General features: G+C 43.1%; 3 protein-coding genes across 5 annotated transcripts in view; 1 reads left to right on the forward strand and 2 right to left on the reverse strand.

The window, feature by feature from the left end:
* The window catches only part of mier2 (mesoderm induction early response 1, family member 2), an 11,024-nt gene extending 7,315 nt beyond the window's left edge, over positions 1-3,709 (reverse strand). For both annotated transcript variants that reach the window (XM_061077989.1, XM_061077988.1), the window contains exons 1-6: positions 3,566-3,709; positions 2,262-2,375; positions 1,948-2,059; positions 1,149-1,219; positions 514-583; positions 81-232 (exon numbers count right to left, since the gene is read on the reverse strand). In XM_061077989.1, the coding sequence (XP_060933972.1) occupies positions 81-232; positions 514-583; positions 1,149-1,219; positions 1,948-2,059; positions 2,262-2,375; positions 3,566-3,592 (546 nt within the window). In that variant the 5' untranslated portion in view covers positions 3,593-3,709. The remainder of the gene's footprint in view (positions 1-80; positions 233-513; positions 584-1,148; positions 1,220-1,947; positions 2,060-2,261; positions 2,376-3,565) is intronic.
* A 19,728-nt stretch (positions 3,710-23,437) lies between these two features.
* Positions 23,438-26,515, forward strand: s1pr3a (sphingosine-1-phosphate receptor 3a). The gene is made up of 2 exons (XM_061078339.1): positions 23,438-23,615; positions 24,435-26,515. The coding sequence occupies exon 2, from the start codon at positions 24,568-24,570 to the stop codon at positions 25,756-25,758; it is 1,191 nt and encodes a 396-aa protein (XP_060934322.1). The 5' UTR covers positions 23,438-23,615; positions 24,435-24,567; the 3' UTR covers positions 25,759-26,515.
* An 8,925-nt stretch (positions 26,516-35,440) lies between these two features.
* Positions 35,441-59,630, reverse strand: shdb (Src homology 2 domain containing transforming protein D, b). 2 transcript variants are annotated; one of them, XM_061077980.1, is made up of 7 exons: positions 59,428-59,630; positions 58,041-58,432; positions 55,232-55,382; positions 51,160-51,384; positions 40,836-41,010; positions 39,144-39,263; positions 35,441-36,567 (listed from the first exon to the last, which is right to left on the reverse strand). In XM_061077980.1, exons 2-7 carry the CDS (start codon positions 58,371-58,373, stop codon positions 36,381-36,383), a joined length of 1,191 nt encoding a protein of 396 aa, XP_060933963.1. In that variant the 5' UTR covers positions 58,374-58,432; positions 59,428-59,630; the 3' UTR covers positions 35,441-36,380. The 2 variants fall into 2 exon arrangements, with proteins under 2 accessions (XP_060933963.1, XP_060933964.1); XM_061077981.1 differs by lacking the exon at positions 35,441-36,567 and having other exon boundaries at positions 39,170-39,263; positions 40,838-41,010.
* Positions 59,631-60,948: the final 1,318 nt, after the last annotated feature.

The following is a 60,948-nucleotide window of genomic DNA, read 5'->3' on the forward strand; positions in this document are numbered from 1 at the left end:
TGTGGTGACCTGCTCAAAAGCTACGAGTTGTGTAAATGGACAGTGGGACCTTGACGACCCTTGAAATTACATAACTTTACCTGTTCGTTGTCACGGACAGTGTTAGCTTGCATGGATGTGAGTGCTGCCCCCTCCTGGCGACGTGGTCTCTGTGTATTCAGCAAGAACTCCTCCACTTCCTGCACCGGCAGGACACCTGGCGTCCACAGCAACTGGTCCTCACTGGTGTAGACTGGAGAGAAAGAGAGGCAGCGGAAAGAGCAGAGAAAGTGGATGAGAAGATGGTAGAGAGAGAGAGAGGAGGAGGGGGAAGGACATTTAAAGAGAGAAGAGAGAAATGATGAAGCTGTCTTAGTAGATATCAACACGAGTAGCCAAAGTCAGAAAGATCTACACATGAAGGCTTCAATCAGCTGAAACGTAGTCCTTAGGCAACTTGATATAAGGTTCACATGTGTTAATCTCAAAGGAAACAACTGTTAAAATTATTTGATGATAATATATGTTGCTTACCTTTTTCCTGGTAGGTATTTGGATTGAGTGGAGGGATTTTTGCCTGGTACGTGGAGCCAACCATGATCTCCTGAGAAGGAAATCAAACACAGTTCTGAAATGTGTCACAGATGAGATCTGAACTGTGTGGTAGAGTTATGGTGACAGATCATTTCTCAGGCTACTGTAAATTTATAAATTTGTAAGTGCTGCATTTTGTTTCCAATAAAATCGGGTAAATTAGTGGTTTACATGTGGATTTGTGTCTCAGTCAGGGACGATGTCCAAGAGGTTAGTTTAGGTTTGGTTCAGTTGGTCAAGCATAAAGATCCCAGGCATAATTCAATTAGGTGATCCTGCACTACATTATTATGCTCACTGCCAAGATGTATGAGGTTTATACAGGTAAAACAAATAAAGACAGGAAGAATGTGTACAAGTTTTGAAGTTGTGCACCTCAAGTGGTCACTGGATCAAAGTTAAGACTTCAGAATTCAGAAAAATATTGTATTAGCTGTTTTGTTTTGTGGTTCTCTTTCCTATAAAGAAATGTAAACCGCTACACACTATGCAGTACGCTTCATATATCTTTGACCTAAAATCACCTAATCAGGTCATGAGAGTCACAGTGAGATATGTGTTACAGCCGTCAGTACCTTGTGCTCTTCATTGGAGGGAATAGAGGCATCGTCAGACTCCTCATCCGATGAGCTTTCTTTGTTTCCACCTTAAAGAAGCCAAAACAAGAGAGAGGAGGGTGATCTACTCAAATACTGGATGTCAAGATTCATTCGGAAGTGATGCTGTCTAAAAGTCATATCTTTATGCCAACGAATCACAATAACTTCAAAAGAATCTAATTTAATTTAAGATTTGTTTTACTCTTCAGTATATTATTAACAAAATACCTCCTGAATATCTCTCCTGAACAAATAAAGGACACAAAAGCAGAAAGCCTGCCACGTGTTTAGTTTGTTCTGTGGACTCAGCACAAATACCGTCATTCATTTCAAATAGAATCACTACCTGGGGTAGTTCCAACATATTGAATATCCTTCTCTTAAGAAATGTCTCAGTGACTTTGACATCATTCCGTCTCATGGACAGGAAACTAATAAGGCAGTAGAAGATGCCATGCTGAGACTCTCTCATATGAAATTATACCAGAACAATTCAGAGGGTCCGAAAACATTGTACCACAATAAAGCCCAGCAGGTACTGTTATTGAAATGTATCAGCTAGTTATGAGTAACAGGCTCCGATCCCACCAGAGACATGAGTTAAAATAAGAGAAAATATTGCAGCCATCAGAAAAAAAATCCCCTGACTGTGCAAAGTGTTCCATCTGAATCAAAGTTATGAATCAAACTCTCTTTTCGAAACTTTTCTTCATGTGGGAGAAATACGATCAATTTAAAAGTTATACAGCCATGTGTTAATCTGTGTGTGTGATACCTTGGAGACGGCGGAGCACATCTGAGGTGTTTGAGGTGACTGAGGGGGTGAGATCATCCGGGGATGATTCTTCCTCCTCCTCCCCAGTAAAGAGATCCTCTGTTAGCTGATCCTGAACAGAAAAACAAAATATCAATAATAGAGCAGAGCAAAGAAAAAAGTAGAATAAAACACAATGCTTCATAAGTCAGTTGTTAACATCTTCTCGATTGTTCGTTAATTTAGGAATCCAAATATAAACTTTTGACCAAACAAACCCTTCGATAAGAATGAGGAACCTTGTTTGTGCTGGTGTTGTTTGGGTTATGTCTCACCTTGTCCAGTGTCATGCCTGGCAGGCTGGCAGCCATTTGACAGGTCTCCTTCTCTGGATCTGGCACCGTGTATCCATACAGAGCCAGCAGCTCCTCCAGAGGAAGCTCACTGGCCTACGAGCAGAGGGCCACAGAGGAAGGCAGCGACAGGTGGAGAGAGAGAGGATCGAGCGAGAGAAGGAAGAAAACCACATTTAATGACGTATTGGTCAGTAAAACCATCCAAATGGTATTCTTGGGACTTTTTCCATCTTCTGCCCGAATGATTTAACTCTCAGTCAGTTTGCAGAGTCACCACATGTGAGGGGGTTTTACTCATCAAAGTCGTGCAGATAACTTAGTAAACCCTCTTCTAGAAAAAGGCTCCAGATGTGAAAATTAACTGCTGTGTTTGATATCATTTCTGCCCTTTGCTGCATGTCTCCCTTTCACACATTATACTGTCCTGTCTCATAATGAAGGCATGAAGAGCCTGAGAAAAAAATGACAGAAAACTATGAAAAAGTCACGATGAGGAGTGTGGAATTTTAAGTACAACTCCTGCAAGTGGGTCCAAATATGGGCTCTGACACAGAGCTTTCCCACCGTCCCAGACTGCATGTGCTGTGATGTAGTGTTGGGATGAGTGAATTGAGATGTGGCTTTATACTGTGTTTTTTTCAGACTTTTCCACAAAACATAAAGTGAAATCAGTAACTTCAGTAACATTAGTTGTTAAGTACATTATTTTAAACATGCAAATCAAAGTAGAAATGTTGTGTATCATGTTATGTTGTGAAGACGAATCTTTTATCCCAATTATAGTGACCATAATGATCACGTTTATCAGTATTACTGCAGGATTGTTAACTCTAAAAACACACTTATGACTCTGTCTGCTTAGACAACTCAAACAAATGTGAAGCTCTGACAGAACCTGCTGCTCCTTCTGACACCTTTTTACAACACAAACTGCACTTAACTTAAGTTGATATGGGAGAGTATCAACCAAATCACCACGGTAACCATGTAATCAAAGCTCAAAACTGTATAACTAACCGTCTGGATTTCACCACAGAATACAGTGTGACCGTTAACCGTTCCAAATCTTAATATGACAATATAAATTAATGGCAACATAAATATTATCTTAAACAAATAATACCCAGAGGTTTTTTATTACTGGGAGGATGGATATTCCAGTGATTCAGCTTTAAAGTTCCCATAATCATGCAAAATTAATGAAATCGACAAATATTATTAAAAGAGACTAGTTTTTAAATAGCAGCTTTGACATAATCAGGTGTGTCTGAACTTGACCGTACAGTGTGGGACTGCGCTGCCATCTTCATGGGGCGAGCAGCGTTCCCCTCCCTCTCCTCTAAGGCCTGTTAGGACTCCTGCTGAGGGTCTTCATCACTGTTCCTCATCCACGCTCCACTAGACCACGACGTCAGCGCTCATCTCCAGAGGCTTCTCACACACACACACACACACACACACACACACACACACACACACACACACACACACACACACACACACACACACACACACACACACACACACACACACACACACACACACACACACACACACACACACACACACACACACACACAGAGTTTCTATGACTTCAGAGGACATTACATTGATTTGCATTGATTTCCTGGAAATGTACTCTAACCTTAACCATAGTTACTGAATGTCTAACCTCGTATTCTAACCTAACACATGTCTTCCCTTAAAATCTAGTAATTCACATTGTGGGGACCTACTTTTTGTCCCCGAAAGGAAGACAAGTCCACCATAATGTGATTGTGTAAAGCAGATACAAGTCATAATATAATATACAGCACGATCAACATGGGCCTGATCCAGCAGATCACGTGACTCTTCACTTCTAAACCACATTTATTTAACTCCTGAGAACTTCCTCTAGTAACCAAGTGTCGCTGAGTGGAGCACATTAGGTTAAACTCAGTGTCACTGGTTTTACTGGGACATTTCAAAGGATCAAAGGATGTTTGGATGGCAAACTACTTATCCTCTTTTATATCTCTCTCTCGTGCTTCCTCCTACTTCTATTTTAATCATTTTATAATGTTTTATTCTATGTTGTTTTGACTCTTTCCTCTTTTTATAATTCAGGTAAATGTGCTCTAGAGCTGCGTGAGAAGGTTGGTTGCTTTTCAATTGTTTTTTTAAAATAGTTTAACTGTTTCCGATTGTTTTTGTCTTCAGTTTTGTAATTTTTTAACTTGTAAAGCACCTTGTAACTGTGTTTTGAAAGGTGCTATTTGAATAAAGTTTTGTATTATCATCAGGCAAGACAGTTGTGTTCATATAGCACATTTCATAACCAGGAGACAGCTTCAAGGTGCTGTCCCGAGACATTAGAAACAACATAGACAAAATTAAGACAAATCAATTAAAAAATCTGAAAGTTGAAGTTCAAAACAATTGTCAAGCAAAGTAAAACCGATTGTAAAGTCGAATAAAAGAGGGAAAGCGATTAAGGGAAGTTGAATAAGACACCCTGATGTATGACCTTGTGAGATAGTGTAAAGCATGTTCAGTATCATCCCCGGGCTTTGAGAGAAAGTGATAAAGACACAATGGAGCGTGTGTCTGTGATGCAGGCCACGTTATACAGAAGTGAAAAACTTTACAGAGGCCACATGAGGAGCTTAACTCTCCGGCCCTTGCATGAGATAAAGTGCCGAGGCTCCTGCTGTTAGATAACCGGCACAGCGACACGGTTTCCGGACCGAGAAGTCGAGCGGAGCCCGGTGGGACGTGTGGACCGAGCGGAGCCTCTCCCCGCCCGGCCGGCCGGACTCACCCCGCCCGGCGACCAGCGGCGCTTTCCTGTGACTTGGTGCTGAACGAGCGGCACCAGCAGGAAACAGCAGCGAGGAGCCGGAGGAGGAGCAGCCGGCGGCCGGAGTCAAGCCGGAGTGGAGCCGCCCGCCGCCGGGTCGTGACTTCCCTCCCCGGAACTTTTCCTCCCACTTCACCTGAAACACTTTTCAGAACCACCGTGTTGTAAAACCCCGCCGAGCTGCCCCCCATTGTTTTCTACTACCGAGGCTGGCGGGGCGGGGGGGGGGGGGGGGGGGGGGGGTGGCTCTTTAAAGCCGAGAACGCGGAGACGGAGCAGGGGGGGGGGGGAGACGGAGCGAGACGGAGCGAGAAGAGCCGGGGAGCTTCTCCCGGCTCTTCCTGCCGCTGTACCCCCTCCCGGAGCTTCCCTCTCCCCGGCCGGCGACACGGCGGGCCGCCGGGGGGTCGGGCCCGGGTGGACGAGGGTCGCTCGCTCGCTGCAGTTTCTCTATCGCTCGCTTCATCGCATTCCTCGTTTTCGCTCACTTACCTCCGCCATTCCGCTTCTGCGCAGGCTGGCTGTATTGCCCGGATGTTGTAGCTCCGCTGCTCGGCTCCGTGTGTCGCCTCCACCACTCAGCAGCAGCCACAGCTACAGTTGGTTACTGACTTCTGTTCACTTTGAAAACCCAATGTAGCTACATTGTTCACGTTCCCATTTAACCACCGCCATCTTAAAATATACACGTAAAGAAGAACTGCTGGGTTTGTTAAAACTACAAACACTGTTGGTGTCTAATAAAAAATTCTGCTCTTATCAAATTAAAGTTTCAAAACACACTTAAACTGAACACAACCAACTGAAATTACAACCGCTCCACTTTCTATTTTTTTTTTGTACATGCTATGATTAATGACCTGACCCCCATGGTTAAAAATATACTGACATGATCTCATCCAATAACAGTTGCATCATTTGTTTTTCCCTCTATATCTGTTTAAATGCTTCTTGTGTTGCTTTCATGTGTCATGATGCCTTTTATGTGTTATGATTGTCTTGTTGTTGACATGTGCCACACGGATAAACCTGCCTTGCATGTGCTGCGGTGTAAAGTGTATATTTATGGGTATGTGAATGAGGGAGGGGACAGGACATGGCTGAGGCAGATAAAGATATAAGGACTCGGCCAATGACTGCATGTCTTCTCTATAGAGAGACAGGAGCAGAGGCAGAGTTAATATATATATATGTGTTTGAATATATATTGACCACATGAGACACCATTCAACCACATTGAAGAAAAATAGATCTATAAGTAGATGGTGACGGTGACTAAATCTGCCCCGGGTGTTGATATCAACAGGATTAAAATAGGATCATAACACTTTGAGAGCAACTGATTTCTTAGTAAACACCTAAAAACTTTCAAGAATGTAAATGATACAACTGGTTTTAATTTCATGTTGCTCAAAACAAAACTGCAAATATAATATAGCTCTGAGATCGTTATCTCTGGAGTGTCCTATCAGGATTTGCCATATATACTGTTTACCACTGGTGGAATGCAATGAAGAACCTTTTTTTCGAGTAACAGTACTTTACCTCAGTAGATTTATTTTGGTGTACTTTTGCTTTTACTCCACTACATATATCAGTAAGAAGGGGTGGAAATCGCAGGGTAACTACTATTCGCAGCACATGGCCCGCGATAACTTTAACATTACAATACAGCGATTCCACGATAATCAATAATTACAAGGCAATCATATAACGATACATCATGATGTGTGTTAAAGGTGTCACCCACAGCAGCTTTTCTTACCTGTCCTACTTTTGAAGTTATCAATAATTAGAGAGGGATTAATCCACTGATCCAAGCGTTTTCAATAGCATCATCTTCAGCATTCTATATTAATACGACAGAACCTGTATTATTCTTGTATTAAACTGAATATACAATAGAAAGAGTTAATACTTTAGTAGTCCACTGTATTAGGGGAAATGATACACCCAGCAAGAACTTGTAATACTTCAAATTCCCTGTTTGTGCAAACTTACTTGGCCAATAAACCTGATTCTGATTCTGATTTATAAGCAAGTACTTAATTGTACCCAAGTAGAAAAGTTAAAAAAGAGGTACTTTCACTTTTAGGCTACTTGAATGCATTTTTATCTATTTATTCATACTTAGGAGGTAAAAGAGTATTTCCTCCATTACTGCTGTATACCATATATTTTCTTTAAAAAAAAAAAAGCGTAAACAAGTCATGAAAAACTATTATCAAAAGAAAAATTATAAAGGCATTTCTGTATTTTACAAAATTACTTACCATTGTTTTCAAGACACGCTGGCATTTCTCATCTCCTTTTTCTTGTGTCTAGTACTGTGTTTGTCATGTAGAGTTAATAATGCACAAAGAAAAGTACATTATAATATATTACATAGCTAATTAGACCACAGCTTGATTTTCAACTACCCATCTGTCAGTATTGTCCTAGTGAAGCAGCCATGTGTCAAAAGGCAATGCAGAGAAAATAACTGTGTTTGTGTTCAACAAAAGGCCCAAAACACACAGAGAAAACCCAACCCAACACATTTGTGTGCAGGGAGAGTGTGACTGCATGTTCTGGTGTTTCTGTTTACAGAGTCAGGTTTGAGGTTTGACCTCTGTTAAGCATCCAACAATTGCACAATCACATGCAACACAATCATCTGAATGAGCTTTAACCTACTGTTAGATGTGTTTGTGTGCAGGACTCAGATCAGCAGCTATTGGTCACCTTTGTAAAGAACGACGCCGGAATTTATTTGTCAATTTTATGGCCCGAGTACTGAGAGGCACTGACAGACAGTGAGCCCTATTGAAATTGTTAGGATTATTATTATTATTTTTCAGGCAAATGAGTTGGCTTTTTGAGGGCTTTAACATGCTCAAATTCTTACCAAAATTTGGAGAAAAGTAGAAAGTGGTGAAAATTCACGTATTCTGGAAGAATTTTCAATGGGCATGGAAAATGGCTCAACGGTGCCCCCCGAGACCCCTTGAACGCGTTCACATTGACCGATCTTCACAAAAATCGATACACAGGTGAATCATGACCAGGCAAACAAAAAAGTCTACAGGTGCAATTTGTCCATCTTCTTCCTGTGGTTAGTTTCTCATTGGAATGAGCAGGTAATCCAATCCTTAATGTTAATATAACTGCTCAAGTTTGGCAGGCTGTCGTTTTGGCAGGACTTCAACCAAATATTCATTGGACAATATCTTACACTATGTCAATTTTAAAAAAAAATATATAAAGAGTTTCACTTCCTGCACAATAGCGATCTGCGCACCTCCTGCGTAGAATCGATCTGCGCAGGATACATTTTATTTAATTTAAATTATTTAATTTAATTAATTTTTAAAATATTATTATTAATTTTGTATTTATTTATTTGAATTCAAATAGTGTAAGATATTGGGCAATGAATAGTTGGTTGAATTCGTGTGCATATTAGAGGAATAGTATCTTGCCAAGGCCACTTCAGCATGCAGATAGGGAGGAGTGGGAATTGAACCCCTAACTTTATTTTTGGATAACTCTACCCCCTAGACCACACTGCCTGATCATATCCGTGAGAAACTAAGCACACCAAGAAGATGGACAAATTATTGTGTGTGTGTGTGTCTGTGTCATTCTATGTTGCTTTTGATACAAATTTCAGAGAAAACCATTGTATTTTGTACTTTACTACATATTATATATGATTTGAAACTTTTCTCAGTCACAGTAGGATTTTAAACTCTTGGTTTGACAAAACAATCACTTCAGGCTAAAAGTAACACACAGATATTCTTTTATTTGATACTTTCCAACAGATAAATACATACATACTTCAAACATAACCAGCAGAAAATGTCATATCAAACCAAATTGAAGACGGGACAAGAACACCAAACAAGGATAAAGGGAATATATAACCGTGACAGAGCAGTATACATTGCGTATTTAACGTGATGTACGTACCAAATAGTACATCATTAAGTACACAATACATCAAATTATACATGTCAAATTGAACAAATCATATTCTTGTAAAGGGTTCAACTTCTTTACATTAAGTTACTGTGACATTAATGCCCCATAATTGTATGTAGCCATCTTGCAGGAGGATATTTTAACAATTTTGCACAAAGTTTTTTCTCAAGGTTCAATGGCTCCACAAACCTCTTTGAAGGTAAGTACATTTTTACACTTCGTTGCAAAATAAGTATTTAGGCATCACAGGGATGGACAGGACATAGGCCCATACTGCACAGTACCGAAGACGTAAGCCTTCTGGAAATCAACAGTTGTCATCGTGTTTATCGGACAAGATAAAAACAGTTGATTGGTCTGCATACTGCTGCCATTGTAAAGCACGTTGTAATGTGGATTTTGGAAAACGCTTAATAAATAAAGTTACCATTATTCCATCTATGATTTTGTCTTTCACGTGGCTGCTGTGTCAGACACCTTGTTATTTCATTCTTCCTGGTTATACTAGAGATAGAGGGAGGAGTGAAAGGTGTATTTGGACACTTTATAAAGTGTTCAACAACAGACTGCTCCACCCTCTCCAAGACAACCCTTTCTCTGTTTAATTGCCCCCTATTAAAAAAGGTTTTTATGAAGGATACAAAAGTAAGGACACTTCATAGTGTCCTTTATTTCTTTAGGGGTTCGACTCTGTGTGTGTGTTTTGTGTGCAAAAGGAAAGCTGTTCACAAAAACAGCAATTGACGGTTCTTTGTGAAGCTTTGTATATTGTGTGTTTTGAGCTTAAATACCACACATTGCAGTAAAATGTGATTTACCTATGACATACCAATACAAATCTTACCAGTACGTAACATCACATAAAGGGACAGCAGAAGTGGAGATGTTCGGTATGAAGTAATTAAAAATATGTGTAATTCTATTTTTCAAATGATCTTTCAAAGAGACAGGGACACAGAAATATCATTACTTATAAAACTTAAAGTGTGAGGGGGAAGGGGAAATGTTCCTGACATTCCTGGACACGAGGATATGCTTACAAAATATTAAAAAAATGGTAAATTAAAGGTATAAAAAGTATTTGAGAGAATATTCTCAACTCATGACCCTCTTATTGGCCTTTTTCTTAAGCTTTCGTCTGTCTCACTCTGTCCTTATAATTGGACGGAGTTTGTTCAGTTGTCATGGAGATGTCTGTTAACATCATAAGACGGCAGTTGCAATGGATACAGTCATTGCTGGCTGAGGCATTGATGATTTTAATTAAATTAAAGGGTTACACCACATTATAAGGTCGTATTGGATCTCAAAGCAGTAGAAGCTCAGATATCTTCACTCACTTTTATAAAAAACACTGCATCCTACATTTCCCATAATGCAACTCAGCATCATGTATATTATGGGAACTACTCTGCCTAGTCTGCCTTTGTCTTTCAAACTCCATGAGGTTTTCACATTAGCTTTCTGTATTACGTCTCTGACATCAATGCAGAACAAATTAGACAACACTTTATGTTAAACAACTCACCTAATGACAGATCTGAGCGCTCACTGACAGCTGCTGAAAATATTTAACATATATAACATTTAAATATATTAATAAAAATCGAAATATGTAACATATATAAACATTATAGCCCAACAATGTTAATGTCCTGTAACAGAGTGCATTAAAGACTCTGGCCTGTAGGGGGCAGTATAGACATGCTCTGATGTGGCAATGGTGGAGAAAAGAAATAGGGAACTGGGTCCTGGACCACTGACCCATAGCCTGTGCTGTGGCTACAAGCGCTGCATGTTAACCCTGTGATGAGACGCCAGGGTGTATTTTCTTGTTGTTTATAAAAACTTAAAGTAGAGGAATGCAAACACACTTCTTTTGTTTGTTGTGGAAAAATATACATATCTTGAATCAGATAAATGATTTGACTCTTATCACATGTAGGCTTCTAAAATGACCCATGTTTTGTTTAATATTAATATTTGATACTTTTTGTCTGTTTAATACCAATATAAAGTAAAATGGCACTCAATTTAGAGCCCATACCTCATCCAAGGCCTAACAGTCCCCTTATGAAGCCACATTCAAATTCACTGGATCAGGAATTGTATTAGGATCTGCACCAAATGACACACACTCATAGTGTCTTGTCCTGCCTCTCATGAATGTGGCCACACTTTCAGATTGCATTGACACCTGACAGGTCTGGTCATGACGCGAGCCACATCACCTCCAGATGTAGGCTGGCCTCTTTGTCATATCACATCATTACATATTTTTTCCACTGATATATAGATATATTCGGTTTATAATCTAATAACATCAGCGGTTACAATTAACTATTTCTGAAGACTCGGTATGTCTCTATACTTCCTGCTTGGTGTGCACCAGTTGACTTTTTTCCTGGATACATCCCGGCTCCTGCCAGTATGTCTAAATGAGTCACCATGACAACCACTGAGGTGTCACAAGAGTCTGCCACATACTAACATGTCATCCACACAAAAGCATGACTATACATGCCACCATGTGATGCATGTAGAGTCCATGTATTTGCAATACTGTGATGACAAACATTGTCAAACAAGGAGCAATACAACAAAATACAGCATAGGACAGAAAGTCTGCCTGAATTTGAATAAAATTCAAATTGATTGGATGGACTCTCTGTGTATTCACCGAGGGGCAATTTGTCTGACAGTGGTAGTCAACACCACATTATAGACAGTAAATAAGACAAACTGTTAAACACAGGTCAAAAATACATATAGACTTTAAGTCTGTTTGTCTTGGTTCAAAAATTTGCTCAACTTTCCTCGTACAAATACTGGAACTGAAGTTAGGCCACCAAATACACTGAGAACCCGTGCTACAACTTGAGGTAAACCTTCAGTCACTTTGTCAGTACATGTGCACACTGGACGTCATATGGAAGCACATGTTTTTGCAGGCCACACATTGTCATGCAGATCAAATCATTTCGAACACAAAATACTTTTGTCTCCTGGTCTGTGGGAAAAAAAATAACAATTTAAGCGTCTCCACATCCTCATTTTCAGTCCAAGTGACAACTGATGCCCGGGAACTGCAGACATTCCTTTAAAAAAAATCATTCAGCATATGCATTGTTTCAGAGTTTCCTTTGTTAGCTGACGAAGCAGGATTTAATGCTTGGTTAAATATCTTTCTATTTTCTTCATCTAACGGTGGTTTAGGTTGATTGTTGATTTGTGGCTTGAATATAGTGTTGTTGTTTTTTTTAAATCAATATGGATATTATAGAATATACTATTTAGCTTGAACAATTTGATATTATTCTGTTTGACACGGCTTGTTTTATTCTTCCTTCAGTGGTACCTCAATGCACCTACATTATACTATACACTAGAATATACAGTACAAAGGGATTTCATGAACTCGCTGTATCTATGTGCTACAATTTGCCTGTTTTCTACATCAGGCTGCGCCTCCATGTTGTGACACTGTATATAATATTCCACAAGGGGGCGATGCTGCTATGTGAAAACTTCAACATGCCAACAAACATTTTTTTAAACAACGTTATATTAAATTGAACACAATTAATTAAGTGTGTACATTACAAAAGTATCGATTTTTGACAGTACGGTATTTTTTTCGTGAAAGCATTATTCCTCTCTCATTTCACATGTGGTGTGTATGTCCTCTGTGTGGCTGGCATAGATGGGCCAGAGATTACTGGCAATGCAGTGGAGGCATAATTGGGGAAATTTTCAGTCTGGCTGGTCTCTCCGCTCTCGGGTTTCAGCGTGCATACTAATGTGACTCACAGTCTACACTCAGGATTGAGTTTTAATAGTTTTAAAGAACACAGAGTGAGGAAACTGATGCCAGAAACACCACTGGGTCAAGCACAGAGAACTCTCAGAGCATTGCACACACGCAGAGACATTTTGGTTCGGTAGCCGACCCTGTCTTGTTCATTTAGTGACAACTTCCACTGGCATTTCTCTTTTTCCTCTCTCTCTCTTTCTCTTTCTCCCACTCCCTCCCTAAACAGGATGTTTGTATCTCAGCGGGCCTGCCAGCACAAAGCTGATGATCAGATAGTGCAGGGCTGTGGAGTGCCCAGTTCTCCCAGCGCTGTTACGGCTTAACTGGGATTTAGAGCTTCCATTCGGATTCCCCCTAAACCAACACGCAGCAAGAGATGTCAAAACACAGGAGGTCACGCAGTCGTCAGCTCCGGCCGGTTTCACCCCCGAGCCGCTGGCTGTTGTGTTGACAACGAAAAGCCCCCTTCCATGTTTTAGTTGAAACTGCTTCTCAGCCTCTCAGTGATGAATTCAACTTTGGAGTGACTGGCAAAGGAAATGAGCAGCGAGCTCTCTGAGTGTACTCCTCTTCATCTGGAGAAGACAATATATATTATACAGAACATTTCTATATAACTGATGTGTTTGTGTGACAAGGATCACCCCACAACATTCAAGACCAGAAGCCTGCGAGTGCTGTGCTTTATGGTGCCTAATAATTCAGGCAACAAAGATGGTTGCATTCAAAGGTGAGATCATTCGACTCGGGAGACTTGGGTTTCCGTGTATTGTGCTGCTGTGCGTGTGAACTCTCTGCAGTTATTAGGCAGCACAGGATCTGAATCATGAGCACAAGTTGTTTCATGGCAAAACAGTGTTCTTTAAGTGTTAGTTCAACTACACACTCACACACGCACGCACATCTCTCTTCAGTTGTGTAGTGAGGACACTCATTGACATAATGCATTCCCTAACCATTTACCCTAACTTTACCATCACAACTAAATGCCTTGGTATTGAACCAAAATTAGCCCTCATAACTAAAGATTGACATGCGCTCGCACACACACACACACGCACACACACACACACAGACACACACACACACACACACACACACACACACACACACACACACACACACACACACACACACACACACACACACACACACACACACACACACACACACACACACACACACACACACACACACACACACACACACACACACACACACAAACACCCACACAGTAGTGGCATGATGACTTGAGAGGACATTAAACTTATTACCAGGATACTAACCTTAACCATACTACTTCGTCTTACCTTAACGATTACCCTTACCTTACCTGAACCTAACCTTAACCCAAACTTAAAACATATTGTAACCTTAGATTTTAACGAATTATCTTAGGAGGAATTGCTTTTTGTCCCCATAAGAAAGCCAAGTCCCCACAGCATGACTGTGTAATATAGATTCAGGTCCCCACAACATGAGATATACCTGGACCACACACACACAGAGGGTACACATGGGAATAAGGTGCACTGGACAAAATTTGCATTCCTTTCCCTCCGTTTTTGCAGCACATTAACAGTTTGATAAATGATGATGACAACAGCAGACGGCAGTGTCATTTATACCCAATGATGGGAATCTTGAAAGCAACGGCAGGAAAACTGCTCCCAACAGTGTGTTCTGTTCTCTTGCTTTATTAATAGTCAGCTTGATTTTTGACCATAGAAGAAGTTTTCGTGGAAACAGTGGAGGGCATTTCCTGTGAGAAGCAACGAGCTCAAATACAAACACAGTGGAAAGATGTGCACGTCTCTGCCCTCTCTTCACTCTCCAGCCTCTCCAGCGTATCTCTCTCCTCTCTCCTGTGTGACTCTCCGGCCAAAACCACTCCTTTCCGATCCGGCTGTAACGGCATGAATGTTTTGCTTTTTCGAGTTGCAGATGTGAAATTACGCCTGTAAGCTAATAGTATAATCATAATTCTATTTCGACCCGGAGGAAGGATCAAACACGGGCCCTAAAAGTGTTCCCCTCCAATCTGATGGACACAACCGATTCTCTGTTGGAGGGGTTTCCTCGCATGTTTTTTTTTCATATATGCACAAGAACCTGAGTGTGAATTAGGCCTGTAAGTGGTGTCATTAAGTCACTGACGCCCAGACACATGGGTCCTTTCACGTGGACGACCCACTGGGGTGCGCACACACGTGCCATAGATAGAGCACACAACCGGCCCACTGTTTGAATCCACGGTTAACCTGCGATCATGACCAGCCTCCTTTTACCTTCACACAATCACAATATAGCAGATACAGGCTGTGGGAAGTATTACATCACTTCTCAACCGTCACTGGTTTTCAACATAAATCAAATGATCTTATCACTTCAATGCTGCACATGTCCGACAATATGCTAATTTCTTGGATTGCATCATACCTATGACAATTTCTTAGGGTTGTGTTATGGTTTAATAATAGATATGAATATGTAGGAAATTTAATCTCCCACAAGAGCTTTCTTCTCAATTGTGATTTTGAACAATGCGTGCTTTGTTCATTTTCTGGACCGTTTCTCTTTCTGCCATCTAAGGCCATGTTTGAACAGAAGTTTTCCGAGGCCGTGAGAGTGAGCAGAGGGAGCGAGTGCCTTCGTGGTGACGGTGTCGTATGAAGCTGGCGCTCCACCGGGAGGTCACGGCTTTATCTCTTGGTCCGCATCCATGGAAAACAGTTTTTCAGGGTGAGAGCTGCAAAGAAAACATCAGGGCCTGAAAAGTAAAAGTTGCAATTTGTTTTTTTATTCCCTCAATCCTAATAGACTTACAGAGTACATGGTGATAAAAGTGTAGAAGCAGGCAGCACTGATCACTTGGATAATGTGTAGAAGCTGGACTGTGTTACGGAAATCAGTGAGTCAGAATGGTTTCCCTGCAGTGGTTGTGGCTTGCTAAGGTGATGGATGAGTTGGAGACATGTGTTCACTCTCCTGACTTAGTGGTTTGATTGTTTTGGTTTGGACTCACGGGAAAACGTTCCAGAGGTCCAAGGCGAGGGCAAGGTGGTGGTAGTTGTGTGTGTATGTGTGTGCGTGTGTATATGTGTGTATATGCTCTAATTATATCAGAGATGTGTTTTGGACATACTGAGTTTATATGCTGGGAAAACCCAAAGGCTAACCCGCTGGAAAGGATGAGCTCAGAAGGCAGACAATTCCTCAGTGTTTATACAGACGGCACATAAACTGGATCTGTCACATCATTGTTCGCGCCACTGTTTGCGGCCTTCTCCGTTTATGTCCCCCCCCCTCTATCCACCTCTCTCTGCTCACAAGATCACTTCACACTCCATCAATAGACAACCAATAACCACTACATGCAGCATTTCTTGCCCGCAGATCAGCAACACCAGCGCTGCCACAGCACACCGACTGGGACAGATGTGGGATGACTGGGTTTGCTGCTGGGTGGGTGTTGGGGGGTGGGGGGAGACGGCTGTGATCCCAGTAATGTGTTGGACTGTGTTGTGTGAGGGTTATAAACACATATGGACCACAGGGCTGCAGGACAGGGAGTGTGTGAGTCCACAGACCAACTTCCACCACATGTGCCCCACAGGTGCCCAGAAGTGCTGCAAAATATCAACTGTACAGTGGCTAAAAAACTGGATTAATCATTGCTGTGTACTTATGTGAAGACCTGTTGATGTCTTTACAGTGTGTGTACAGTATAATGTCAGTAGTGGAATGTACTAAGTATGAGTACCTCAGTAATGCAGAGTAGTACAGAATGGAACCTTCACATTATCATTAGTAAGGATCATCACCATTTGCGGAAACAATGTATTCAAGTTCATGTCTGATACTCTTTTAGTAGTTGTACTATATTTTTTAACTACTTTAAACTTCTGTATACATCTGCTCCACTGCATTTGTTTTACAAATACTACCTAAGTTAAATGTACATTGCTGATTAAGCCTTTATTAACCTTTACTGTTAATTTAGAATATAGTGCAATAATTTGCATTTAAGAAATCAACAGTTTAGAGGGGGTAAAATAATTAAAATGGTGCTGTCATATTAATGCATCGATGAAAATATTCTTATAATATATTTATATTATTTAGATAGATATATAGATATATAGATAGATAGATAGATAGATAGATAGATAGATAGATAGATAGATAGATAGATAGATAGATAGATAGATAGATAGATAGATAGATAGATAGATAGATAGATAGATAGATAGATAGATAGATAGATAGATAGATAGATAGATAGATAGATAGATAGATAGATAGATAGATAGATAGATAGATAGATAGATAGATAGATAGATATCTATCTATAGATAGATAGATAGATAGATAGATAGATAGATAGATAGATAGATAGATAGATAGATAGATAGATAGATAAATAGATAGATAGATAAATAGATAGATGGATAGATAGATAGATACTCTCTTAGAAATCAAAAATCCTTGCAACCTTAAAGAAAGTGAAAAGAACCTAATAGTTTACCAAATCCAGCAGGTCTACCTTTTTCTGGTTCACGTTGCCCAGTCCTCGATTCACATTTTGTGGTGTTTACTTGGTGGAGTCCACCTGTTGGGGCCCCTCAGTCTTCTGTCACACTGGCTCCATCTAATGAGATGTGAAGTGTGTGTTTTTAGCCTTTATTTTGTGCGCCTGTCTGTGGAGCCAGGGAGCTTTAGGATGGCCGTGCCGATGGCCGTGCCTGTGTTATTGTTGTTGCTGGTTGAGTGCTCACCATGGTACCCTTTACTACCTCTGCAGATTTCTATCGAACCTTTCTTTATCCGAAGCGTCGGCGCGTCACTCAGGCCATAGAGCCCGCTGTCACTGAAAGTCTCTGAGCCAGGCTGTGACGGATCGTCATTCACACAGTTATTCATTCACAAAGATGCACCATTCATTTCAGACGGCCATCATGGCGGGCTCACATGCTTGGGAAAACACCTCTGGATGTCGACTGCACACACAAGCATGTCCACGTACTCTAACCCTGAAAGGTTTCACTGTGTCCGTCTGGTATCTTTTTACAATGATGACACTCAAAATGTTATTCATGAAGTCAGTTCTTTAAAGGAGCGCTTAGTGATGGAATAAAACATGCTACAGATAGGTTGGACATGATGTGTAAATTCTGCTGCAGAAAACATATGTTTTTGTTTAAAGCCTTTAAAAAATTGTGGAAGAGGAAAGCATTTGAAAGTATCATTAATATCAACATAAGCAATTTACGGTTTTGGGTCACAGGCACAACCGCTGTGAATCTCTCAGTTGAAATTTCCTTCTGTAAGTTCACATGGGCTAGCTCAGTGATTTTAATGGGGGGCTGGAAAAGTTTCCGGAAAATGTTCAGAGCAACTGATTTGGACATTTGCGTTCTCACGTACAGTCCCTCAGGAAATTTCAGGCGAATATCCAGTCTTTAGTGCATGTCTGAAAGCAGCTAATGAGTAAAAACAATACACAAGAATGACGTTGAAAGGTTATAGTGATTCTAAGTCTGTACCAATGGTCTTTAGAAATGGAGTCTGGTCTGTTTCTGTCACTGGGTTACTTCTTTCTCAGGCTCCTGCTGCCTTTCTTCTGAGACCTGAGGATGTGGGGCTGTGGGGCAGGGGAGAGGGGGGTCTTTGGACTTTGAGGCGGGTGTTGGGGGTGGTTGGTGTAAGATTGCCGGTCGGAGGAGCATGTGTGGAGACCGACTCACTGGACTGCGTGGCCATTAGGCCGCGTCTCGAGGGAAATGTACCTTTGACCCTTTCTTATTGAGCAGCAGACAGCCAAGCACGAAGAGCCAACATATACAAACACATTCCAAAAATAAGATGTATAACTTCTGCATGATTTGTGGCGACAGCGTTTTGATGTGTGTGTTGAATGAATATAGAGTTATGGTTCTGGTGTGAAGGAGAAATGATAAGAGGGTACACAAATATGGCCCCATGCAAGGGAAGAGGCACATCATGCCCATGGTCAACTGAAACACACACACACACACACACACACACATTCACACACACACACACACACACACACACACACACACACACACACACACACACACACACACACACACACACACACACACACACACACACACACACACACACACACACACGCACAGAATTCTTTCCAAGCTTTCCCAGACATCAGTGAAGCAGTTCTGAGAAAATTGGGCATGATTGTTTACATGACTGAGGTCCAAGTTATTTTTAACATATTTTGGCAAAGCAAAGGCTTGAAGTCTTCTTAGTGTTAAATCCCCCTATCTTTAAGAAAATAAATAACACCATAAAGATCTTGACTCTGTAAATTCCATACGGATCATGTGGGAACAGACAGGCTGACATTTTGAAGGATGAGGGGGCCACGATTAAGAGTTCATACATGGTGCAATGTTGGCCGGCACCTAATGTCAGTTTGAGGGCCGGAGCTTTTTCATTGTTTTTTAATAGCGGAGCTTGATAGTCTCACTGAAAGATAAAGGTGTCAAAAAAACATATTTCTTCCGCACAGTTAACAGTCAACTTATCACGAAAATACATTGCACTCACATCTGTCCTCCATTCATCCTTTTATTTAAGCATCTTTTGTGGCTATTTAGAGCTGGATGCAGATAAAGAGGTTATCTAAAAGAAGCAGCAGCACTGGTCCTCAGACTAGCAGTCACCTTGTGCCCTTAAAGACCTCAGACCTGCACTGATAACCCTCCAGCAACACCACTGCTCCAGATACACTATCAGCTCTCACTATCAGCTTCCTAAGAAGATGTAACCCATGTTCTCCGCAAGAGAATGTCTGATGGTCCAGGAAATACATTTTACAAATGATCCAAGATCAACAGGATTTTATAAGTTGATCCCTTTGTTGCAATATCATTTTGATTGCCATATCATATACGTATTGAGGATAGCTCCAAACTTTATGTAAGCTCTCTTATATGTAAACAAAAGCGATACAGTGAGCTGCATAAGCGATGGAACAACACTCAAAAGGCGAGATTCATGATTACATTACATGTCATTTGGCTGACGCTTTTGTCCAAAGCGACTTACAATTAGTACACGCTACATTTATGAGGGGCCATTTCGGGGTTGAGTATCTTGCCTTGCACCTTAAATGCAGGTGCCTACTGTCAACCATGTAACCTGAAAGTTATAATCATATCTGTTTTTGCAGGTACATTGCAGTGGCAACAGAATTGCTGGATAGATGAGGTTAAGAAGCTCTTGAGGCAGCAAGATCACTTTGGTTGAGGTTGGGGAAACATAACAGTTTTGGTTAGATGTAAATAAATAATAATAATGTTGTGTCACAGTGAACTTTCCTGTAATAAACAAGACCACCATATTTTTGCAACTTTAACCAAGTGCTGTGAAAAATCTTTAACAAAGCTGAAGTCACAAGAGAAACATCAGCTATGTGGCATAAATAATATCTAAATGATATCCCAAGAGATAATTATCTCGTGAGAACATGATATAGTAACTTGTTCCAACAAGATTATAACTTGATCATCTTTTAAGACTCCAGGAGCTCCTTATAGCTTTGTTTCCTAAACCAAATTAAATTGTTTTGTTATCTGTACCTAACCAACAAGTTTAGTGTCACCAATTCAAGTCCCATCATGTTCAAAGTTGGTGTTTGCAGAACGATTAAGCATTTAGTCATTTTCTGACTGTAATCACAAGAATAGTTATTGCTGGAAATTGTGACTCAGGGATGATATCTTGGAGGGACTTCAAATTGATTTCTTCAGCTACCATTACCTATAATTCACGAACCCTCCAATCAATGGAATTTGTTTGGAATGTTTTTTTTCTCCGCGTGTTTGGAGTGGTGGGAAGTGGGGAGATGGCCCGAGAGGCCCTCGTTTTCCACCGCCCGTGCTGTTCCTCCTTCGTTCCCACTACACTTTGCATTCCCAAACAACCAACTCACCACCCGAGCCTGCGTCAGTGTTCCCTGACTCACAACGCTGCCAATAACACACCCACACAGGCCACATGCACCCAAAGATGCACAAACACGCACACAATAGCATCACCGCCATACCAAACTTTTATGAGACTTGGCAACAGTTCCATTTTTTCCTGATCTGGTGACCTGCAGATCCATTTCCTCTTTCCACCACCAGCACCAAACATCCAGGAAGTGTGTGTCCAGCTTGCAACAACCTGGAGCCAAGGCCTCTGGGGTGTTTTCTTATGCTTATAAATGTTGTCTGAGAGTTTGTACATCTCTTGCTGCTCGGGGTAAAGTCAACAGCTCTGGAGGTCATTCATTAATCTGCAATGCCTGGACTGACATGTGCAAAGGGGCCAGACTGCCTGTGACCTCACAAATCTGTGATACCACAGGGACTGTGTGTGAAAGAGAGAAACAGAGAGAGAGAGAGAGAGAGAGAGAGAGAGAGAGAGAGAGAGAGAGAGAGAGAGAGAGAGAGAGAGAAAACTGTTGTGCTGGTACACAGTTTCATGTTCCTTGTTGTCTCTTTCCATCTATCCCTCTTTTTATCAAAATTTTCTACGCTGTCAGTCTCTGTTAGCGAGCACTGTTATCCATCACTGTCTCAATTTGTGGTCTGTCTCATGCTATTTTAGCCAATTTGATTCAGCAAGACCAAAGAATGCAAAAACAAAAAACAGAGGAGATGGACAGCTTGAAAAACAGAGCAGAAATCAGCAAAGAGAAACCGAGGGAAAGGAAAACAAAGAAGCCTTTCTCTCAACTACAGTTTGTTCGATGCCATTTAAAACAAAACTTTCCGGACTTATTAGTTATGAACATTTGCCTTACATCAGCATTGTTTTCTTATTGTGCAATACAAGGCAGGAGCAATACTCATATCTGTTCTTGTCATAATTCTTCCCAAAAGGGACTGTTTGGACTCTATCTGTTATTGCCAATTTAACTTGGAATAACTTACCTGGTGTGTTGCTTCACTTCCTGTCCTTGTTTCCTGCTCTTGTGATTCAGTCCCTCCAGGTTGCGTTTGACCTGTGCCCAATTATCCCGGCCACCCTTGTAGCACCGGTCCGATAGGAGTTCAGACATGCGCTGAACTCCGGACATTTCCAGAATTTTTCCAGAGGAGGCTGTATGTGAGAATGCAAAAGTCAGTTGCTCCAGACATTTTCGTACTAACCACCTAGTAAAATGTCAGTTAGGACTGGGCCATCTCCCAGTATGCTAACTACCAATTAGCATCCCAGTCGGCTAGCTTCCGGTCAACACCCAAGTTAGATTGCCCCCCTTCTGATCCTACACCTGGAAACCCTGAGAAGGTCCCCTAACATGGGGCCTTGCCTCACCTTTCCTGGGTGATATCTAGGGGATGAAGCCTCCAGAGGCATGAGTGAGTCACAGAGACGATGATCTTCCAAACTGTTCAGCAATCCAGAGCACCACAAAGAATGCACAGCCAGATCTCATAGCCAGACCTTGAGTTTGCCGTCCCTGCCAAAAGTCTTTCTGTTCCAGCAACAGTTAAACAAACCTGGTTGACCTGGTTGCCAACAAGTCTGCTCCTCAATCTGGGGTCTCAGCCAACGTCTCATCTACTCCAGAGAGGAGAATGTGGGAGAAGAAGGATATTGCGATTGGTCTTTGTACTTAAAACCACATATCTGTATATCCATGTCTGCCATTACACTGATCCGGCTACTGTCAGGCACATTGTAAAGGGGCAAAAAAATTGTTTCAACTTATAATGTGCTTAGACCTAGTGTTTCTGGTGCCAAATAGCAGAGGCACCAGTTAAACCTTTGAGGGCTTACACACTTATTTATTTGGTCCAGACCTTCTGACCAACGTGAAGTTGAGATGGCTTTAAACAATAGAACAAGAACAAGAACAAGAAGCAGCAGTGAAGGGAATCGGTTCACACATTTTTTCCCCCTTCGTATGGAAAGGCAACTTTTTTTCATTGCACTTTAATCAAAAAAGCTAGCACAATCAAACCACCACATGTACACTTCAAATGAACGTCCGTCTACAAACCAATCGCAGAGGAAGACGCAGCCCATGTGACAACATAACGTACGTATATCTAACAAAAGTCTTCAGTCCGATCCCTAAATGTCAACGTGAACAAAAACTAACCCGATCAACTGTAGACAATATATCAAAGATATGAACCTTGGTTTGGACCATGGTCCAGATTTCCTGGTTAGTAAAAGCCCTTGACTCATAACACACTTCCCTAATTGGAATAGACAATGCTTTTCTTACACAGTCAACTACTCCCTGCTCAGAGAATAAAAACTCTACCTGAAGCTGCTGAAAATCAACCTTCAATCCAACTTCATGTCATATTATTATGAACAAATCATGTGGACAAATGCAGCGCATGGCTCTGCCCTCTCCTGATTGGTAAAAATCAAAATGGAGAGTTGGGTAAAGATCCCGCCTCTCCATGAGGAAGGAGGGGTGAGAGAAGGGAGAGTCGGGAGCAGACACAGAGCAGCGGCGACAGAGAAGCACAACCTGAATGAATGTTTGAGGAAGTTTTTGCAGTGATTGGAAAGCGGACAAGACACGGAGCTTTGACTACAAGGCGACGTCATTTTGGCATTTTCTTTTACCGGCACATCTTCATGCAGGAGAGAATAATAACTTTAAAAACTCAACACCACCTGGATCCTTAGATGAAGGCAATGACTTCCCAAGGTACGATAAGTTACTGAAGCTGCTTGATGAAGGAATACAATAACTGTTTAGAGAGAGTTTGTGCAGAAAGACACTTGAAGGCAAGTTTTTAAAACAGGAAAGTTGCAGTTACTACAATAATTAGGCATCTGGTTTCAAGTACACCTCTGTTTCAATGGTGTTAAAACTATTTGATTTATTGATAGAGGATAATTTGTTTATGGTTAATGAACATAAAGGGGGTTTATTATTGATGTTACTATTTTATAAACCCTGTTTATCCATCATCAGTATTTTATGTACAATAAAGCATGAATTAAGTAATACTTATTTTTCTTATGATCATTGACATTTGTTTGGGAGTCATAGCGTTTTCCCCAGAAATTGTTATTTAATTATAAGTAATGGCATGTAGGCTATGACACAATGGCTTTTTAACCACAGCTCTTTGTTCTAATAATAAGTAACCAAGAGTAATAAGTGTGACAATAAACTTAACCTAATTTACAACTTCCTTTTTTTATTGCGTTATAGAGTAGCCTATATACTATATATTCTACATGTTGCTGCTATCTTAGTCAAATCTCTACATAAGATTTAGAATCTCAGTGATGCTCTTAACTGTTTAAATGTAGAATCAAAGAGGACGTCCTAATAGATATACATTTTTGATGTTTATTATAAATTGAATGTTTTGGATGCTTCTTGCAGAGCCATCAGAGAGATCTTTTTATGACAAACAGTAGCCAAAACCTTGTTGAATGTGACTTTTGGGATGTGTTTGTGCTAAATGTCTATTTTAAGAGTAAATGTGGTCTCTTAATTGCATGTGATTGGCAGGTCCCTGACAAATGAGGCTGTAAAATGACTGCACTAAGTCTGCCGGGCTGAGCAGACTGACCTCCCGCAGCTGTGTCCAGTGCTGTGGCTCCCTCTGCTGTGCGACTAAGGAAGGCCGGGAGAAGCAGGCAGTATGGACAGTATGGAGGAAGGGATGAATGCTGTCATCGTCAAACACTACAACCACACAGGGAAGTGGGATCCGTTTCGCAGCATCGCGGCCTGTAAGATGGCCGTGCTGCTCTTCATCTGCGTGCTGATCGTCCTGGAGAACGTCATGGTCCTGCTTGCTCTCTGGAAGAACAAGCGCTTCCACAGCCGCATGTACTTCCTCATTGGAAACCTGGCCCTGTCAGACCTGCTGGCTGGTGTGGCCTATGCAGTGAACATCTTTACCTCGGGAAAGAACACCTACTTCCTGACGCCGGTGCAGTGGCTGGCCAGAGAAGGGAGCATGTTTGTGGCCCTCAGCGCCTCAACCTTCAGCCTTCTGGCCATTGGGATCGAGAGGCACATGACTATGGTGCGCCTGCGTCCCTGTGAGACGGCAGGCCGAGGGAGGCTCCTGGGACTGCTGGCCGCCTGCTGGCTTGTGTCAGTGCTGCTCAGTGCTCTGCCCAGCCTGGGGTGGAACTGCCTGGACAATGTGACCTCCTGCTCCACGGTGCTGCCGCTCTACGCTAAGAGTTACGTGGCCTTCTGCATCAGTGTCTTCAGTGCTCTGTTGGTGGCCATCATCATCCTCTACATCAGGATCTACCGCCTGGTGACCTCCAGCGGTCGCAGGGTGAGCAGTCGGCCTTCGGAACGCTCACTGGCCCTGCTACGGACGGTGGTTATAGTTCTTGGAGTGTTTGTCATGTGCTGGGCGCCGCTCTTCCTCCTGCTGCTGCTGGATGTGGGTTGCAGCCCATTTAAGTGCCCTGTGCTCTACAAGGTGGACTGGTTCATCGCTCTGGCTGTGCTCAACTCTGCCCTCAATCCTCTGATATACACTCTGTCCAGCAGGGAGATGAGATCAGCCTTCTTCCGGCTGCTGTGCTGCTGTCAGAGCAGTTTGGAGTCCACTGGCTCGCCTGTTGTGGGCAACCTCCACCTGGGCACGGTCATCCCCACAGCAGAGAACAGCAAGACCAGTCTGGGTGGAGGAGGGGGCAGTGGTACTGGCAAGTCCACACTGACCAGAGGCAAAGCTGCCACGCCTATGAACTCTGACACCAAGAATGGGGACCCCTCTGCCACTGCTGTGCCGCACCACTCCGGGCCCACAGACCTGCTCTCAGCCGTGTTGGTGAAGGCACGGCCGCCCCTTAGCAAGTTCTGAGTGGAAGCACTTTAACGAGGCCTTAAACGTCAAAAATATGTAGATATAGAACTGACACAATCCTGCTATCAGCCACTTTTTGTATATGCACTATGACCAGGGTAGCATGGATGTGAATAGCATAAATATTAAATTTGGACCGGATAATTCCAGATTGTAGACTATGGTACAATCCAAATCGTTATAGCCACTATTTACAATACTTCAACATTATTGCTCACATTACCAGAGTGACTGAAACCTTGAAATAGTTTTGCACAGTGAACAAATTGAACATTTCAAAACTATGAAAAGTAAGATGACAGTTTCTTGGACCTGGATTAAACCAAGCCCCAAATGAAATGCTGTGATACTTTAGTGATATTTGTGGGCGTTGCCGGGCCTGTGAAGTCAGGGCTGTAGCCAAAGGATTTGTTTCCTTTGGCTCTGAATATTTCTCCAGCTCCAGCCGTTTATCGTTATGTAACTGAACGTCAGTTAAACAACATGTCAGTGTTGTACTAACATGTAAAATGTAGAGGCAGGACCAATCAAAGAGAGTTCACAGGATAATACTCAAGACTTGTTGACTGACAGGTCTCTGTCAATAATTTAATTGATGGGATTACTTTGCCAAATGCTAGCTCACACAGTGAACTTGGGTAAATAATGGATATACATAGATTCTTTTACCAGGTAGAGGGGTTGAAAATGTAGAACAAACATCCATTGATGCTGAGCCATAAAAACAAGGAAGTTAAATGGCTGTATGAGTTCAAAGTTACATGAACATGAGCAGAGCATATGCAATACACAGCTCACTTTGTATTGCACTGTTGCCAGCTTATATCTGTAGCAGTGATCCATAGTCATACAGGCCTGGTGTCGTATTAGATAGACAAATCTATTTGGATTTTATTGATCTGGTGCTGTAGAGACAGTGATAAGACCCAAAACGAGTTTTTTTTCTTATGGTGCCTTATATTGTCAGATGACAATAACCACAGCTTCCAGAAAACCGAACTATAGCTGAGTTGATAACTTTAGTTACAAAGTTGGCTCACTCATGAAAGATGTCAGATCAAACTGCAAAATAAACACAGAATCCATAAGAATTAGATGTGTCACACTCACACATTGTGGTTATAAAAGATAATGTGGCAAATTGGTAGAAAGGGTCAAACTCACGAAGTTGGGCTAAATAGGAAGAATTAATGCATTGACCGATGGTTTCACCTGTGAAATGTAGATGACAAATTTCAGAGCAACAACAACAATAACAGATGATAATAATAACAAATAATAAACCAAATTTTCCATTTTATCGTAGCTCTCTTACGCACAGAAACAGAAGTATTTACGTTTTGATAGAGAAGAATCTTGGCTCAGCTCCTGATGTTTAACAGTCCAGTCTACGCCCACTGTTAATATCAGTGACAGTATTAATATATTCATCAATGTTGTGTCTGTCAATGTGTTTCTTTTTTTCATAATATGCATAGCACTTTGTTGTTTGTCGTGCTATTTGCAGATTCTTTTAAAACAGCAGCATTTTAAATCACAGTTGGCAAACTATTTATTTTCTATGAAAACATTTGGCATCTTTGTGTGTGCGTAAACCCCCTCATGGTACTTGGACTTACTTCATGAGTTTTGTTATGATTTGAGATGCACTGTAAGATTCTGTCAGACCAGCGGCCTCTTGAGGCTGTTATGCTCATCACACACCAAAAAAAACAAACCTGTTACATGGATGTTAATACTAGATTCTTACCACTTGTGGCCGAGATTATCACGTTTACCCTGAAGGTGGCGCTACAGGAAAAGCAATGTTTTTACATGAAGTCAGAAGAGATTCTGGTTTTATTATAACCACCAGTGTCAGACATGTCAGGCTGCAGCTCTGTCAGTTGTTTCCTCTTTCATCTGTTTCAGCTGTAATAACCACACGGAAGGACCTCTCTCGCTTCTCATCAGCACGTGTATAAACCACTCCGTCAACTAACCACTAGTGACTGAAATGAGCGCTGGATGTGAATAATTTAATGGTGGACTGTAAATGACAATTCTGCCCTGGGTGATGTAGTGCCTTATACGATTATATAGCCAAATAAAATCCCATTCCCCTTTTAATGAGGTTTTTCACACGTCTCATGTTGTTATATTAAATCAGCCTTCCTCTCATTCATATTCTGTGTGTGTTTTGATCCTCTTTATAGTCAGTCAAGAAGAAACACAGGGATTTTTGGGGTCTTTGTACAATAAGTGGGGATCTTTGCTCATGGCAAACACATATAACAGTAGGATATGTTCTGTTTGTTTCAGTTTATCACAATTTAACCTGCTGCATACATATAATATCCTGGTGGGAAGATAAATAATTCTCTCTTACTCAGACCTGGGTCAGACACTGATGAACAATGCAGATAAATTCTTGATAAGGGTTTTCATTTGGCTGAGGTCAGGTTAGTATTTGTCATGAATCTCATTCCTTGAAGACCTTCCTCTTTCAAGTCTCTGGAACTCCGAGGTTATCTTGTCTATGACATTCAAACAGTTTGGTGGAGGTTTTGTTTTTGTTTTTTACTTGAAACCTTTTGTTAAATCATTAGAATAATTGGGGATTATTGCTTCACACACATGTAACGGGGCAACAAAGGGAGTTACTGATGGTTGTCAATGTGAATTCTGAGAAATGAGCAAACACTTGCAGAGAAGGTTGCTTCATCCTGAGCTGATGGCTTGGGCCGATAGCAGCAACGGCAAAGACCATGAGACACGAGCTGACAGACTGGCATTTCATACTTACCTCAGCTCAAGGGTGTGTTGCTGCTCCGCCTCCACATCCAGTTGCTGATGGGAAAGGAAAACGAAGACGCAACAGCAGCCAAGCATTTCCAGCATAAAAGGTCACTGACTGCTTCCTGTCAGAAACGTCTGAACACTCTTTCCTGGAATAGCCGGGGACGATCGTGACCTTATGCCATGTGGAACATTAGAAAATGCCAGAACGTTGAGCTGTGGGGAGTTATTTGTAGTGAGTGAGTGAATCCTCTGCTTCCTTATCCTGCTCCTCATCCTTCTTCTTCGCCATGTTATTCTCTCCCTTCTCTCACCACTATCACCATCCCGATTCACATCCTCATTGGATTAGGTTTAATAAGGTGTTTAGATTCATCCATCAATCTAGTATCTGTAAAGCTGGAGCTGGAGTCTGTCCGAGCTGACATTGGGCCAGAGAGGAGCGGGGTCATTCACCTCTATATCGACAGTTTAGAATCTCAAGTCAACCTAACCCTCACTCTGTGTGTCTTTTGACTGTGGGAGGAAGCCAGAGAAACCCCACACGGGCATGGGGAGAACATGCAAGCTCCACACAGATTCAAACTGGGCAACCTCCTTGCTGTGTGCTAACCACTAAACCACAGTGCCACCCTGAAAGTGTTTTGCTGTCTTAAAATTGTTGGTAATAAATTAGACGTACAACCGAGAGACAGATGGGTTGGTGCAGTTATAAATGTTAGATTTGTCAAGAACAGTTCATAAAAAGCTTGTGTGCTCACAGAATGCTCAGCTGCATCAATTAGGCGATTTGGGTTTAGATGTTGAAAACACACAAATCTCCTGGAAAAGATTATGACAACATTGCATTTGGAAAACCGTTCAGTAGCATCACGACTTAATGATCAATCAATCGGATATTTACTAAAAAGACTGTAGAACAAATCCTAAAATGACCAAGAATCTAATCTAAGAGGTGAAGACTTGACACATAAAAAACTATTGGAGACCATGACCCATAAAAAAAACATTTACCTCTGGCCAAAATAATAAATAAATACTGAGACATCCTCCATTTTCCATTAGCAGATAAAACCTTTGTTTACACGATGTGCAGCACTCAGTGATGGGTGTTTGTTATTTTTCTTACATTCCTAATCCCTGCACAGGATTAATTTGCTGTTTTAAATTCCTCATCACCACTTATTAATACCGACAATGGGTTTTCAGTCAAACCTGAACCTTGACACTACCACAATGTCTCTGTTGTAACTCCAACTGTATTTAAAATGCTTTTAAAAATGATGGTTCTTTCTGCAAACTAATAAGAAAAATGTGCACAATAAAAATAAGACTGAAAGACACATCCCACCTTCCAACTGTTCTCATCCTCACTCATTCCTTTCATCATATTTGTCTTCCATTCGTCTCTAAGGAACAAAAAACACGATCTGTAAAATCAATAAATTCATTTTCATTCAATTCTTCTTTGTGTCCTCGCATTCCAGCTGAGACAGTTTCCATTTCTCCAGTCCACTGAATCAAACACAGTATTACGGCTGCGTGTGCTAACTGGGTCAAACACCTTAATAAATCATGTTAACTAAATAGCCATCACTGGTCTTCTTTGAGGATTTAGACATGGTGGATTTGTGTCATTCTCTGTGCACAATGCCTATTTGCATATGACTAATGTGAACACGAAGGAGGACAAGAGAATCACACCACCCCCCTGTCACCGTGATCCTGGATTTATCCTGCTGCATGGTGAGGAAACGTGCACGCATGTGTGTGTGTGTGCATTTGCAATGTGTCACGGTTTTTGTACAGTACAGACATGTTTGTACCGTATGTGTGTGTGTGTGTGTGTGTGAGAGAGAGAAAGAACAAAGACTCCATCTGGTCCGAGCCGCTGAGTGTGCCAGTATGAAACACTTCTTTCTTTCTCAAGTCCCTTTTTGAAGCAGCTCGGAGGTGGAGGGGGGGCCAGGCGGGGAGCGGCCAGGGGTCCTATTTGAGGCGGCCCCCAACCGAAGCCAGTCTGTCCTCTGTGGCTCAGTGGGACTGCTCTCACTAGACACACACATTCATTCGGTGTGTGATGCTTCCCCCTCACTACCTACACAGCTCTCAGATTCAACCCAGTGTAATTACATGTGGAGAAAAGCGAGCGAAGACCCAGGCTGGGAGATTTGGTGATAAGATCCCTGGGATCAGAGGGTTTTATCCAGGAGGGAGATGGGGAGACGCTGGGAGAGGGAGCCAAGGCAAAGGTCACTTCACAGGAGGTTATCTAAAGGAGCCGATAAAAACTTGGATTGGTTCTTCCCAGCATCGATTTGTGCACCCCATTAATTCTGCTGTCTAGTGTTGATCAAGACGAGTCAGGGTAGAATATTTTGAACTGACAGCAGATTTAAGGTCTCAGTTACGTCACTTTATCACCATTTTTTTTTATTTTGCCATTCACACATACACATTTACACAGTGCATCTATCCACTGAACCATCTGGTTAGTGGACAACCAGCTCTATCTCCTGAGCCGGTGTTTCTGCAGCTAGTTATTCATTAAATTCGGACAACATTGATCTTATCATGATATATTCTCTGTTTTTGAAATTAAAAAAAATAAAACCTTCAGCAATAATTCGGTAAGTGTCAAGGTTTGTAAAAAGAAAATTAAAAAATGTAAGTAATCTATTTATCTACATTTGAAGATTTGACTGGGAGCAGTTGGAAGATGTTCTTTTAGAAAACAGGCGTCCAGCTTGAGTCAAATAAAATAGGATCTTTTGGCACAGGTCTGGTTAAAACTGAGCATTCTGACCTGAATTCATCAATGTCGGGTGTAGTCAATCATGGTCAAGTACAAAACTAAACTACATACACACAAGTACTGCTACATTATTACACAAGTTCTCTGCTGTCACATCATTTCATGAGTAGTCATGGGTCAGACTGTTACGTTTTTTAAGACTGGATTTGCACAGTTGGACAGTTGTGATGCCATCGTGTCGACAAAAGCTGTCCACAGACTTTTAAACATTCACCAAAGTACTTACGGCAGAAGTGGATAAACTATCCATTCCAAATTCTACCCCACAAATATCCCCCTCTCCAGAAAACCCCCCAAAACAGCAGCTGCTCTGTCTCCAATCCTTCTCCGATTACAGTCGCCCGGCAGAGCCTGACGGCATGTACACACACACCTGCTCACACTGACCTCCAGCCTATCTCCTCCACGCCTGCTTGCTGCAACTGCAGGGATTAGCATGTCTGGGATAGAGGATAAGAGAGGGGGAGAACAGCAGCCTCTTGGTCTGACATGCGTGTCCTGGGCCTCACTTGTGGCTCTGAGCGTGTGTGATTGCCAGCCGCTGTGTGTGTGTGTGTGTGTGTGTGTGTGTGTGTGTGTGTGTGTGTGTGTGTGTGTGTGTGTGTGTGTGTGTGTGTGTGTGTGTTGTGTGAAGGAGCAACTGGTGGTGGACAGACCCCTGATAGAATTCAAGTGTGAGTCAATCCCCCTGAAAACTTAGTTTGAAATCTTAAGTATTTAATCTATAACATGAAATCAGAACTAAATGAGCAGCTATTAAGGACAAAGTATTTTATGAGTTAAACAATAAAACATGTTTTAAAAACACGCTAGCACATGTTCTTTGTGCTAGCGTGCCTAAGAGTTAAGGCAACAGCTAATCTACTTCATCAGGCCAGTGTGGGGGTGTTGTAATTTGATTGACAACTGGGTTTGTCATTGGATCCGATTCAAATTTTGCTTAACTCTGACTCTGCACAGAAACACGTGAACACACCTTTTCCCATCAGCTCTCTGACCGACTAATCCGACGAGACAAGCACAGACACAAACGCTCATGAAAAGAAAACAACACAACCGTTTCATCTTCTGGAGAAAACTAATTGTATTCATGTCAGATTTCACACCGCAGAAAAGAAAACAGGTTTTCAGACTCCTTATAGGCCACTGAAAGGCAAAGTGTAATGTCAGAGTAAATGTCAAGGACAATATTAAAGAGCCAGTATGTAGACTTATAGAGTCATTCTAATGATTTGGTATAAGCCACAGATCCAGTGCTTAATACTCCCAGGTCTCACCTCATGACAAAGGGCGACAGAGTCCCCACATCGATCCTCATTGAATTGACAAAGTCATTCTCCTCTTTTAAATCCCCTCTTAAAGCTTTTGTCTTTTTTATTAGAGTTTTTACAAATGATTGAAGTCGACTATTTATATTATTCTATCCATTTTATTTTCCATTGTTTAAATCTCATTTTTTCTGTCTTTGTAACATTGTTAAGAGAGGTGCTATACAAGTAAAAGTGTATCATTATCATCAGTAATTATTGTTTTTATCAGACCAGACTTCCAAAAGGAGAAATTTAAGATGATCTATAAAAAAAAAATTCGTAAAGGTTTTAGTTCTGTCTTCTGTCAACAAACTGTTCTTGTTCGTCTAGATTACAAAAAAATTTTTTTTTCCACTGATAAAAAAACTAAATTAAAAGATGATGAAATAAACTCCTTGATTAAACTCAAATCTTGCTTGTGTAGCTAACGTGGACTATGTGTTGTGTAACTCATAACATCCAGGATGACCTTCTTCAATTCAAGTGTCCTGGTAAACCATCACAAAGTCCGGGAACCAGGGCCCTTGAACTGGAGCAGCTTAATGGAACTCAACCATTATTACTTTTATCTGCTGGACTGCTGTGACAAATCAAAATATCTTCTGTGAAAGTGGCAACTATCCATCGTAAACCTTCTCCTGTACAAACTCATCAGACCAATGGATCGTGACTCTGTCGGAACATGCGTGTGCGTGTGTGAGTGTCATGTGGTTTCCGAGCATGTTCTCTGGCTCTGTGGTGATCACAGATGTTCATTCCTCAGAGGCTGTCTGATGGATTAACACCTGCCGTCACCACATTACCGCCGACACCCTCCTGATCTGATATCACACGCATTCTCATGTGACAGCTGCACACGCACACACACAGCACACAAATCATTGTCTCAGCCTATGTGTTCATGAAAATATATCTTTACAGTGTGCCGGGCCTCTTTAGTTGGAAACAATTGAGCTCAGAGAAACACAACAAACTGGCATAAGCAGGTAAAAGAGCTCTAAACAAAATCCAGAGAGAAATGGGACTGTGATATTTGTTTGATATTTACATGTTGCATTGCTGCTGTCGTTATTATTATTCATATCCCTCCCCGGGGAGCCCTGTTTGAAAAGTGGGACGATAGCAGCCCCCCCTCTCTTCCATGTCACCCACACACATACAAACACACTTGTTTGGAGTCTTGTTGGGGAAGTACAGGCAGACAGGCAGGCAGGCACCCCCCCCCCCCTTTTTCGCTCCTTCCCCATTTTTTTCCTTCCCTTCCTTCACTCTCTCTCCCCAATAGAGCGTGATCCAGCTCGTCTCCTCTCCGTCACACGGGTAATCAGCCTCTGCTTTTTCATTTGGCTCTGTAATGAAAGCAATCCCAGCGCTTTTCACTGCGGCGCAGCCCAAATAATGAGGGCTGCCTCAGCCACACCTCACCCTCCCACCCCCCAGTCCTCACCCTCTCCCTCCCTCCCTACCCTGCTGTTAATGGATAGAGGAGAGCAAATGTGTGTGTGTGTGTGTGTGTGTGTGTTTGAGTATGTGAAGCACGCAATCTTGCCAAGTCCTTTGTCTGTTTTCTCCTTTCTGAGCTGCAAATTAGTCTATTGTGAGGAATCTGATCAGTGATACTCCTAATATGAGTACTGTTTTTTTTTTCGTATTCATTCAAATGTAAAAATGTAAGTGCAACACATTTCTTTATCTAAATTCCCAAACCATTACTGCATGTGATCCCTCAAAGGTTCATCAGTTTCCCTGTATATTTTTTAGATGCTGAGAGAAATCCATCAAATTGAAAAATTTAAATGAATCTCTAAACCACGTGTGGGCGTCCTGGTCTTAAGACTGTAAACCACTGATGAACATTCATGCAAACCTCGAAGACTCTTGAGAAAAACTCTTTGAGAACAGAGTTGATTTTTCATCACAGCAGGTAAATCACACAGCCTGTCATCTTTTACTATCGAAAGAAAACGGCCATAACAACAATAATTAATGCAACACAGGCAATATATACTTTTCCTTAAAGAAATAAGGATATGATTTTTTTATGTGTTTTTCATCTTTAATGGTCCTAAACGTGTTTGGAAAAAATTGGCAGACGTCTGAAATCTGTTTGTGCCACAGAACACTGCCACCGGGCAGCAGACGTGGAAGCCCATTCCAGATGGCAAAGCAATAAACTGAAATACGATGCACGAACCAGCATGAAAGGACTTGGCCAGACAGAAAATCAGTGATAAAGTGTAGGAAGTGTGAGAACACGGCCTACATTCGTAAGGTTTGAGAATCCAGAGTGTCCAGTGTTTCCTGATCAGCATCTCATAGGTCACAGTCACAGATACGTGAATGCAGGGAGATGTCCCGGGCCAAAGTCCACCAAAGTTGAACTTTTGCAAAGCCACACTGAGGATTTGCTTCACAACAGGAAGCAAATGTTTTATATGACCCTTGCTCACACAGAATGGAGGTGAATGGGAGGTGAAGGTTCACCACTGCTCCATTTGCATATGTGTGACAGTGCCCTTATGCTGGACTCACACGTATGCGTAAGACACTTATCATTGGTCATTGACTATGAATAGGGTGATGTCAGGCGTTGCCAAACTGCATTGTGGTTCCGCTAAGTCGCGTTCCTTGTGTTATGTATGGTAAAAATACTGGTTGTGGTATTTCCTGTGCACCTCTTTATAGGTTATGTTGTGTGTCCCGAGCATGAAACTGTCTGTGTATCTTATCTTTAAATCAGTGAAAAGACAATGAAAGCCGTGAGAGGGGTTGTTGTTTTTTTCCTTTCTTTTTTTTTACAAACTCAGCATTGTCTACCAAATGCAACGTAGGCAACCAACAAGAGATACAGGTCAGCAAGGTCAGCACGAGTACCAATACAACACAGCCTCTCTGTTGCTTACAGTGAACAATCAACAAGTAACATGGAGACGTGTCAAGCAAATCATCAACATACAGCAGCAGCGTGACGGCACAAAACAGACTGAATGGAAATCAACTGTGTGGCTTTGTGTAGAAAAGCATTTAAAACATCACTGTTGTTGGTAAAAACCTTTTTTCTTCAAAAATAGCACTTTTCTTTTATCAATATTTTCTTAAATTTACAACCAGGGTTTCTGAGCCCAGATGACAAAGTTTCCCACCATATTCAGTACATTTCAATTTATTGATTCTGGTTCAAATATGAAAAATAAGCAAAATAGAACTTGCTAGGTTTTCACCTGACAACAGCAATATTTTTACCAGTGTGGATGAGGTGAGTTTCTGTGGAGCAGCAGTCGTTTATCTCAATCTTCTGTAGCTCTTCTGTGAACTGGGGAGGTTTAGAATATGCCGACTTTCTCCCCTTTCAGACAGTGGTGAGAGACATGTAATAAAGAAAGAGACAATTCCAGATGTCCTGACATTGTAAACCCCTTGATTTAGCAAAAAGGATATGAGGGAGAGAAGTTACAACAAAGGTGGCTTAAAGTTCAGGTATTGCATTTTATGTGAATCAATCCTCCCGGATGTTTAGACACACTTGGCACAGGTACAACAGCAGTGGTGGGTGAAGGCATTGGCTCCGTGGTGTGTCGATTCATCAAAAGTCGTCCGGTCCAATACAGGACTACAGTTGATGGCACTCCGCTGGGAAGACCCCGTCAAACATTCAAGTTTTTAATTGTCTGAGCTCAATGAAATCCTGGAGGTCCAGAGGGAGCGGGACGCGTCGGTCAGAGTGTCTGCACCAGCACGGGGAACAGCAGGGACAAGTGCTCCGCCCCCCGGATGGGGAGTTTGTGCGTGGTGTAGAAGTGGATCACCTCTGGGATGGTGTCAAACGGAGGGCTGTTCTGACCCAGCACGTACTTGCCGTCTTTACACCGCGTGAACTTCATGTGCATGAAACCCTGGCAGCTCCTGAGAGAGAGAGAGAGGGGGGGGGGGAGGAGACGAGAAGAAGCATGAGAGTGATCCGATATGAAAAAGAGAAAGAGTAGGGAGAGAAGAGGGCGTCGACATGAAATGTAGAGGACATAAAACATGAAGCTGTGTCACATAACGACACAGGGGAAATGACAGCCTGGATTAATGTTCGCCTCATTCTGCTGCACTCGCAGGAGGAGATTCTAACCAAGATGCAACACCATGTCACAAATTAGGAAGGAAGAGACACTTTGATGGATGAATGGATTGTATAATAGCACATGGTGGGAAAGACAAAACCAGAGTGTGTGAGAAAAGAAATAAAAAGAAAGGAAGCACTGGACTGAAATGTGAAATGGGCTTCGCCAAGACAACCACGCCAGCTCCTCCCCTTTAACATCAGCAACGGCAGCGCTTCCCCTTTAAGAGCCCGCCCGCCCGCCAGTCATGACTTACGTCTAATTATAGAAGCAGAGGGAAAGACAAGGGCTGAAACCTGTCACCGTAATCGTCATTGTTCTAGTCAACCAAATTAAAATTTGAAGAGCGCTGAATTCAACGACACCCCCTTCAGTGAATACAAACAGCTAAACAACAGGCAGTTCATGATCATCCCATCACGAGTCTCCAGAGCAGCGACAGCCAGACGCGTGTGTCATCAAGTCGGCGCCGCTCGGAGCTGACAGTGAGCTTTCATCCCGTTCTGTTTGTTTTGGGGGACTGGTTGTATCTCATGGTAGATTAGAACCTGCCAGTGCTTCTTTCATCAATATTCATGTTGGGTTCAATCCTGCAGGACTGTCTGTTTCGGTGCTGACTCACTTTGGAGTGTCTCTTCATTTTGTCTCCGCTAAACTACTTTTGTCATTCCTCCCATTGTTCTCGTTGCACTGTAATCTAGAAATCTCATGGTTTGATTTTTTCCCAAGGGAGAGAGATTCTACCACAAGGACAGAAACACCCAGACGCTGCGTTGGTTCACAAAGATTTAGCTGTTATTATAGATTTATTTCTGAAGGGTATATTGGAATCATGGCCATGTGTCAGTATCCTTGTCCAACCTGCAAACCTGTCACAACACACAGGTAAAGAATTTGAAAAGTGCTCTTTCTATTTAGGATGAAAACTGTAATCTAATCTAATCAAAAGCACTGTGCTTTGAATTAAATGATTCAAGTGGCCACCATTCACACAGACTTTCCCCTGTGCTGACAGGACATTAATGAGAAGAAGAAGCGCACACACTAGAATTTGCACACACTTAACTTTACAAGTACACAAGCTTTCATCGACCTTCAGGGCAGAAAGAACGCAAGAAAATTCTGGTGTATATGTGTTCCAGTATCGAATAAACATCCAAATAGCTTCATGTGTGGACGACACAAATGGAAGACAAGGGACACAAAGATAAAGGAGACATTTGAACGTGAGGACTCAAGTAAAAAAAAAAAGAACTAAATTTGGGGTTAAAACGACAGGTGAGCACGGTAAAAGTAAAGGAGGCCAATGTAGTTTATAGTTTGGGGTCATTATTTTTCCCTTTTCCTTCCTCTTCTCTTACATATATAACATAATCAGCTAAGAGGCACTTTCTCTGAAACCTGCAACATCATGAACTTTTGAAATGCCGTGGGCCTAATTATTACTAATAGAAATGTAGAAAACAAAACGAATCAGATTAAAAGACTCTGACTCATTTCAGATTGTGCTGCGACTGTCTCTGATGTTGTGGAATCTGAAGGTCAGCTCCTCCTTCTAAAGAATGTGAGGCTGATAGATTCTGCAGTTTCATAAGAGACATTACCTCCAGTGCTAGTAGTGACCTTGTTGCTTGAGCAAACGTGCGTGCAATATGTTTGTGTGTGTTTGTGTGTGTGTGTGTGTGTGTGTCAAACCCACTCTACCCATGTAAATGAGTAATGCATGAGCTTGTTTGTGTGTCAGCACAACACAGTGACACTCGGTGCCTCCCCCCTCCCTTCCATCTCTCCCCCTACCCTCCCGGATTCCCTCCCTGTGTGGCCCGCAGAAGGTAATTCATATTCATTAGCGATTATGGGGAAGATGATGTGTGCACTGAAGTGTGCTCTACCTGCCTGATTACCACTTAGAGGGCCCACCGGGGCCAAGGAGGGAGGCCGTGGAGAAGGGGCCAAGGATGGGGTGAGGACAGGGGGTGATGGGAAAGCGGTTGGAGGCAGGGACAACGGTTCATGGTGGTAATTACAAGGGAGAGATTTGACCAGATAAGCAGTATTATGTGCTGCAAATGAGTATCGGGGAAGGCATCAGTGTGGCGGTGATCTTAAGTGGGGGTGATGGTGGAGGGGAGGGAGGGAGAGCGACGGGAGACAGATGGAGAGGTGTGGGAGTCGGCGCTATGAGATCGGTAGCTCAGGTGGCTTCACTCACACTTTGCACACACTCCTCAGTCGCACGGCTGAAAGCGCTCAATTAAATTGTAACACTGAATATTGAATATCTGGTTTGGATGTCTTCCAGCTTGCTGTGGTATATCAGTGTGCATGTGTGTGTGTGTGTGTGTGTGCACGTGTGAGTCTATGACTTACCGTAGGGACAGGGAGAAGTCGGAGCGGGTGGCCTGACTGTTCCTCACCAGGTAGCTACACTCCTTACACAGCATTAGCAGCGACTCTGCCTCAGAACGAGACAGTGATCCGTGGTACCATCTGACACACACAAACACAAAAAATAACACATGTTACTGTGGTAACATCAAGATTGATTCCAACATTGACACCAGCCAAGAACAAAGTCAGCGTTACATAATCAATTTGATTCTACAAGTTGATTAAATGGGACATGTTATTCCGATATTCAGGTTCATTATTTTAAGCTCCCCACAGAAAACACTGCTCCAGGAGCCCCAGGAGCTCCAGGAGCCCCAGGAGCTCCAGGAGCCCCAGGAGCTCCAGGAGCCCCAGGAGCTCCAGGAGCCCCAGGAGCTCCAGGAGCCCCAGGAGCTTCAGGAGCAGTGTTTTCTTTGGGGAGCTTCCTTTAATTTTGGCTTTTTTTAACTTTTTTAAAGTCTGGAATGAATAAAAGGCTCAGATGTGTCTCAACAAAAGGCAGCGGCAAACAAAAAAGCTTTGATTGAAAAGAACAAGTAGTTGTAACAGACACAACATTTTTGTTATAATGTAGGAAAACACGCTCAGAGTATTATTTATCTACCAATGTTTTTATATGGAACATTTTAATTGTGAAACAACAAACGTACAGGTGCAGAAAAAAAGGATTTGTGTGTTTTGAAAAAGGAGTATCAAAGAATAAACAAAAGATAAAACAGTCTATTGAAGTGAAGGCTACAGGTTGATGGTGTCGTGCTTCTTTGTTTAAAACAGGAGGAGACCACAAAGCTCATAACAGCCCTCAGGAGATCATCAGGGAGTAATGGGGCATAATAATTAACTACCATCCCCTGGTGAGTATGGACACATGTGTGTGTTTGTGAGAACACCATTGTGTGTGGTGCGTGTGCAGGGAGCATGTTTGCTTAAAGGGCGTTAAGTGCTCGGATTTCATTAACAAAACAGCCCATTAAATGCACAGAAAGAGAAACATAAATTACACCAATGATGTCTGAAATCACAAGACCGCAGAGTCGATGTGAGTTTGTAACGCTCCGACTTAATTAGTTTCCTCCTAACCTCTCGTAGCTCTGATGAGCGCTGCTTAGTAGAAGCTTTGTTTTAATGCGTCACATTCTCTTTGTCCATCAAGTATACAAAATATCTTTTACATATCTTATACAAAAACATGCAAGTACAGGATCTCTGCACAGAGGCATTTGATTTGCATTTACCCAATTCTATAACTCAGGTTTGTTTGATGCATATAAACATCATACACTGCTCCAGGCAAGATGTCTGGCTTTCGTATAACTCATTGAAATGGAACAGTCATACAATCCTGACTGGATTAAAACATGTGCACATATTCAATCTTGCACAGCATTGTGGGTATTTTTGATGTCAGCTAATGTCAACTGCATCACCACTACTATTACTGCTGTTTTTCATCTAAGACAGTTCAATTTCTTTATCCCATATTATACTTGAGGTAATTAAATCCATGGCAACAGGGGCACGCAATGATTAACTATCAAGATCAGTGGATTTTAAATCATGTAAGCCTTTTAATCTGATTAAACCTTAAACACTCTGATCCCCACTCAGTTTAATAGCGAGTGATATATGTTTATGTCGCTGCTATGGGTTTAACGGAAGCTGCATACATACACCTGCTTTTCCAGAGGAACAGTGGCGTCCACTCTCTCCCCGACCATTGTCAAGCCTTCCTGCGGCATACGAAACCTCATCCCCCCTCCGGCCAGCGGGCTGGACCACGGCCCCGGAGGACGCAGGCGCTCTGTGGGCGACGAGGAGCGGTCCCACTCTGCGCCGTCAAACTGCACTGTTGGCAGACAAGAGACAGAAAGAGTGAGTCACCGTATTTACACAGTTCTGTGATCAGAAGGGATTATACACCTCAGAGCCAGATTCGGGCAAACATCATCAACCAGGCTATTGCAAAAAACCACGCGGAGAGAGAGAGAGATAGAGAGAGAGTGAGAGAGAGAGAGAGAGAGCCCTCTCGCAACTAGAGGACAGCAGGTCCCGCTCTGACAGATTGAATCAGCATCATCGCAATTACCATCATCAACATTTCTATGAATCTCCCACGGCAGATAGAGGCAGGAAGTTGGCTTCTTGTCCGCCCGGCTCTGGCACACACAACCTCCAGGAGTCGACGGCACGGATTACGACTCTAATTCCATTTTGCAGCAAATGACATGTGAAGACCGAAGTGTTGCTGCTTTTGTTCCTGGTTTTGGTGACATCCAACCTACAGTGCTTGTACTTAAACATTAAATGCTCGACTGAGATTGCTGATATGAATAAAGCTGTTATAACAACATCTCGGGAGCTGGTCGAGCATGGTTGATAAACTAATGGGGGCAACAGGCAGAGACAGATGCAGGTGGTGCAGATGAAGGCTGCTGGGAGTTTCGGGCTGGAGGTAGAGCAGATGTAGGACAACAGCTTGGGTCACAGAGGTCAGCGTGACTGCATATGTGCGTGTGTTTGGGGAGATAAAGAATGGCAAGGCAGGGGAGCGAAGGAGAGGATAGTGGTGGTGGTGGTGGTGGTTGTGTTCAGGGTTAGAGGTCACCTTGCTCTCTGACGGGGGGCTCCTCCTCCAGCTGACCCACCGGGGAAGGCCAGGGCAACTCCGACAACTCCCTCCTTTCTAACAGAGGTGGGGGAGAGCGAGGAGGAGGCGGGGGAGAAAAGGGAGTGAGAAAACGGCAGATGGGTTAAACCAAGTAAAGATATGCAAGAGAAAGAGAGAGAGAGAGGTGGTGGTGATGAATTTGGGGGAGAGATTTCATAATGAGGAGTGAGTGAGAAGTGCGATGTGGAAAAAGGTGGAAGAAAGGGAGGCCCCGTCGAGAGAGAGAGAGAGAGAGAGAGCGGCAGCATGTGTGTGCAGATAACAGGGATGTGGTGTCAGGAAATGTGGTGAACTCGACTTCCTGTCTCCTTGCTTCATCACACTGAAGCGTCTCAGATTGTGTGTTTACAGTTATTCATCGTAAGACTAAAGAAAAAGTCGAGAAGATAAGACATACAGGACGATAGCAGTTCGGTCATCTGAACAGAATCCACTTTAAGTCTCCTGGAAGTCGATGCTTCGGAAACAAAACGTGACTGAAACTGAAGAGCTCTGGGGCAGAATAATGTTCAGTTCACTGTCCTACCTTCGGTGAGAGAGCGGCAGAAAGTGTGCGCCGTGAGACGGAACTGAAAATAGCCCAGTTTCTACCACGGAGGGCAACCATCTCATTATTGCAGCCGAACACACACACACACACACACAGACCCATTTAAAGCAGAAAGGGATTACAAAACAAATAAAAGGGAAAACAGGGGTGATGTCTAAATGAGGCGACAAATCCAAAGACCCCCCAGGCCCGCAACATCAAACGCCATTTGAATGGGCGTTTGGAGAGAGAGACCCGGGCTGTACATACATGCCTTTCTCCCTCCCTGGTTAATTATTGAGCAGGCAGACACTCCGCCACTTTCTCTGGCTCTCAATGAATTATTGATGCATGGCGTGGTACAATGGCCCCATCTGGAGCGGGCTGCACCTCCACAGAAGCCAGGATTAAAGTGTGGCCTGGCATCCCTCAATGGCAGACATGCACGAGTCCACAAACCCACAAAGACACACACACACACACACACACTATCGCACACCTGATATGCTGAAACACCCCATCACTCCCGCACTCTGCTGCCTGTGCGCTCGCCACCACGTCACATTTTACACCTCTAGTTCTAAAGCAAAACTGCGAAAGACGCGTGGAAAGAGAGAGGGGTGCAAATGAGATGCTCAAAAAAGTGTGAGAGGAAACAAACGAGATAATTTATCACAGGTCAGAAATGTGCCCAACCGTCCGAGCGAGGGATAAACTGGACGGAGAGGAGAATCCCATCAAGATTCTTCTCCCTCAGTGTTTGAGCAGCTGCAACAAGCCATTTTGTCTCGTGAAAGAAGAAATCTACAAAAGAAGTGAGAGTTTAGCAGTTGTTTCCACAGTCTGATCCCATTTGTAGATTTCTCTTTATTCTAAAGGAGCCAATTTTCAAACTGTGAATCTGAGCCATCGGCTATTTTTAAAGATGGATGTCATGACCGCATTCAAGCTGTAAATCAGTTTCTAAGTAGAAGAGTACAACTGAAGTATAGTTAAGTTAAAATCATAGATCTCCTTCATTAAAATCCCTTCTCCATGTTCTTAACTCACGTGAATAATACCACTATCTGTCAGAGTTGAGCAGATCTGTATGAACACATCATTTTCACATAGATTTATATTAATATCACATGTACTCCCTTGGATTGAAGGAAATCCTCCTAAACCTGCAGAATCTACCTCTTCTGTTTGGTTGTCAGACTCTTAACACTTGCTCCGTCTGAAATGCAAAAGGTTCCAAACCCAAACACACACACACACACACACACGCACATACTCCCACACGCACACTTGCACAAACACAGAACCTTGTGAGAGCTGCTCACTGATAACAAAAGGTGGATTGCCAAGCTAAGACACACACAGAGACTCAAACACACCCGTTCGAGCAAAGACACACTATCACACCATGTCACTCATTCACAAACAGGGAACATCTGGCTTCCATTCACTCATCCCAGGAACCTGTGGAGCTGTCATCCACAGAAGGCTGTTAGTGCTTTTGTTTGCCAGAACACAACAATGACACACTTAATAGTTTACGGCTAAAGGCATGGTCACATCTACGCCTACATTCCTGATTTGTTTCTAAATCTACTACACTGTACTAGTTATTATGTTGGAAAATTGTGTGTATTTTGTCGTTTCTGTCCCCCATAATAACCAGACTTATGAAACAGGTGACAACAATTTAATAAACGTGTGGTCTCATGTGCCTCAACTACCTGCTAACAATTACCAGGAATTCTCTGAGGGGGGAGGGAAAGGCCAGATAAGTTTTCCCCTCTGGTGTTGCACGGAGCTCAAATTGCCTTGGGTGACAGATAACTGACTTTTCGAGCACATCAGCCGTTTCCTGTGTCCTCACAACAGAGGGGGAGCCGACAAAGACAATAGCACAGCTTCATTAGCTCCATTAATGAGAACATCTGTTCTTCAAACAGCCCCGACGGCTCGTCTTCATTCTGCACACAAAGAGCTTCTGCTGAGGAAAAATGTCTCCCATAAGGACAGACAATTAACACCTTCTGCCATCACGCCAGTGCAGGGTGGAAAAAAGTAAACATGCATTCACACAAGTCCCTCTTTCAAAATGAAGATCCACGCCGTTTTGATTTCAATCTTAGCAGCATCACACATTCACGCATCCTTTGTGTACACGTTTTCTCGTAATTCATTACATCCATTTCCCCCGAGGCTTGTATTGAACCTCCCTCTTTTTACATCTTCCCATTTTCACCTAAGTGGGGCATTACCTCTCTTTCCATATTCCCTGACCCCTCTCCAGTCGCGCCCTACTCTACTTCCATTATCGCTCCCACCTGTCTCCCATAGTGGCTGGCAAGAGGGAATCACGGAGGACATGCCTTTTCATTTGTGTCAGGTAAGGTTCACGCTGAAGGAGGGAGAAAATCAGCGAGGAGGGAAGGCGCAGAGAAAGTGGAGGCAGGAGTGAAAGGGAAAGAGAGAGTGAGAGCAAGATAAGAGTCCTTCCATTGTGCCGGTAAATTGATGAAGAGACCGGTCAGATGTCCCTGGGGTCTGCTTAGAGCACCGGAGAGCTGCACCCCACCGCAAATGGAAATCTAATTGTCTTTTCTGTCTTGTCTGCATGCACACATACACACACCAACACGCTTTTATGGGTCTCGTACAGGGAGACATACAAGCATCCAGAATAGCCCCGAAAACATGTCGGAGCACATGTGCCCAGACATCCAGACACAGCACAAATAGGCTGTCGGCCATCTGCCTTTGCAAGGTTTGCTCAACTGAGCCTTTGCATTGGCAATCGTTAAAATTTTACAGCACCCTTTAGCATCTACGTTAACAGTGCTTCTTTCCCAAGGATGGATAAAGCAATCTAATGTCCTTTGACTTCGAAAACATGTCTATATTTTCGTAGAAAGTATCTATAATGATCAGCAAAACATAACCTGAATCTGATTAGACTGAGTACAACGCCGATTTGTGAGGCTGCTGAGGTACAGCTATGTTTTGAGCTCAATGCTAGTTTCAGCAGGCTCACAACAATGACAATATTAACATGCTATGTTCAGTAGGGAAAGGTTTACTAAGTTAATCATGTAATAGTGTATATAACAGTATAACATGGAGAACGCACCTCCCAGTATCCACGAATGAAGCCAAAATATCCCGGATACGAACGGCGCCATCTTGAGCATTTGGAGCCTGTACGGTAGTGATGGAGGAATGGACCCAGAGTAGCAAGGTCCTGCCAATATACACCCTCGACCAATCGTGAGTCAGAGGCCGTTTAGCCTAACATTTCACCACAGTTTTAATAATCAAAGTTATACGAACTACCTCAAATTACAGAAACCATCTTCTTCTTTTTTTACCTGCATTTTATCTTTTTGGTTTGGCCCATGTCCAATCCACAAACACGGAGCAAGTGGAATTTATGACCTATACGGCAGCCAGCCTTCAGGTGGTAAGCAAGACACTTTGGCTCCACTTGGGGATCAGTCATGCCGTATAGTCTATGGTTCACTATAATTAAGCATGCTAAGATGCACCAATTAGCCGTCAACACAAAGTACAGCTCGGCTGAGAGGAACTTTTCACCTATGAAGCTATTTGGTCATAAACCAAACAAAAGTGGCCAATTGACCTGATGATGGCGCCACATGAAAGGATTAATGATCACTTAAAAAACGTCCTTTAACTCAAAAGTTAAACCATATAATTAGGAAAGCTTCACAATGCTTCTGGAAGGAAAAAGGTTACCATGGTCAATTGGATTTATCATCAGAGTATCATTCATTTTCTGTAAAGTCTGGAAACAAAGGAAACATGTTGAACTCGTGGTCACTGCTATTCCCCTGGAAGCAATGGTGACTCAAGCTACAGGCTGGTCTATTCACTTCTTCCATATAATGGCTACAAAAGGTAAATTAATTACAGGGAGATTTTATTGGCTGCAAAGTATTTACCTAAACTGCACATACATTTCCACCGCCCTCTTGCTTCTGGTTCAAACACATTCCCAGTCCCAGTTTTCCGCTGGTGCCTAATGAGCAGCTGCACTGGAACAAGTGGAGAATAAGTGCTTTGCTCAATGGCACGATAATAGTAATGGCTAGAGGCGGCCATGTTATTCATTCACCTTTCCGGCTGATATGCGGCGCTCTCATCATGTGTGCACTCCTCCATTGCTCATCGTCTAGCTCAAATCAAAAGGCTCAATTCTCTCGAGGTGGACTATCAAACTTTTTAAAAAAAATGTGAAACACACATTCATCTGTTAATTAGGTGTCACCATCAGAGAGCTAATGAGATGCTGCCTTTCATTAGCTCTCTAGTTGCTGCTGAACGGCTGCTGGTCTGAATATTGACTTCCAGGAAATAATGACTGTTGTAATTCAAGCCGGACGCCTGTGACCGGTGACAGCTCTCCAGCAGCGGGATTAAAACCCAGCGGACACAACAGCACACAATCTCCTCTCACCCTTGAATTAGCAGCCTGGTGCTAATCACAGCTGGAAAACCTGGAGTGTGTGTGTGTGTGTGTGTGTGTGTGTGTGTGTGAGTGTGTGTGTGTGTGTGTGTACGTGCACTGGCCCGTGTGGAGGTGATGACGGGGGTGGGGGGGGGGCTGCTGGCAGATCGTGATGCCCCCTTTACCCCCTGCAGCAGGTTATCAGAGTGAGTGTGTCACATCCGCAGGGGGGTGGGGGGGGGGGCTGAGAGGACAACGCTGTCACCGCCGCTGAAGATGCTGGTGTGTGTGTATGTCGTAGAGAGTGTGTGCCTGTGTTAGTAGGATGACTGATTGCTACCCTGCTACAATGGCCCTGACTCCCGCCCCCCGCCCCCCCCTCTCTGTTCACCTCACCTCGCCACAGCCCCCCCGACCATTAATTCTCCTCAACACCCCCCTCCCCTCAGCAGCACTGGGCCTCCACAAGCATCCATTGAGCTGCCACCGTACACGCCATAACCTTGGACACCCCATTCTCTCTCTCTCTCTCGCTCTCTCGCTTTCTCTCTCTCTCTCTCTCCAGCGAGCTTTCTCTGCAGCATCTCTTTCCATTTTCCAACCCTCAGTCCTCCTCCTCATCTCTCCTTCTTTTTTGCCCACTGTCCATCTTTTCCATCTCTCTTGTTTTTCTCCTCTGTCCTCGTCCTCACCATCTCTTCCCTCCTCCCCTCTCATGTCGGCCGTGCCTAGCAACGCTGAGCGGGCCTGGGAATATGGATTAAATGTGAGAATGGAAAACACTGTTTGTGTGTTTATACTCCAGCGCTCCGGCCTGCGAAGACAAGACAGCGCCACGGCTTATAGTGCTGACTCTGAATGGGGAAAAAAAACCACGGGGTCAGAGAACTCCAGCCTCACAGGCATGTTCCTCCACTGTGTCCTCTAATGGTGCCGCAAGCAGGGGTGCATACTGCATGTGGTACAAAGAGGAGAAGCTTGCAAATGCAAAAGAAAATAACAGATAAGGCAGGATGAAGTGCTGCAAACAGGTGAGAGGTGTTATTGGCTTTTAAATTAACCCGCCGTGCGTTTCCATTTGAAACTCTGCTCTCCAATTAGTCACGGCGTCCCTGTGCCGGGTTTTATGGTTAACGCGATTCAAGGATGAACACGGTGTAAAATGATACGTCTCTGCGAGTGTGAGTGTGTTCAGACTATTGTGTGCCGACCATGACTCTCTTATTAGCACCGGATCAGTCACGCACATGTAGGCATGTAATTAACTGAGAAGAGAGGGGAGGGGGAGAGGTAGGAGGGGGAGGGGGGGAGCGGTGGTGCGGAGGGGCGCCTGATTTATTATCCCATCACCTTGACCTTGGTGACTTGAAGATGCAGCTCAATTAAGCTGACTTGGCCCGACGTGCCTCACAGTGATCCACTCCTAAATGACCCATCAGTCTGTTTCGGTTTCTCTTTACTTCCACTTCGCTCTCTCTCTCCCTCCAATTACACTCGGTAGATGGAACGTAAGAAGATGGGATGGGACGTGAACTCTCAGAGCAACTTTAAAAAACGATAACCACGAGCCAATTATTTCAAAAAATACCGCAGATAAAACAAAGGCTTCACAAAGAAAATGAACTTCCCGTGCTCCTCCACTGTCAGCCTCCTTCTGATGACATCAACACAGCAAATCACACACGAGACGTCTCTGTCAATTCCAATCATCTCCAAGGTTGCTGTAACAGTGGTGTGGCATATGTGCGAGAGGGAGAAATCAATAGTCGCCAGTAGGTGTTTAAATGTAGTAAAAGAGACAGAGAGACGGGTGTCCTTTGAGTGAAGGTCACAGTCGTCTCCATTTCTCACAAAGAAAACGGCTCGGGCGATGGAACGATGAAACATTAAAGGTCAGGAATCCATGTGGAATCCTGGAAGGGTCTTTAAAAAGGAGCCATTTTGAGTTGTGTGCTATTGATCATTTTCACTAAATCGATTTCATCATTCCCCTTTTAAAAAAAACAAATTTAGTGTTATTCCTCATTTTTTGCTGCGTCGTATATAGAAGCTTCAGTAGATATCCAGGAAAGACAACAGATGATTTAAACAATTTGTGGGTTTTAAGATGGATTTTCACTTTAACATGCATTTCAGGTATACACTGAATCTCACATGTGAAATATTTCCTGGGAAGCTCTGAGTATCGATTCATTCTGGCAATTTGAAGCCAGAAGAGACTGCAAAATATGGTGTGTGGTTTAGACAATCACGTAATTCTCTACCTTATAAAGCTTTTTAATATATTAACTAAATCATACATTTTGAGAAGCATGATTGAACAGTTCCAATAGAAAAAATTCTTTGTAGTATTTTGTTTAGACATTTTCCCTGTTTGAAAGTAAGCACCAACGATATCCATATATTATTTGTTCTTTCCATATTCAACAGGGAATCCACCTTATTCACGAAATGTAAAAAGGAAAACATGATTTGCTTCATTTATATTTTAAGCTGAAGTCAAAAAATAGGAAATGGACTGTAAATATGAATCTAGTCTTATTGACCACTCGAAAGGGATTCACAGTTCAAGTCACTTTCCCTTATTCACGCACACGTTCAAACAGTGCTACTAGATGCTCCTCCTCACTAGCCTGACGTTGTCATACTCATAATTCTAGTCAGAATATGAGTCTGAGACGTTCCATTGGGCTGTGATTATGTGGCGTGTTTCAACCGAACCAGGAAAAAAAATGCCTCTTCGCTCAATTGGATAGACCTACAACCAATCAGAGCAACGTAGTATGTGACGTATGAATCCCGTAGGAGGACGGCAAAAACATCTTTTCAATCTACAAATGCCTTGATCGCGTTTCTCTCTTCCTCTTTCAAAATGAATGCCTGTCGATGTCTGCTGGAACAGACTCAATGGCAGCATCTACACATCTCAGCTCTCCAGCGGCAGGCATGTTTGTGGAAAACAAAGTCAACTATTGACATACACATACTTTAACGTGTGGTCAGATACACATACCATGTCCTTTCATTGCATTAACTACACTCTGGAGCATAGTCAACACTTTGTAATACCTACATGGCAGCAGGTCCGTGCTGAAGGAATCCAACAGCAGGGGGAGGTGAGGCAGATAGTGAATAGACCTTGGCCAAAGCCTGCTCCCCCACAAAGCAAGTACAGTAGGCACATCACACCACTTTCCAGGAGGATGAGACACTGTCCCATGAAATATGAAAAACCTCTGTCACGCCAAGTATATCAATATATAAGCTATGTACGCCAGGCACGTGCACAGACATTTTGGGGGGAAGCTGCTCAAACCAAAAATAAAGGGCACCCATCGCCAAATTATTTATCAAATTAAAAATAATAATAATAGATCAAAAAAACGTACTGATTCTCTCTAATTTGTTTTACTAGTTGATGGCCTGATCCAATATAAAAGAGAGCTGCTACCCTGAGCTGCTTGCTGCAGTTCTCTGTCCTTCTGCTTTTGGAGTCCATCTTTTCTTTATTATGATGCAAATTTTGTAAATGAGATAAATCAATGTTGTGCATAATAATTAAGAGTGACTTACATAATCTCTATAAAGCTGACAACACAGTACACACACATTTTTGTTTACTGTTTTCTGACAGAGTTGAAGTATTAGCAGCATTACACTAATAATATACCACAATATACCTCACCAGCCTGCAGAATGTAGCTCAACTTAAGATCTACCTTTCATTTCAATAATTACGATTTTAAATGAAACAAAACTAGTGAACTTGTCTAATTTGGAATTGATGACAGAGAGAGTAATTTTCATTCTTAAATATTGATGAATGAAGAAAAAATTGGGCTCCAGCAGAAGGGCACTTTTCTCCTACAGGGCAAAAGGGCTGGTGCTTGAGCACCACTAGGGGTCTATCTGTGCACGTGCCTGATGTACGCACTTTGTGTAAGCGCCATTTTCCTGTGCAGCTTACTGCGTAGGATTAGAGGACCATGCATGACCATTTGCTGTACATCGCAGTTTCCTGACCTGTGACCTCTGAATAAACCTGCTTAATTTTAACTTGAGAACGACAACTCCTGCCTTTGATTTCCACCCGCAACACAACCCAAGCGCTCTTTGATGACGTAGTTGATTACGTAACTGTTGATCACCTGTCCATCATCGTATAAAGCCCGCCCTAACAAATTTATTGGTCCGAACAGCATCTGTTCCGAGATCATTTCTCCCCAACGGAGCGACTCCAGACCGAACTTCCCGACCGAAAAAGTTGTGGGCGGGGCTAAGTTCGTCTGGCACCCAGGCTACCTCCTCACAACACCCTCACGATGTTTCTTCCTACCTGCGAAGGCTTTGGAGATGTTGTCCTTCTTCCACTCCCAGGGTTGGTCGTACTCGTCGGCCGGCCTCTCGTCGTCCTGCGGCAGCCGGCTGCTCTCCTTGCCCTCCTCCTGAGTGTCTCCGTACACCAGGCCCAGGCGCTGTCCTCGCTCGTCGTCGTAGGGAGTGTCGTAGAGCTGCACCCCCCCGCCACGCATCCGTCCTCCTCCCGGGCCGCGCTGCAGCTCTGTTAGACCAGATGCAAATTAAATCCACAATAAAACACACACACACACACAAAAAACGCATGCAAGCATTTGGTAGATTTGTCTCGTGTGTCACCTTTAACCACCGGAAAAACAGAGAATATTGGGGGATAATATTTGCCAGCAGTGATGAGGTTCCTCTTCACACAGGACTGATATTATTCTCGCTCTACAAAGCAAAACAAAAAGCCTGTTGAGCTCTGACATGACTAGAATTAGAGTGGAGAGACAAATTATGTTTGCACAGCTTGCCATGAGCTCAGAACCTCATATGGGGGGGCTTAACGAGGCCTTGGGCGAGATGCTGAGTAGCAACACGGTAGCCAACCCCCCCCCCCTCTCCTCCACACCATTCCTGGATCCCAGCAGCAATCTAGCGTGTCTCACAACGGCATCCGCGTACCCGTGATAACATTTTCATCACTTTCTCGGTGGGCTCCAGCCGAGGGATGCTCTTCAGCACCTGATTGTTACGCGGAGTCAAACATGGTCATAAGATAAAAGGATTTAAGATTAATGATGCAAGCTAGGGGATGAAATCAGATTTTTCTGAATGCATCAATAGGAGCCTGTAAGCTGCAGCAGCAATCATTGATGACAGTCTGATAGCTTGACCTTAAAAATATCCCCTTTCAAAAACAGGTTTAAGAAATGGAGGGAAAATGGGGGGGGATGAAGGAGTCTGCATCTTCTGGGTCAACAACCAGAAGCCTTGGAGAGGAGGTGAGCGCTGAACGGGACCAAATGGAAATATTCGCTGGTGGAAAGCGGGAAAAACTTTAACCTTCACACGACAAGACACCGTTATTGGGCGGCCCTGTTGTCACCATGGCGACTGAGTGGAGACCCTGTGGAAAGTCCCCGAGGCTAGAAAGGGGAGGGTGGAGGGGGAAATGGAGAGAGGAGGAGGAGCAAGGCGAGGGAGGAGGGAAAGAGACTGAGAGGATGTGGCGGCGCGGAGCAGGAGGAGAGGGAAGAGGAAAGGGAAGTAGTGAGGAAACCACGGGAGGAGGAGGAGGAGGAGGAGGAGGAGGAGGAGGAGGAGGAGGAGGAGGAGGAGGAGGAGGAGGAGGAGGAGGAGGAGGAGGAGGAGGAGGAGGAGGAGGAGGAGGAGGACGGGAGGGGAGGCGATGCGAGGTCTGTCAGCGTTTGATGTAAAGCCATTGAGACAGAAGCACAGCGGGGGGGGCTGAATGCTGCTCTCTACCTGCGCCGGGAACCCGCGGTGTCAGCGGTAGCCTGCAGATGGAGAGAGGATGAAGGCGCAGAGATAAAAACTGGCGTGGAGGAAATAAAATGAGAGATTCATAGGAGCCACGATGGAGGGAAAAAAACAAAACAGGGGGGGTGAAAATAGCAATTTGCCAGAAAGGTGACAGAGAGAGAGAAGATTGAGGGGAAAGACGACAGGGAGGGCAGAGGAGCCTCTAGGCATACAGATGTGAGCCGGGGCCTGGAAACTGGGACCAGACTGAGGGGTGGAAACATTCAAACTGATAAAGTGCCGTCTAAAAAAGTATTATTCCTCATTTTTTGCTGCGTCCTATATAGAAGCTTCAGTAGATATCCAGGAAAGACAACAGATGATTTTAAATATGTGGGTTTTAAGATGGGTTTTCACTTTAACATGCATTTCCTGTACACACTGAATGTCACATGTGGAATATTTCCTGGGAAGCTCTGTGTATCCATTCATTCTGGCAATTTGAAGCCAGAAGAGACTGCCAAATATGGTGTGTGGTTTAGACAATGATGTAATTCTCTACCTTATAAAGCTTTTTAATATATCAACAAAATCATGCATTTGAGAAGCATGATTGAACAGTTCAAACACAAAAAATACAGATGTGAGCCTGGAAACTGGGACCAGACTGAGGGCTGGAAAACATTCAAACTGATAAAGTGCCGTCTGAAAAGCACACAGGTGTCTTTTCAGGACGGTCTTTGTGACGGAGAATCACTATTCCGATCTCACACCTGTCTCTGCCGCTCCGCCGTGTTCATTAATGAGCAGAAACAGGCTGACAGACGGACGGACAAAAGCCGGCAGACACTCAGTCCTGGAGTGACGGCCTCAATTCAAAGTCAGTGACAGGACTGTGACAGGGCTTCGCCAAACACTCTGCCGTCATCACCGCTGTGAATCTAATCTTTCCAATGGGCTCCATCCAGCCGCTGCAAGAAAAGATCTTCTTCAGTGTTTCTCCACTCGGGAGGCTCCGATCATTTGCACCCGATGTAATGGACGTCATGTGACCGACAAAAAGGTAGCAGGAGTGGCAATGGGCGGGCGAACGGGACATCAAATTTGCCAAAAAAACAAATTAGAGAGACAGCCAGACTCCCCTCAGGGCCGCGGGGGAGAGCCCTCGAGATGAGGAGAGATAGAGAAATGGAGGAAGAGGAGGAGGGGGAGGAGGGGGAGGCTTTTACACTAAATGACTGGGACAGAGCAGGGAGAGGAGAACGCAGGGGGGGGGGGGCAGACAGAGATGTTATGGGGGAGAGAGACAAATGGAAAACGATAGATGCGAAGCCAGACAACGTGGGAGAAAATTGTGAGGGGCGGAGGGAGGGCGGCGGGAGTGTCTGAGACTGGATAGGTATCTCCAAAGGGCCGGCTCATGTGTGATGAATCTAACGGGGGGGGGGTCGACAGGTACAATACTCAGCTGCTCGCTATAAATTAAGCAATTAAACAGGAAATAGTGTGAAATACTGCGTTTGAGGCACTTTGTTAGAACAAAGAACCGGAGAATATGGAAATAAAGAAGTATTGTTCTGTGAATGCAGAAAATATAACGATAATGTCGGAAATCCTCTCAATGTTTTTTTGATGAAAGAAATGTCTGACGGTCTAGGGATCGATAATAATCATATAACTTCGTGGCACAGAACCATATTTTATTCATGATTTTGTGTCTGAAATGCAATAGGATACTTGACAGTGCTCCTTCATGATGAGATCTGAGTTCATCCCTTAAGCATGACCACTTCATCTCATGCAATTCTGATTGATTATTTGGGTGGATGCATGACTTTACCACGTGAACAAAACTTAAAATGAGAAAACTGAAACACAGAAAGGAAAGGGATGGGGGGAAAAATCGATTCAGCTACAAATCGCGATTCTTGTGAATGACGATTTTAAATCGATTTTTTTCAAAATAAAAAAATATTTAAAAAAAAACAAAAAAACATATTTATTGGTTTATACCGTTGGGATATATTGGGGGAGCAACATCACCCCAGAGCATGTTGACCAGCTCTTGTTTTTGCACAAGAATCTAAACATACCCGAGCACTAGCTTTGCATCGCCTACATGCAAACAACTATAGCCTACTTTTTGTTTATTTCAAAGTTTATATTTTAAGTAAACTTTTATTCATTCTATTTAATTTACCTTTTATTTATTGTTTAAAAGTAGCCTAAGTGGCATACATTTCTTAATCTGTCAGTTTGTGTGCAGTTGACAGGGGCTATACAATAATAGGGCACATTTTTATTTATTTTCTCTATTGGCTGCCCGGCAGTCATTAAGTTAATGTTACTATTTGAAATAAAACTTGTGTGTTGTATTTGAAGGATTGATTCAACATTTTTCCATGGTCCAATATTTAAAACAAAAAATAACAAAAGAAATCCCAGGAAATCGTTATATCGAATCGCAATACCCACAAAATCGCAATACATATCGTATCGGCACCTAAGTATCGTGATAGTATCGTATCGGGAGGTCCCTGCCGATTCCCGTCCCTAGAAAGGAAGCAGTGAAAGTGTGGCTGATCTCATCCCAACACTGTGATGAGCAGTGAGGGTCCACTGACCTGTGATGACCCTCTGGGCCTCGTACGGCTCCATGTAGCCGTTGTTCTCGCAGGGAACGGGTCCGAGGTCCGTCTCCAGCCGGTGATCCAACCGAGCGTCGAAAGGATCAGAATAGTCCGTGTCCCCAGCCAGCGGAGCAGAGGGCACCACCTGAAGGACCAAACACACAGTTACTCATAATGAAAAACGACTCCTGCTGACAGGACACAACATCAACTTGTTCCCTTAGAGAAACCAGGTCCCTATTGTTTCTGATTTAATACAGAAATGAAAAATGATTTTAAAAAAGGTTTTGTCTCGCAGGCTTATATGAAAAAAGAGCTCGCAATCACAGACTATAGTTGCTTTGATTCCAGCATTTTCATAATCAGCGTTTTTATTAAAAAATCAAACGCTTTTGAAACAAACACTTGCATAAAAAACATCCTCAGGCATGAATGTTTTCTGATAATTAGAAGAATTCGGGTCTGTATGTATAAATTTTGTTGCACAAACAATACGTCATCAAGACTCTGAGATGGAGGAGAAAGCAGAGCAACACTTACAACAAGCAATCAGGTCTTTTTTTGCTGAGTGGCACGTTAAATATACGTCTGGTCGCACACAAAATGCTTTTGGAGTATCACTAACACACTAATTAGCACCTTGCAACATCACAATACCACACAAATGCTGAGTATATTTAGAAAGCACGCAAGGTGGTATTTGAGTTAGAGGCGTAAAGAACAAACTACATTGAGTCTTCAGAGGAGAATGCAACACAGTGAGTAGCCGCTGTTAGGACTTTAAACTTCTAACTATAGTCTGTGATGACAGAATAATTTCAAATTATATTTTTACTCTTAACCAAATAAAGATAGGAACAGTTTTAGCTAGATATTATGCTTCATACAAATGTTTAATAACCGTTGCTGTGTAGTGCCAATAACGAATCTTTTACTTGTCCTCATAATTAACGTTTTTGATATTAAAGCATTATTTCCTTAGCTGCATTCGACATCAGACAGAGTTCCAGGAGCTGTCTGATAAGTTCTGGAGGTCGAACAGAGCGACTTTAATTTTGTGACATTGTTTGGGTTCAGTTGTTCCGAATGTTTACAGTCAGGATTGTTTTGATGAAGCAGAAAACATAATAATCTTTTCTCCAATTGTAAACACCTTTGGCCCGTCATGGCATCTTCTGAGTCAAGGCCTTTAATGAAGTAAACAGGTTGCCGAGCAACTATAGCGTCATTGGGAGTGTTTCCCTGTTCACTTCAGTATACCAAATGCCAGGAGGATGGATTACGCCTGCGCACTTCCGAGGAGGAGGAACGAAGATCTACTGCTATAAAATGGACAGACGCCGGATGTTCGTGGCGCTCTAATACAACTAACGTGTTGGAAGCCCATTGCTTTGCTGTAACCTGTTCATTGTTTCCTAAATAAATACTTGATTGAGCAAACTGAGTTCGGCTCTTCTTCTCTTAAAGGATAAACGAACACGGTTTAACACTTGAATTAGAGACGTAAAGAATAAACTACATTGAGTCCTCAGAGGAGAATGCAACACAGTGAGTATAGCCGCCCTGTCTCAGGATGATCTATTTGTTTTAGGGAGGAGTAAGAGGAGCTGCTTGGCCGGTCAGGAGCATTTGTTCTTTTGTGTGAGCACAGGAGGAAAACAGCGGTCATCTGGCACACTGACAGCTACACAGGCAGCCATATGGTCTGTCTCTCACACACACACACACACACACAATCACACACGATATAAAAATACACAAGCACACACACACCTGTGCACATAGATACAAACACACTGGCCCCCTTTTTCGCTCTCCTCCTCCTCGCACAAAGACGATCACTCCTGCACGGCTTCGCATCCCAAACGCTTCACAAAATCACGTCCTAATCCCGTGTTGTTTCTGTAACAGGTTATTTATCGATGCACGGGAATCTGCAATGTTAATTAGAGTGCGGATGTTCCCACAGAACCCTGGGAAATTAATGAGCGCAGGAGGAGAGTTGGGTATAGAGAGAGGGAGAGAGGGAGAGAGAGAGGGAGAGAGAGGGGTGGAAGGTATTGACTTCAGTTAAGACTATTACTTCAATCCACTTCAGGCCCTTTTTCGCACTTGTAGCCATTTTCCCGTGAGTGGAGTCATGGATTTAACTGCAGGGACGAAAAAAAAAGAACACTGACATGCTCCTTAACTCGCTCAGCATATGTGAGGTGAATTCATGCGCGGACTATTTCCTTCTGAAACCTCAGAGCTTCTTCTCCTGTCGCTCTCTCTCTCTCGACATCTGTTTGCCCCCTTTCTTTACAGTCGCCGTGGATGTTTGCTACTGCACAACATTGACATTACGTACATTGATAGAGGCCTGATGACACCAACAGCCCCTCCGTATAAATTACACTCCCCTCTGGCCAGTGACACAGCCCTACATAACATGGAGTACTGTATACGGCCCCTAACATGTGCTCATAAGGGGGGGTCTCTCTCAGCTTGCAAAACCAAACCCCATTTATTATTTATGGGAGGACATAAACTCATGGGACTGGTCCACTCAAGCCGTCAATAATTTTCCCCTCCAGCTATGGAAGCAAGTTTATGTGGCGTATGGGATGTAATTTGATTTATGAAAACAAAGCGTATTTGTGACACAGAGTACCAGACACTTGCTTATGGAATCTGATCAATAAAGCTGTCACAACTATAGGAATGGGATGCTTTCCTTTCATCCCTCTCTCCTTAATTCAATCACTAATTTGTCATCACTCTGAACAACTACAAAGATGTGATTAGAGAAGGAGGCTCTTACAGGCTCCTGCTGCTCCTCTATGGAGACGGCACTGAGGAGGATCTTGGTGCGCCCAAGCTCCTGGGAGTCCACTTTGATCAGTCTGTGCTTGGGGGACTTGGGGTCCACGCTGGACGACTTCATGGGGGACCCGTACACCGGCGTGGCAGGGTCAGACGGCCCAGACTCGGCCCTGGGCCGGCTCTCCGAGTCCTCATAGGGATCTTCGAAGTCCAGGTCCCTCTGGAGCCGGTACGCTTTGAGGATCTCGCTCTCGGAGTAGTCTGGTGTGGGCGGCTGGGGGGGCACCTTCCTGCTGCCAAAGCTCAGGTAGTCCTTCAGCCACTTGGCCATCGCTGCTCGGGCCAAACAGTTCTGGAGTGTGAAGAGGGAGGGAGACGGAGAGCAGGAGGCTGCAGGGGAGCAGAGAGGGACAGATAAATAAAAGGGGATGTTACTGTCTCAGAATCAGGTTTTATTGGCCAAGTAAGTTTACAAAAACAAGGAATTTGACATGGTGAAGTGGCTCTCAATGTGCTTGCACAGAATACACATCACAAAACAAAACAATACAAACACAAACAGCACGATGGTCTAGGAAAAAGAAAGAAAAGAAGTGCAGGGATAAATATTAAGCAGTATGATACAGTAGGGGTGAGGTAAATAAATATAATTAAATATAATTATAATAAAATATAATTCCGGGAGTAATTTTACAGTGGTTATTATACAGGTTATTGCACAGTGCCACAGTGGGTTGGCTGTTCAGAAGTGAGACGGCAAGGGGGAAGAAACTGTTCTTGTTTCTCCTGGTCCTGTGTGAGCTGTGGATATGATTAGCTGTTTAAGTCATTTAAAAGATCAAAAATAAAATTAACTCTCTTGTTTAAGCTAAAAAACAACATTAATCCACTTGCTCCCTATTTCCTCTCAGAAATATTTGTGCCGGACAATTATTTCTATGGCCACGGGCCCACAATCAACGTGCACGTCACATGCACTGCAAGTGCCATGAAACTGCACCAACAGCTGGGCTTCTTTCACACACCCCCCCTTTTGTTTTACGCAGGGAGCTGCTGGGGCATATAGAGCGACTGGCATCTGGACTTTGCCCAAAGGCTGGAATGTCATTACACAGCCGTGCAATAAAAATCCAACGTTAACACACTGATAAAAAAAGAAACAGGGGATAGACAGAGACTGGAGGAAGTCATGTGGAATCACAGAAATAGCCGAGAAGTGTTAAATCTAAAGAGCGACATGTATTTTTCCGCTTGTTTGTTCTAAGAATCAAATTCTGTAAGTTTATAAGTAACAGGACACACTTAGAGCAGGAAAGAGCAAATTGAAAAAAGCAGTTTGACTTCTGGTGGAAACATCAGGATTAAACATCAGGACACACACTCACCTTCTACCCTAGTGCCACTTTGGATGCTTTACTCCGCTTCTTCATGACGCTGACGCTGAAACGACACAAAACCTGCTTCTCCTTTTTCATTCCACAACAGGAACAAGAGGAGATAAAAAAAAAATACAGCAGCAGCTTCTCTGGAATAAACAATAAATAAGCAGCAGTGACACGGGCTCCTGTTCACTCGCTGAAGACAAACGTGCGAGTGAAGAGAAGAGAGCGACTCTCTCTCCAGCTCCGCCAGCCGAGCGATTAAAGGGGAGGGGCTTCGGTCCCAGAGGAACATCCTCCTATTCACCCCCCTCCCTCCCGCAGTCACCCGAGCGTTCATTCATCGAAAAATATCTGCACATCAACACTGGGGGCTGCAACCCAGAGATACATCCTCTTCAGCTGCACGGGGAAAACAAATGAAGAACAGAGGAAGAAGAGGAGGAGGAGGAGGAGGAGGAGAGGGGGATGAGACTCCAGCTCCCACGAATGTGCTCCAAAAGATGTGCATTATTTATTTGCATGACATCACGGAGTTTTCATGTTGTGGCCTCAAGTGGGTTTTGAAATATGACTATTTCGCAGTTTTCCCTAAAAAGAACCAAAAACTACGAAAGGCCCGAAGGCTGAACAAAACTGTTTCCTGCTCTCTCTCTCTCTCTCTCTCTCTCTCTCGAAGAAGAAGAAGAAGAAGAAGAAGAAGAAGAAGAAGAAGAAGAAGAAGCGTTTGGTGAAGAGGGAAATCCTACAACAGTGTGGAAGTGAAGTTATGCTTCACACACACAAATGTTATGTTCCTCATTAAGAAGTGTAGTTTATAATGTAAGTCATATATTTCAGTGGGAATCATTCCAAAGCAGTATTGTTCACTTGCAGAATTATCTTTACTGTTAAATACATGATTGTTACCTAATCAGAATCAGAATTCTTTTATTGGCCAAGTACATTTTCAAATACAGGAAATTGACTCGTTGTCCCTAAAAGCACTTTAATTAGTATTTCATTTATATATTCAAGTTGCTGCGACATGTCCCCTTGCCAAGGAGTTGGTTGGTTCCTACCTGCCGTTGTTTCACGCAGGACAGGTATGAGTGTAACAGGGTTAAGTAGAGAGGCCTGTTGAGAATCCAGAGTTATGTACTGTTTTGCTGTGTTGCTGTTTATGTGGACAGGAGAAGAATAACACCCTGTGTTTTAAAGAGAAGTTGTAGCTCACGTATTAGTCACAGCCCAGAAGAACTGGAGCATGCTCCAAACCAAGGTTTAGATTTATTCGTCTAATAAAGTAGCTCCACATAAAGACTAATGGTGTGTGGCCATTGTGACATGGGTAGACTAGTATACTCCTTTCTGCATGGACAGCTCAGATTGGGTGATGGCAAAACAACTGTTCACTTCTAAGTTTGAAGACTGGTTTCTGCTCCTGAGTGAAGGTTGTGGTTTTAAACTCATCTTTATGCGCAGAGATGACAAACACTTGACAAATCTGAGGTTGATAATTTATGCATTAAACCTCCTCACTGTGCT

This window comes from Limanda limanda, chromosome 9 (assembly GCF_963576545.1).
Source record: "Limanda limanda chromosome 9, fLimLim1.1, whole genome shotgun sequence".
In the NCBI taxonomy this organism is placed as follows: Eukaryota; Metazoa; Chordata; class Actinopteri; order Pleuronectiformes; family Pleuronectidae; genus Limanda; species Limanda limanda.

Bases quoted from the DNA above. Each gene is read 5' to 3' on its own strand.
- s1pr3a (XM_061078339.1), top strand. From the start codon at position 24,568: ATGGACAGTATGGAGGAAGGGATGAATGCTGTCATCGTCAAACACTAC.
- shdb (XM_061077980.1), bottom strand. From the start codon at position 58,373: ATGGCCAAGTGGCTGAAGGACTACCTGAGCTTTGGCAGCAGGAAGGTG. The intron at 55,383-58,040 runs GTAAGAGCCTCC...TTGGTCCTTCAG, and splicing joins TAGAGGAGCAGCAGGAGCCT to GTGGTGCCCTCTGCTCCGCT. The intron at 36,568-39,143 runs GTAAGTCATAGA...TCTCTCTCTCAG, and splicing joins GACTTCTCCCTGTCCCTACG to GAGCTGCCAGGGTTTCATGC.